The sequence below is a fragment of the Haliotis asinina genome, chromosome 4, assembly GCF_037392515.1.
Source record: "Haliotis asinina isolate JCU_RB_2024 chromosome 4, JCU_Hal_asi_v2, whole genome shotgun sequence".
In the NCBI taxonomy this organism is placed as follows: domain Eukaryota; kingdom Metazoa; phylum Mollusca; class Gastropoda; order Lepetellida; family Haliotidae; genus Haliotis; species Haliotis asinina.
This window is the reverse complement of record NC_090283.1, coordinates 31,736,496-31,808,584: the sequence shown is the minus strand read 5'-3', so window position 1 is coordinate 31,808,584 and position 72,089 is coordinate 31,736,496.

Below are 72,089 nucleotides of genomic sequence, written 5' to 3'. Positions count from 1 at the left end.
GCCTTCAGTTTTGACATTTCGGGGGTGACGTGAAGTGTACAGCAAATAGTAGTGTGTGTCTGTGGGTTTGCAATAGAGCGAGAACTCCAGGGTTGGGAGTTTGTTTTTGTTTGAAACCCAGGTGTCTAGAAATGCTACCTTCTGTCTGGAGAATTCCTCAGTAAACTTGATAGTAGGGTGTGCGGAATTGAGATAATCGAGGAATTTCTCGAGTCTGTCTGTGCCGAGCGCCCAGATTAGGAAGGTATCGTCAATGAATCTGATGTATAGATCTGGCTTGTCTGGGTAGTTGGCTAGGAGGGATTCTTCATTTCTCGAGTCTGTCTGTGCCGAGCGCCCAGATTAAGAAGGTATCGTCAATGAATCTAATGTATAGATCTGACTTGACTGGGTAGTTGGCTAGGAGGGATTCTTCCAGTTCGCCCATAAAGATATTTGCGTATGATGGAGCTAGTTAAGTCCCCATACCGGTGCCGCCTACTTGTAGGTAGTGGGTGCCGTTAAACACAAAATAGTTCTTGATTAGGACTAATCTAAGAAGGTTGAGGAGACTGGTGGGTTGTATGAGCCATGTGGGTTTGTGTCTCCCGATAGCTTTTGCAACTGCTCTCATACCTTCCCCGTTGGGGATATTTGTGTAGAGCGAGGTGACATCCATTGTGACTAATAGGGTGTCATTGTTATGGATAGTGTAAGACTCCAGCCTTTGGATAAAGTGACTTGTATCTCTGATGTAGGTAGGGTAGTGGGGGACGAACAGTTTGATGTGTTCTTCAAGCTGCTTATTTTTTCTGTGGCTGTATTGTCACGATGGGGTGTCCAGGTAGTTTGCCTGGTGTGAGCAAAATACACATTTGTGTATTTTAGGGAGTAAATGAAATCTACTGGCAGAGTAGTCTTTGGGTAGGAGTCTTGTGAGGCACTTTTGACTAATTTCTTCCTTGAAGATTTTAGTGAGTTCTTTCAACACCTCGTTACAAAAGGACAGTGTGGGGTCTACTTGTAATTTTGTCTGATAGATGTCTGAGTGCTTCTGTAATGTAGTCATTAGTATTCTGAATGACTACAGTGGAACCTTTATCAGCTGTTTTGATAACTATGTCATTATTCTTTTTGAGCTGATCTAATGCAAGTAATTCACGTTTGGTGACATTACAGCGATAAAATGTGGTGGTTTCCAATTTTAGGAAGTCACTGGTGACTGCTTTGAAGGATGATTCAAGGCTATGGTCATTGCTATAGGAGGGGTTCCAAGTGCTTTTTTGACCGAATTTGATGTCAGGCTGTGATCTCTCATTGGCCGGGATATCATGAAAATAATGGGTAATTTTCATGCGTCGAAAGAGTGATTTCAAGTCAGTGAACGACTGCATTTTGTCATACCTAGCTGGTGTGGGGCTGAAGGTTACCCCCTTATTGAGAATACTAATTTGTGCGTCACTTACCTGGTAATCAAATAGATTAACCACGAAATTCTGATAATTTTCCGAATTTTTATTGACATTATTATTTTGGTTAATGCGAGAAATGTCTAAGGCCAGATCCGAAGAATTATTGAGATCCATATTCCTCTGTAGGACGGTGAGGGCTTGACGGACATCAGTGCTAGCATCACAGCCCCCCTCACCTACACCTATGCATGCTTTTTGTAAGAGGCAACTAAGGGGATCAGGTGGGGAGACTCTCTGACTTCATTGGTTCCCAACTGCACAGATCGATGCTCATGCCGTTGATCCCTGGATTGTCTGGTCCATACTGGATTATTTACAGACCACTGCCATGTAACAGGAATATTGCTGAGTGCAGCATAAAGTTAAACTCTCACTCACTGAGCGTGCGGAAAGTTCTGGAAAGTGTGCTTGAAGTGACTGAGATAACTTTTGGTTTATGCAGTATCACAAATGTGTCTTATTTTGAATTCATATTTCACAGTAAAATAGGACATTTCTATTGCCAAATGCAGTAGTTTGTGTCAACGATACTGTATTCCCCATGTAGCAGAGGGTATGCCCTACAATTATGCGTGGTGGCAAGTTCAGTTCCTCATTATCAAGAAAAAAGCAGCAATCCACCAACTTATGTGGGAATCTGAAATTCGGCTTGAAAAAACATGACAATTTATCTGTGATAATGCACATAATAGCTTGAGTGTATAGAATTATATGATAGAAAAGTATTCCAATGAATGATGTAAACCTTTGTTGACAAAGCAATACCTTATTAAACTCCTTGGGAAAAAAATGGATGGTAGTCACCGAGTGGCCGCCATGTGAAATTTGACAAATCCAGTAAATTGGTAACCAACTCCAAACTGCCGGAGCTCAATGAACAGTATGATATTGGTGGCATAAAACTGTACTCACCCACTGCTGCTCTAGGTAAATGACCTAGTGATTAAACTATGCAGTGTACAGGGTGCATGAAACTGTGCCAATTGTTTTATCAAACATATAGCAACTGTATGTGGTGAACCCTCTGATCATATGTAGATTTTGTCAACAGGTTGTCTTCAGGGTAGTTTGTGGAGTTTCTGTATATGGTCAAGTGGTGAACCACAACCTTTGGTACTTTTTGATTCTATGTCCTGAGAGTGGACAGATGAAGGGTGGTCCAGACTCGATTATTTACAGACTGTCGCCTTATAGCTGGAATATAGCTGAATGTGGCAGAAAACTAAACTCACTACTCACTCACTCAGATAAACTGTGCAGAGGCCAGATACATGTTGGCTAGGGTCAATTTTGATTACAGGGTGTTCTTCAGGGTAGATCTGGTAGCTTTTGTTTAAAGATATTCCATGGAAATGGTCAAGTAGTCAAACTGTATGGAGGCCAGATACATGTTAGCTTGGGTAGGTTTTGATCACAGGGTGTTCTTCAGGGTAGATCTGGTAGCTTTTGTTTAAAGATATTTCATGGTATTGGTCAAGAAGTCAGACAAACTGTATATTGAAACAAATGTCAGACATACTGTCAATTTAAGACAAAGGTGCATGTTGAAAGATATTTATCTCTAGACATTCCATGGCATTACAAACATGTTTATGCCAGTTCAGATGTAATAATTTCAAACTTGCAATCGAACCAGGAAGGCATAATAATACACCCTATTTTAGTAGACTTTCATATTCTCATGATAAAGGCATGTCATTAGTTGAAGATGAATACCACTTACTGATGATCTGTCAGTGCTATAAAGCTGCAAGAAATGAATGTTTATGCTATATTTATAGGAGTAACACCTGTAGGAAACTTTGTCAAGTAAGTATGAAAACGTTTTGATAAGTATTGCTAAGTTTTCGAAAAAGGTGCGTAAAATTAGAAATGAGTAACTTCCAGTTATTATTCTGTAACTTAGATCCAAATGATATTTGTCAGACACTTATAGTGTGTCTTTGTACTGTACAAATTGTCTGACTTTGAACTTATATTACCACCAGACTCTGTGCTCCAGGTTGGATAGATGTCTTGTCACCAGCATGAAACAAAATATTTATTGGTGTTCTATTCTATAATGGTGGCCATGACCCTGTATACTGAACAAAGTCTATCTGTCTGTCTGTCAAACTGTATAGAGGCCAGATAAATCCTCACTTGGTTAGATATAGATTACTGGGTGTCTTCAGGGTAGATCTGGTAGTTTTGAGTTGAAAGGTATTTCATGGAAATGGTCAAATGGTCAGACAAACTGTGTATAGAGGCCAGGAACATGCCAGCATGCCCAGTCCTCCAGCCTATTTTCATCTGAAATCATGTTCACTTGTTGCAGATGAGAGAGACCAGATGCATCCTTATCAGAATAGACTTAGATGACATTGTGTGTAATGTATGATGTTTGTTTGAAGCCTGAAAATGTTCATGTGGTTAAATAGTCTTTGTCGAGGTGGTAGATGTTTGGGTTAAAGGTACACAGACTGCAGGGTTGTAAAGATGGTTTGTTTAGCTTCTGTTGTAAGGTTGTCCCTGCAAATAGCCTGGACATCAAGTACACAGGGTAATGACAAATACATGCTAGCATTGGTGCGCTGTCATTACAGGTTCGAATGTGTGGTTCTTCTCAGTCTAAATAAACTTAATCTTCGTGTTATTCTTTTTCACTCCTATACTGAGTCCAACAAACCCTTGTAGGAACTCGCGTCAGGTAATCTTTGAGATCATGCAATCAGAACACAGCTTATCAAATCGCGAAAGTTGACTTTCGTTTGTTGAGAGGTCAGTGACTGAACCCTAAACCCTAAACAGTAGCAGTTGTCTGATTGGTTAAATCCGGTATGATATATCGCAGTTGATTGGATGGTCATAGGTCACTGAAAGGTTACCTGACATGACCATCTAGAGTTTGTTTGACTCAGTATAGAAGTGTAAAGAATAATTCTGAGACTAAATTTACTTAGACTGGGTTCCTCTGGCTTATGGTTTAACATTGTAAAAAGTATTCTCTAAAAATGGTTCAAGTATACTTACAGTGTCACAGTACATACAGCATTGGTAGAATTTACCAAGCTCGCAGTTAATGCTATAGAAATGGCCCAGTAGTCAAGTAGACTATTTAATGTCCAGATACACGTTGACATGGGTAAATTTTGCCAAGCTTCCAGTCAAAGAGGTATAAAAGGTCAAGAAGTCCAACTGACTAGATACAGGCAAGCATGGGTACAGTTTACAAAGCATCCAGTTAATGCTGTTGAAATGGTCAAGTGGTCAAATAGACAACAGTGACCAGATACATGCTGGCATTGGTAGACTTTACATGGTATCCCATTAATGCTGTAGGCAGGTCATGTGGTAAAACAGACTATCAGGTGTCGAGATACTTGCTAGCATGGAGGGATTTTATGGAGTTTCCAGTTAATGCTGCGGAAAGAGTGAGTGGGTGAAGTTTTACGCTGCACTCAACAATCCAAATATATGGCGGCGGTCTGTAAATAGTCATGTCTGGTCCAGACAATCCAGTCATCAACAGTATGTCCATTGATCTGCACAATTGAGAACTGGTGATATATGTCAGCCAAATCGGTGGGCCTGATCACCTGATCCTGTTAGTTGCCTCTTTTTACTCCCCTGACATGTAATGTGAGGGGATACTGTGGACGCCTTGTCTGTCCATCCGTTTGTCCGTAATCATTTTGTTTCCGGAGCATGACTCAGAAACTGTTCAATATTTTTAGACCAAACTGAATAGATATAATGATCTGAACCTATGGTTGTACCTTTTGCTATTTACAGATTTTTGGCATTTTGTTTTTTGTTTTTTCCATGGAACGTTTTGGTGTTAGTCTAATGGTGGGGTGGGCTTCGTTTCCAGAGCAGAACTTTCAATATTTTTGTGCAAAACTTAGTAGATATATCAATCAGAACCTGAAGTGGTGCCTTTTGGTATATACAGGTTTTTGTAATTTATTATTTTCTCGGTTTCCATGGAAATGTTTTGGACCAAGTCTGAAAAGTGAGAGGTGTGTTTCATTTGTGGAGCAGAACTCTTCTTAATATCTGTTACTAAAACTTTCTAGATATGTGTGGCAGACCCCAAAGTGGTGCCTTTTGGTTTTTGATGTTTTTGTGATGTATTATGTTCTTGGTTTCCATGGAAACGTTTCGGACTTAGTCTCAATGGAGGGATGGGCTTCGTTCCCAGAGCACAAGTCGAAAACCATTTGATATCTTTCAACAGATCTTGGCAGATATATGAGACAGATCTTGAAATTGTGACTTTGCTGGTTACAGATATATGGTATTTATAATTTTCATGAATTCCATGGAAACAATTCAAACAGTCTAAAAAAACAATGAGTAACTCTCAGATTATTTGTCCTTTCAAACATGTGGGGGCTGGGGGGGATATGTCATCTTCTGATGACTCTTGTTCATGATTTCCAAAAGTTTCAAAATTAGCAACCTGTGAAGGTCCTGGGGTAGAATAGGCCTTCAGCAAACCAATGCTTGCTATAAAAGTCAACTGTGCTTGTCGCAAGAGGCTTGCTGACCTGGTTGACATGTCATTGGTTCCCAACTGCGCAGATCGATGCTGATGTTTTTAATCACTGGATTGTCTGGTCCAGACTTGATTATCTACAGACCGCCGCCATACAGCTGGAATATTTCTGAGTGCGGCGTAAAGCTGAACTCACTCACTCAAAATTAGCGTAAAAAACATAAAGTAACTGTTAGATGCTTTGTCCTGTCAAATTATGGGGGCTGGTTGGATCTCTCATCTTTTGATGACTCTTGTTTATAGTTTTCAGTTAATGAGGTACAAATTGTCAAGTGGTCAAACAGACTGTACAGTACTGGAATGGGTAGATTTTGTATACACTTTCCAGTTCATGCTGTAGAAAGGTCAAGTGATCAAACAGACTGTAGTGTCCACATACAGGCAAGCATGGGTAGATTTTACATAGTGTCCAATTGATGCTGTAGGAATGGTCAAGTGGTCAAACAGACTGTACAGCATCCAGATACAGGCCAGCATGGATAGATTTTACATTGTGTCCAATTGATGCTGTAGGAATGGTCAAGTGGTCAAACAGACTGTACAGCATCCAGATACAGGCCAGCATGGATAGATTTTACATTGTGTCCAGTTAATGCTGTAGGAATGGTCAAGTGGTCAAGCAGACTACTGTGTCTAGATACGTGCTGATGTGGGTAGATTTTGCATAATTTCAAGTTAAGGTTATAGAAATGGTCAAATGGTCAAATCGGCTGTATAGTGTCCAGATACATGACATCATGTGCAGATTTTGCAGAAGTTCCAGTTAATGCTGTAGAAATGATCAAGTCTTCAAATAAACAAGAATTTCCAAATTCATGCTAGCATGGGTACATTTTGTATATTCCCTAGTTTATGCTGCAGAAATGGTCAAGTAGTGAAACAGACTGTACAGTGTGCAGATACAAGCTAGGATTTGTAGATTTTGCGTAGTGTCGAGTTCATGCTGTAGGAATGGTCAAGTGTTGAAGCAGAATGTACAGTGTCCAGATACAGGGTAGGATGGGTAGATTTTGTGTAACTTCCAGTCAATGCTGTAGAAATGTGTAGGTGTGAAACGACTGTACTGTAGGAATGTGTCATGGTGAAACAGACTGTACAGTGTCGACATACCTGCAAGGATAGGTAGATTTTGCATTACGTCCAGTTAATGCTTTAGAAATGGTCAAGTCGTCAAAGAGACTGTACTGTGTCCAGATACAGGCTAGCATGTGTAGATCTTACATAGTGTCCAGTTAATGCTTTAGGAATGGTCAAGTGGTCAAGCATACTGTACAGTGTCCAGATACAGGCTAACATGGATAGACTTCTAGTGTCTAGAAATGGTCAAGTGGTAAGAAAGAGTGTACAGTGTTGAGATCCATACTGGTATGGGTAGATTTCACATAACGTCCAGCTAATGCTGTAGAAATGGTCAAGGGGAAAAATAGACTGTACTGTGTCCAGATATATGCTAGGAGGGGTAGATTTTGTGTAGCTTCCAGTTGGTACTGTAGAAATGATCAAATGGTGAAAGAGATACATGAGAGCTGGGAGAGATTTTGTGTAGCTTCCAGTTACTGTTGTAGAATTGGCCCAGTGGTCAAGTAGACTGTACTCTGTCCAGATACATGCTAGCCATGGGAGATTTTATATAGCTTCAGGTTGGTACTCTAGAAATGGTCAAGTGGTGAAATTGACTGTACAGTGTCCAGACACATGAGCGTTAGGGGAGATTTTGTGTAGCTTCCAGTTATTGCTGTAGAATTGGGCAAGTGGTCAAATAGACTGTACAGTGTCCAGACACAAGCTAAGAGGGGTAGATTTTGTGTAGCTTCCCTAGACAGAGGAAATGAGTCTAGCTTTAAGCTGCACTCAGGAATATTCCAGCTGGTGGCAGTCTGTAAATAATCAAATCTGGACCAGAAAATCCAATGATCCACAGCATGAGGATTGATCTGCGCAACTGGGAACCAATGAGGTGTCAACCAAGTCTGAGCGTCTGACTATGTGATCCTGTTAATCACCTCTTATGACAAGCATATTCGCTTTTTATTCCCCCGGCATGTAATGCGGGGGATATAGTCGATGCCTCGTCTGTCCGTCTGTCCGCCCGTCCATAATCATTTTGTTTCTGGAGCATAACTCAGAAACCGTTCAATATTTTTAGACCAAACGTGATAGATATAATCTCAACCTATAGTTGTGCCTTTTGCTATTTACAGTGTTTTGGCATTTTTATTTTTTTTTTGTTTTTGTTTTTCCATGGAACATTTTGGTGTTAGTCTAACGGAGGGGTGGGTTTCGCTTCCAAAGCAGGAATGCAAAACCATTCAATATTTTTCTGCAAAACTTGTTAGATATGTGTGGCAGATCCCAAAGTGGTGCCTTTTGATATGGAAATTTTTCAGACTTAGTCTCGAAATTGAGAGGGGTGTTTCGTTTGTGGAGCAGAACTCAAAAAACGTTCAATATTTTTCTGCAAAACTTTTTATATACATCAGTCAGAACCTAAAGTGCACTATTGCCACTTACAGGTTTTTGTGATATATTTTTTTGTCAGTTTCAAGGGAAACATTTCAGACTTAGTCTGAATCCATTCTTTATTTTTCTGCAAAACTTGGTAGATATACCAACCAGAAATTAAATTGGTGCCTTTTGCTAGTTACAGGTTTTCGAAATTTCTTAGGTTCTCGGTTTCCATAGAAACGATTCAGACTTTTTTTGCAAAAGTGAGAGGTGTGTTTCGTTTCTGGCACACATCTCCAAAAGTTACTAATATCTGTTAGCAAAACTTGGCAGATATGTAGGGGAGACCCTAAGGTGGTGCCTTTTGCTATTTACAGATTTTTGTGATTTATTATTTTCCCAGTTTCCATGAAATGATTCTGACTTAGTCTCAAAATGGAGGGATAGGCTTCGCTTCTAGAGCACAACTCGAAAACCATTCATATCTTTTAACAGATCTTGGCAGATATATGAGACAGATCTTGAAATGGTGCTTTTTCCAGATATATGGCATTTATGTTTTTCAAGACTTCCATGGAAACGATTCAAACTTAACCTATTAAAACATCATGTAACTGTCACATGATTTGTCCTTTCAAATATGTAGGGGCCAGGGGGATATGTCATCTTCTGCCGACTCTTGTTGTAGCAAGCATTGGGTACTTGAAGGCCTATTCTACTTCGGACATTCAGGGATCAAAATCATCAAGTAGACTGTGTATGGAGGCCAAATACATGCTTCCTTGGGTAGATTTAGATTACAGGGTGCGTTCAGGGCGGTTTGTGTAGCTTCAGGTCAAAAGGTATTCTCTGGAAGTCACACAGTAGAGTGTGTAAAGAGGCAAGATACATGCTAGTAAAGGGTAGATGCACATTACGGGGTGTATTCAGGGTGGTTTGTGTAGCTTCAGGTTAAAGGTATTCTCTTGAAATTATGTAGGAGACTGTGTACAAATGCCAGATAAATGCTGTCTTGTCTAGATTTAGGTTACAGGGTGTCTTGAGTATGTTGTGTGTAGCTCCAGGTGAAAGATATTCTTTGTAAGTCAAAAGTAGACTGTGTGAAGATTCCAGATGCATGCTAGGTGGGGCAGATTTAGATGTCAGGCTTTTTTGAGGGAGGTTTGTCTAGCTTGAGGTTAAATGTACTCTCTGGAAGTGTTCAGGGTGTGTTCAAGGTGATTTGTGTAGCTCCAGGTTAAAGGTATGTTTTGGAAGTAATGACACAGACTGTGTGTAAAGGCAAGATACATGCTAGCTGGGATAGATTTAGATCACAGGGTGTGTCCAGGGTGGTTTGTGTAGCAGTTTAAACTTATCTGGAAGTCATGATGTGGACTGTGAATAGAGGCCACATGCATGGTAGCTTGGGTAGATTCAGGTTACAGGGTGTCTTCAGGGTGGTTTGTGTAGCTCCAGTTCAAAGGTATTCTCTTGAAATTGTTAAGGTGACTGTATAGAGGCCAGATACATGGTAGCTTGGGTAGATTCAGATTACAGGGTGTCTTCAGGGTGGTTTGTGTAGCTCCAGTTTAAAGGTATTGGTTTGAAATCGCTAAGGTGACTGTGTATAGAGGCCAGATACATGCTAGCTTGGGTAGATTCAGGGTGGTTTGTCTAGCTCAGGTTAAAGGTGTTCTCTGGAGGTCACAAAGTAGAGTATGTGTAGAGGCCAGATACAGGCTAGTGTGTTTAAATTTATATTATATCTTCTGTTCAGGTTGGTTTGTGTAGCTCCAGGTTAATTTTAATTTGTGGAAGTCCTGAAGTAGGCTGTGCATAGAAGCCAGATAAATGCTACCTTGGGTAGATTCGGGTGGCACCATGTGTTCCGGGTGGTGTTTGTAACTTCAGGTTAAAGGTATTCTTTGGAAGTCACGAAGTTGAATGTGTATATCGGCCAGGTACATGCTAGATTTGGTAGATTTAGATTACAGGGTGTCTTCAGTGTGGTTTGAGTAGCTCAAGGTTAAAGGTGTTCCCTGGAGATCATGACGTAGACTACATATAAAGGCAGGCGATATGTTAGGGTGTTAATTTTAAATGGCTGGGTGTGTTTAGGGTAGTTTGTGTACCTCAGGTTAGAGGTATTTTCTGATGTCATAAAGAAAACTCTCTATAGAGGCCAGATAGCGCTAGCTTGAGTAGATTCAGAAAACACTTGTGTCTTCAGAGTGGTTTGTGTAGCTCAGTTTAAACTTTTTATCTGAAAGTCATGAACGAGAGAATGGATAGAGGCCCGATACATGCTAACTTGGGTAGATTAAGATTTTCAGGGTGGGGTGTATAGCTTCAGGTTAAAGGTATTTTCTAGACGTCATCATGTAGATTGTGTGTAGAGGCCAAATGGATGCTGGCTTGGATAGAGTTAGATTACAGGGTGTCCTCAGGGTGGTTTGTGTTCCTTCAGTTTAAAGGTATGTTAGCGTGACTGTGTATAGATGCCATATACATGGTAACTTGGGTAGGTTCAGATTACAGGATGTGTTCAGTGTGGTTTGTGTAGGTCAGTTTAAATAATTTATCTGGAAGTCATGAATTAGAGTATATATAGAGGCCAGATGCCTGCTACCTGGGGTAGATTCAGATTTTCAGGGTGTCTTCAGGTTGGGGTGTATAGCTTCAGGTTAAAGATATTTTCTAGAAGTCACCAAGTAGATTGTGTATAGAGGCCAAATGGATGCTGGCTCGGATAGAGTTAGATTACAGGGTGTCCTCAGGGTGGTTTGTGTACCTTCAGTTTAAAGGTATTCTCTGGAAATCGTTAGCGTGACTGTGTATAGATGCCATGTACATGCTACCTTGGGTAGGTTCAAATTACAGGATGTGTTCAGTGTGGTTTGTGTAGGTCAGTTTAAACAATTTATCTGGAAGTCATGAATTAGAGTATATATAGAGGCCAAATGCCTGCTAACTGGGGTAGATTCAGATTTTCAGGGTGTCTTCCGGGTGGGATGTATAGCTTCAGGTTAAATGTGCTTTTTTTCTGAAAGTCATCAAGCAGATCGTGTATGGAGGCCAGATGCATGCTGGCTGTGATTAGATTACAGGGTGTCTTCAGAGTAAATGGTGTAGCTTCAGGTTAATTTTATTCTCTGGAAGTCATCAAGTAGAATGTATGGAAGGCAGATACATCCTAGGTGGGGTAGATTCAGATGAGAGCATGTGTAGCTCCAGGTTAATTTTATTCTCTGGAAGTCATGAAGTAAACGATGTATAGAGGCCAGATACATGCTACCTGGAGTAGATTCAGGTGGCACCAAGTCTTCAGGGTGGTTTGTGTAGCTTCAGGTTAAAGGTATTCTCTGGAAGTCATCAAGTAGACCATGTATAGATTCCAGATACAGGTTAGCGTGTTTAAATTTAGATGACATCTTTTCAGGGTGGTTGGTGTAGCTCCAGGTTAATTTTATTCTCTGGTAGTCATGAAGTAGACTGTGGATAGGGGGCAGATACATGCTACCTTTGTAGATTCAGATTACAGGGTGTCTTCAGGTTGGTTTGTGTACCTCCAGGTGAAAGGCATTCTCTGTGTATCATCAAGTAGAGTGTTTATAGGGTCCAGATACATGCTAGGTGGGGTAGATTCAGATTAGAGGGCATCTTCAGGATGGCGTGTGTAGCTCCAGGTTAAAAGGGTATTCTTTGGAAGTCACCAAATAGATACGCTAAGGTTTTTACATGCAAGGGGATATAGTCAACTCCTCATCCGTCTGTCCGTCAGATGAATGGCATATCCGTCGTTTATATGAATATTGATGGATATATTCCTCGAAGAAGGTGGCAGTGTGGTCTGTTTTGAGTTTAATATTTGCATTTAGTTTTTGTTCCCCGGGCATGTTTTAATATCTGTCAGTGTTATTTGGTAGATATGTGTGGCAGACCCCAAAGTGGTGCCTTTTGCTATTTACATGTTTTTCTAATTTATTGTTTTCTCCGTTTCTATGGAAACGTTTCGGACACAGTCTCAAAATGGAGGGATGGGCTTCATTTCCGGAGCAGAACTCAAAAAACGTTGAATATTTTTCTGCAAAACTTGGTAGATATATCAATCGGAACCTAAAGTGGCGCCTTTTGCTACTTACAGGTTTTGGTGATGTATTATTTTATCGGTTTCCATGGAAACGTTTCGGAAAGTGACAGGTGTGTTCCATTTCCAGAGCAGAACTCAAAAACTTCTTAATATCTGTCAGTAAAACTTAGTAGATATGTGTAGCAGACCCCAAAGTGGTGCCTTTTGCTATTTACAGGTTTTTATGATGTATTATTTTCTCTTTTCCAATAACACGTTGCTGACTTTGTTTCCGGAGCTAAACTCGAAAACCATTTCATGTCTTTCAAAAGATCTAGGCAGATACATGAGACAGGTCTTGAAATGGTGACTTTTTCTGATTACAGATATAAGGCATTTATATTTTTCATGAATTCCATGGAAACAATTCAGACTTGATCTAAATATACAATAAGTAACTGTCAGATGATTTGTCGACATCCTTTCAGATATGGGGGTGGGTGGGGGAGGGGGAGGGATGTCATGTTCTGATGACTCTTGTTAGTTTTAGATTATTGCGAGTGTACAAGGTGATTGTGTGGTGAGGGTAAAAGTAGATTACAGTGTTTGTTCAGGGTCGTCTTTGTGGCTCAGTTGAAGCATATTTTCTGAAAAGTATGTATAGAGGCCAGATCCATCCTGGCTGGGGTAGATTGAAATTACAGGGTGTCTTCAGGATGGTTTGTGTAGCTTCAGGTTAAAAGTACTCTCTGGAAGTCATGATGTAGACTGGACTAGCTCAGGTATTCTCTGGACGTAGAGTGTGCACAGAAACCAGTAACATAATAGCTGGGGTAGATTCATATTTGCAGGGTGTCTTCATGGTGGTTTGTGAAGCTCCTAGCTAAAGGTATTCTCTGGACGTCATGACACAGACTGTATAAAGGCAAGATGCATGCAAGATGGGGTAGATTCAAATTACAGTGTGTCTTCAGGGTAGTTTGTCTAGCTCAGGTTAAAGGTATTCTCTGGTCTTCAGGGTGGTTTGTATAGGTTAAGGTTAAAAGTGTTCCCTGGAGATCATTACGTAAATTAATATTGTATAGAGGCAGGAGATATGTTAGGGTGTTTAGTTTTAGATTGCTGGCTGTATTTAGTTTGGTTTGTGAAGATCAGGGTAAAGGTATTCTCTGGAAGTCATAAAGTAAACTATGTATAGAGGCCAGATACATGTCAGTTTGAGTAGATTCAGATAACAGGGTGTCTTCAGAGTGGTTTGGGTAGCTCAAGTTAGAGGTATTCTCTGGATGTTATGATGTAGGTTGTGTATAGAGGCCAGATACATGCTAACAGAGGTAGATTTAGATTACAGGGTGTAATAGATTAGTGTTGAGGATGGTTTGACTAGCTCCGTTTTTAACTTACTCTTTGGAAGTCATGAAGGAAATTATGTATAGAACCCAGATACATGCCAGCTGGGGTAGGTTCATATTACACTTTGTGTTCAGGGTGGATATGTAGCTTCATGTTAAGGGTGCTCTCTGGAACTCATGAAGTGAACTGTGTATACACACCTTGGTTCGATATGTTCCCATTCACTTTGTATTGACTCATCCTCATATCAACCTCTTATGATGTCATTAGAGGTTGTTTTCAGATATCCTCTTTGGGTATTATCTTGTCTTCCAAGGGACTTACAATTAGAGTTGTGACGATACGCCCATGCCACGATACGATACGTATCACGATACTGGTAGTCCGATACATACGATACAATACATATCATGATATTTTGTCCTCGTATGCAGAAAAATGAAAGTACTGGAAATAATGTGCTGTTATGTTATCATTTCAGGGAAGGTATTCTTCTACCAAAAAAATAAAACATGTCATCGTGAAAGATATTTTATTAAAAATGTTTGGCATGTTTCAGTAAAGTTGTGTTTTCCCAAACAATGGAACAGCAGGGATCAACATTGGCACAACTGTCTTTTTTGCACAGATAACAAAAAAATTTGTGAAAATTATCTTAGTCAGGGCATGTCCATGACAATATTTACCACGAAAATAGAAGCATGATAAAACTGCTAAACTCACAACATTTTCAAAGAATTCGAAAGATGTGGCAGTTGCTCATTATTCAAGATTCAACATTAATGATAACTTAACCACATTAAAAATAATGAACAACCACTTGTCAAGATAAGTCAAGTCTGAAATTATTGCACTTGCATTTCACAAACATTTGTGGAATATATCAGAACAGCTGTTCCCTTTATATAATGCAAGGTAGGGGTCCAAAGAATTAGAAGATATATTTTCTATTTGGAATAAAATCATGATACTCTTGTAGGAAATCTCTAAAACCATAATATCTTTCAATTTGAAGGTGGCTGTTCATTCATCATGTCCACCCCATCCTCCATTTTTTACTTGTAAATACTGCAAAAAGTTGGCTTTGCATAGTGACCTGAAACATGACCATCCCTCGCTGTCGACTTGTTTATTGTAACGATTTTATTGACTAATTTTTATCAGGTATGGTATAGGGTTATTTTTAGGTATATAAGTATCGTGTTGAATCGATACATGACAATCGTATCGATGTATCGTATCGTATAGCTCTTGAATCGCGATATCTTGCATATCGATTAATCGTCACAACTCTACTTACAATACCAGTGTTTACTCTCGGTTATCCATATTCTCCCTCGTGAAAAACAACCTTGGCAATTCTTGAATATTTCTCTCGACTTCCGTCTGCAGAAATATTCAAGAATTACCTCTGTCAAAATGACAAAATAAATGAGCAAGTGTACTTTTTATCACTTTTTCACCACAACATGAATGACAAAGTTTGTAGCGATAATTGCAGTTACCGTTGTTGTTATGTACATGTTATAACCACCTTCATGTCTATAATTTTCAGATTTCTGGTTCAATTTTAGAAGTTAGACTCAATTCGTAAGACTTGCCGTCAACACTGCTGTGTCCCCTTCGCTCCAGTTGTTCAGGTATTCCTTTCTCATACAGCTTCAATGCTGTAGTGACCCTTAGAGAGTGATCTGCCATGTGTCCGGTTGTACCTGCTTTACGACAAAGTTTGGGAACCACTTTCTGCAATGTGTTGTGGCCAGTTGGTTGACGGCTGTGCCAGCATGTATCTGTAGGGTGTTGTAGTGGCATCAGGTAGAACATCTCATTCCTTCCATCTGTTGGACATAGACTCATGTACTTCTTGTACAGCATTACGTGACAACGTTCTTTACATTCACTTGCATGGTGTGTTCCCTCTTTAGGAGTTATCTTGCAATGCTTAAGTCCACCTTGACAGGTCTTAGAGATATCTTCTTTGTACTTAAGATATGCTCGCTTTCCGGTAGGTTCACACAAGGTAATCTGAGATGGCTTTTAAAGAAGACTTCTGTGTTCGGATCCAATTCTCAGGGAGAAATGTTTACCATTTAAATACACCATAGTACAAGAACTCTGGCGTTGTGACCACCAAGAAGTTTTAGTTTCCACAGTTGGTGCTCTTCATCGTCCCTAATACGCTTGGCTTGTTTCTTCTTTTGTCCCAATCCAGTATTAGTAATTCTCTTAAGTTCACCATCAAACACTCGAATTCTGGAAAGTTGAGAATGTCCAGATCTTGCTTAGAGGTAAGCTGAATGTGAGAATGAAGTAACATAACAAGAAACACAAGTGAAGAGGGTGGGTATATCTCTCCATTCTACTTTCTTACTTCCAATACAAATCTACTCAACCAGAATTTTAGTTCTTCCGTATCCATATTATCCAGAATTTTCATAATTTTCTCCTCGTTGAGTCTGTTGTTATTTCGCCGGATTGCCCATTTGTTTCTACGACGGGTGTTCATGGGTACAGCAGTGCAGGCTGTTAGTGTGTTTAGTTGTAAATTACATGCTGTGTTTAGGGTGGTTTGTGTATCTCCAGAGGCCAGATTCATGCTGGCTGGGGAGGATTTAGATTACAGGGTGTCTTCAGGATGGTTGGTTTATGCTAGCATGGGTAGATTTAGATTACAGGGTGTCTTCAGGATGGTTTGTCCAGCTCAGGTTGAAGGTATTCTCAGGAAGTCATGAAGTAGACTGTAGGCCAGATACATGCTAGCTGGGGTAGATTGAGATTACAGGGTGTGTGCATTATGTGTGCAAGGTGTCTAGCTCAGGTTAAAGGTAATTTGTGGAAGTCATAAAGTAGACTATGTATAGAATCCAGATACATACTAGGTGGGGTAGATTCAGATTACAGGATGTCTTTAGGGTGGTTTGTGTAGCTTCATTTTAAAGGTATTCTCTGGAAATCATGACATAGAGTTTGGATAGAGGCCAGATACATGCTAGCTGGGGTAGATACAGAGTACAGGGTGTCTTCAGGGTGGTTTTTGTAGCTTCATTTTAAAGGTATTCTCTGGAAGTTATCAAGTTGTGTGTGGATATAGGCTAGATACATGCTAGGTGGGGTAGATTAAGATTACAGGGTGTCTTGAGGGTGGTTTGTGTAGCTTCATTTTAAGGTATTCTCTGGAAGTCATCAAGTAGTGTGTCACAGGATAGAGGCCAGATACATGCTAGCTGGGGTAGGTTCAGATTACAGACAGTGTTCAGGGTGGTTTGTGTAGCTTCATTTTAAAGGTATTCCCTGGAAGTCATGACACAGAGTGTGTATAGAGGCTAGATACATGCTAGGTGGGGTAGATTAAGATTACAGGGTGTCTTGAGGGTGGTTTGTGTAGCTTCATTTTAAAGGTATTCTCTGGAAGTCTTGAAGTAGTGTGTGGATAGAGCCCAAATACATGCTAGCTGGGATAGATTCAGATTACAGGGTGTCTTCAGAGAGGTTTGTATAGCGCATTATTTGAAAGGTGTTTTCTAGAAGTCATCCAGTATTCTCTGGAAGTCATGAAGTAGACTGTTGTATAGAGGCCAGATACATGCTAGCTTTGGTAGATTTAGATTACAGTTTGTATTCAGAGTGGTTTGTGTAGCTCAGATTGAAGGTATTCTCTGTAAGTCATGACGGAGAGTGTGGATAGAGGCCAGATACATTCTAGCTGGGGTAGATCCAGATAAGAGGGTGTCTTCAGGGTGGTTTGTCTAGCTCAGGTTAATGATATTGTCTAGAAGTCATGAGGTAGACTGAGTATAGAGGTCAGATGCATGCTAGCAGGGGTAGATTGTGATTACAGGGTGTGTTCATTGTGGTTTGTGTAATATGGTTTCTCTTGATCGGGTTAAAGGTACACTATTGCCCTACAGTTCATTCCCCTTATACATGTGTTCAATGTGTGACACAACCCATGCCAATCACGCTGGTCAACATGTGCAACCTGGTGTGCAACCAGTGACACGCAGTTCGGAGGGGTTAAACTTTTGACCAAAGGAGGACCCATCAAAGATATATGCAATCTTTTTTCGAATTCTTGTGACATGGAGTTCTGGTTGTTGAAAGGTTTGTGTAATTTCACATTAACATTGTGGGTTTGTATATGAGTAGATGTGTTGTTTTTAATGGCTTGTAATTATTTATGATGGCTTTGATGATCTTGTGTGAATACTGTGGTCTTAATGCTGGGAAGAGCAGCATGGGTTTTAGTAATTTCCTATTACAGGTAGAGACGCATACACATCCCCGCACAGTCATGTGAAAGGGACATAATGGCTGATGGGAGAGGGAAAAACTTATTATTGACTGCGGAAGTTAAAACGTGGCAGTAGTGATGTTTCCACTCGTCAGTTGAATATAATGCAAATGCTACTGTCAACATAATGTCTAATCAGTCAATGCGACATTATTTGGACATTTACAATTAGCACATATGTAAACCCAAGTACGAAATTCTGCACTTTTGATTTGCTATTACACGCTTATGATTTTGTTTGTTTGTGTACTTTTTCATAATCAGCACATTGTATGTCATGAATATTAAAGTGGTAATTGTGTCTTAATCATGCTTGTGTTTGTGGTTGCATGTGACCTTTAGAAAATGCTCAGCTTGAAAACTGAAATGTTTTAACTCTTGTCTATGGAAACAAGAAAAACATGTTGATTATGATGAAGCAGCCTCTTTCACAGACAAAAGTTTGTTTTATTGACACATAAGTGGCTGTGTGCCAAAGACAATATGCAATACATAACTTCAATCATTGACCACCTGAAATTTGAACTTAACACCTATCATGCAATACACCATAAACAAAACACATTGCTGTCTGTCTCTGTCACATTATGTAATTACACAGACAAACAGATGTGATACTTTACTTGTACACATGAGACATATTATGAACAGAGATTTATTTATTCAAGTCTTGACCAATACAACACATAGCTAAAATACATAAAATAAGATTTTCGTTGTATTAGCCACCCACATGGACTATGGGCACTTTTTGCCTGAGTTTATACTTATCAGTTTTATCAAAGAAACCAAAACAGACAACACATTCCTCTTACATACATGACATATAAACACTTCCTACAGTCAGTATAACTCCTTCCCAACACTCACACACACATGCACACACATACACACACATATACACACTTCCTACAATCAGTATAACTCCTTCCCAACACTCACACACACATGCACACACATACACACAGAAAGTCATGTTGTGATGTCTGTTGCTTGCAAACAAACTCCATCCATTCAACCATGACGGACATAGGGACTGGACTAATGTCCATCCTGTCAGAATTTCTCCAACCTAAACAGTGGGACATAGGGAATGGTAGATGCCTATCACATGCCGCTTTTTGAAAATACCCTGGTAGTTCTTGTCTGATTGCAATAAAGTATCTCAGCAATGTAGGTGATTCGGATTTTCTAATGTCACCATGGTATAGTGAATGATCCACTTTGATCCTATATCTGTGTTTTGTACCTTGATCTTTAATCATGTAAAAAAAGGCTAAATAATGAAAGTCTGACATACTTGCAAAACTTCATCCGATTGGAATCACAGAAAGGCAACTGCAGGAAAGAAATTTGTGACAAATTCACAATATCTATTGTAGGCTATACATCATACATTACGAAAGAAAGTCTAAACCATTAAGAGAAAGAAGCCGCGACATTAAATTACGCTGATATCATCACTTGCTTCATAACGTAGTTAGTACCTACAATCCAAATGTTGCACTCATTGCATTAAATAAGTTGACTATCCATAGAACTTGGTTTTCCTTCACCAATACAACTTCTAAAATGACTCAAACAATACATCTTCAAATCTAAACAATTTGATAAATTATTCTAGACAATGATGTGCAATCAATCAATGAAATGTAGCTGCAAGCTCAAGGGTTATAAGCATCTACAACGCACATATATAACTGTATCCAGTTCTTGTGTCTTTGTCCCAGTGGTATATGTACTGGGGAAGTATTGACATGAGCAAAGGTCTTCTTGTTTACCAAACCAGGTTCTCAAGGAATAAAAATATGTTTAAGCCATACCTCACTCTCTCTGCTAGATCCTTTATACCTGATGTAATCAAACAATGGAACTGCAAGGTCTCTTAACAATCACTCTGATGCAACATGTCATATTTGGGATGTCACTTTCTAAGTAAAGTACAAATTCTAGTACTTTGCGTTGAGTCCCATCCAGGATTCGAACCCGCACCCTCAGAGTCAGGCATCTAATCACTGGCACACAAAGTCTAGCCTGCTCAGCCACCGTGACTTCCACAAAAATGAAAGTTAGGCAACTGGTAGTCTAGACTGCGTACTTTGTGTACCCCTCTGTACAAGTGTAAATTGGCACGGCTCCCATGGCTGAAAGCTATGATTACACAATGACATTTAGAAAGTGGTCAAATGCAACATATGTCATATTTCGGATTTCACTTTCTTGGCAAAGTACAAATTCTAGTACTTTTGGTTGAGTCCCAACCCGGATTCTAACCCTCACCCTCAGATTACATTCATTCATACATTCAAATGTATGGCTGAGTGGGCTAGACGTCCGACTTTGTGTGCTTGCGATTAGGTGCCTGACTCTGAAGGTGCAGTGCTGGGGAAAAATGAGTGAATCACTTGAACTCCAATTTTGCAGGGTTTTTTTCATCACGTTTTTTTTTCAACTGTATAGGTTGATTTGGCATTTTTGGTGATTTGTTTTGGTAAGTGCATATCGAAACATATCAGAATCTGCAAAGTTGTTTTTTACTTTAATCATCCGGGTACTCATAGGACAAAAAGAATAACAAAAGCAACAACCAGTCTATTGAAGTTTCTCTGGATCAGAACCCCTTCCAGTTACGAGTCCACATCGCTTGACTATATAACTGAAATGCAAAATGAATTAAGATTCATCAACATGTTACTTTTCTTGTGGTTTGCATGTGTCTAAATGCAAAATTTCCATGTATTTTTTATTCATGCTATGCAGTCTGCGTTATTATTTTCCTTATATGTCGGTAAAACATTCAGACATTTCTTCAAGATCAATTTCACGACGCCTTACACCTACAACACCCAAACAATAACATCTTACCGCAGGAATTCACTAAACAATAAAAATGAATAAACAACAAAACAAGCAAACAACAAAACAAATACAGAACAAACGAGAAAACAAAACATGTTTCAAATTTCGTGGGACGATGATGCACTCAGCCTTCCTTGCCATTGATCATATTTACACTAACAATTTATTATGTCAATAACTTTTTGTGGTTTTCCAACAGCACCTGTGGTTGTCCCTCATTCCTTACACTCCTTTGTCAGTGCAATTAGTGGTACCATGCTAATTAGCTAATGCGGATGAGAATGCTCTGACAATAGCGTCTCTTGTATATTGCAGTCAACAATCATTGTAAGCTGTCCCTTCTCTGGAGCAATTATTCAATCAACGACAGGTTTTTAAGTGTAGACTGGATCACCAATGTGTTGAATGCCTTAGTGAAGAGAATCAATATGGAACAGGTGCAGAGAAACATATAATTGATACACTTTTTAAGCAAACAGATTCCGATAATAATATTCAGGTAAATCATATTACTAGTACATGTACAACTGCATGCAATGCACATACTGGTGTATCATTCATTCATAACAATATCAAATTAACAAGTTTCTTTTGAAATACAATGACAGAGGTTTAATATTTTTTTTGTCAGTGGATGCTAATAATTGATGCATTTTGGTGGAAGTGGACGGATAATGATATTAAGGTAAAAGCAGTTCTCTGCTTGTCTTGTAATAAGGACAAATGAATAGAAAGCGATATTCCTCTTCAGTGCAACCAAGGAGACATTTTGTACATAACAGTGCACTGGGGCTATCATAGCATTGGAATCTGTCTAACTGAACTTTCAATTTATGAGATGCACAGCGAAACTTACAATATACCCTCAACAGGACTTTTTCGGGAAACAATTCCAGAAAATACTTTTCAACATTTCAAAACAGATTTAAAACCACTGTAATGTGTACGCTACCAACATCACAGAATGGTGTTCCTGGACACAAACTCAAACCTATCCTAATGCTAGCCCACTGAATAAGATATATATCTTATAAAACTTGGCCTCCTAGTTAGCATAAAATTTCACATAACCAAATAGTGCAAACTTAAGAAAGCTACATCATGGGGAAGTAACAAAACAAAATCTAAAACTTATGAAATGCATGAAGAAAAAACCGAACTACTAATTTATGAAATACCAAACCAAAACATAGAAATACACAAAACAAGTACCAACACGTAGTTCCTAACTGATCACTTCTGGTAAATTTCTGAATTCAAATTCAAAACCTATAAAAATTTTCCGTCATGCAACTATGAGCTTTTTATCAGTGATTTTCATCAAATTCAACTGAAACTTGGTCCCGTGTTATTCTCTAGAAGTCATGAAGTAGACTGTATGGAGGCCAGATACATGCTAGCTGGGGTAGATTCAGATTACAGACTGTGTTCAGGGTGGTTTGTCCAGCTCAGGTTAAAGGTATTCTGTAGAAGTCGTGAAGTAGATTGTATGGAGGTCAAATACATGCTAGCTGGGGTAGATTCAGATTACAGACTGTGTCCAGGGTGGTTTGTCCAGCTCAGTTTAAAGGTATTCTGTAGAAGTCATGAAGTAGATTGTATGGAGGTCATTTACATGCTAGCTAGATTCAGATTACAGGGTGTTTTCAGGGTGGTTTCTCTAGCTCATTTCAAATTATGCTCTGAAGTCACACGAAGTCCACGAAGTGGACTATGCATAGAAGCTAAATACATGCTAGGTGGGGTAGATTCAGATTTCAGGGTTGTTCAGGGTGTATTCAGGGTTGTTCCTCTAGCTTTAGGTTACAGGTATTCTCTGGAGATCATCAAGTAGAGTGTGTAAGAGGCTAGCTCCAGGTTACTGTTATTCTCTGAAAGTCACCAAGCGGAGTGTGTATGCTAGCTGGGGTAGATATAGATTACTGCCAAGTGTGTTCAGAATGGTTAAATGTGTAGCTCAGATTAAAAGTACTGTGGAAGTTATGAAGTAGAGAAGGTATAAAGGGCACAGATATGGTCGCATGTTTTGTTTTATATTACAGGTTGTGTTCAGGGGGCTTTGTGTAGCTCCTGGCTAAAGGTGTTCTCTGGACGTCATGGCACAGACTGTGTATAAAGGGCAGATACATGCTAGCTGGGGTAGATTCAGATTACAGGTTGTGTTCAGAGTGGTTTGTGTAGCTCAGGTTAAAGGTTTTCTCTGGAAGTCTTGAAGTAGAGTGTGTATAGAGACCAGATACATGCTAATTGGGGTAGATTTAGACTACAAGGTGTCTTCAGGATGGTTTGTGCGTAAGCTTCAGGTTAATGGTATTCTCTGGAAGTCATGAAATAGACCATGTATGGAGGCCCGATACAGGTTAATTTTAATCTCTGGAAGTCATGAAGTAGAGTGTGCATAGAGGCAGATACATACTACCTTGGGTAGATTCAAATTACAGGGTGTGTTTAAGGCATTTTGTGTAGCTCCAGGTTAAAGGTATTCTCTGGAAATTGTTAAGGTGACTGTGTATAGCGACCAGATGCATGCTAGCTATGGTAGATTTAGAGTACAAGGTGTCTTAGGTGTCTGTGTGTAGCTTAAGGTTAAAGGTGTTCCCTGGGCATCATGAAGTAGACTATGTACGAAGGCAAGAGATATGCTAGGGTGTTTAGTTTTAGATTGTTGGGTGTGTTTGTGTACCTCAGGTTAAAGGTATTCTCTGGAAGTCATAAAGTAGACTATGTATAGAGGCCAGATAAGTGCCAGCTTGAGTGGATTCAGGTAACAGGGTGTCTTCAGTGTGGTTTGTGTAGCTCAGGTGAAAGGTATTCTTTGGAAGTCACCATGTAGACTATGTATAGAGGTCAGATGCGTGCTAGCATATTTACTTTCACTTCACAGGGTGTCTTCAGGGAGGTTTGTGCAACTGATTTAAAATGTATTCTCTGAAAGTTCTGAAGTAAACAATGTATAAAGGCCAGATGCATGCAAACTTTGGTAGATTTAGATTACATGGTGTCTTCAGGGTGGTTTGTGAGTGAGTGAGTGAGTTTTAGTTTAACGCCGCACTCAGCAATATTCCAGCTATATGGCGGCGGTCTGTAAATAATCGAGTCTGGACCAGACAATCCAGTGATCAACAACATGAGCATCGATCTGCGTAATTGGGAACCGATGACATGTATCAACCAAGTCAGCGAGTCTGACCACCCGATCCCGTTAGTCGCCTATTACGACAAGCTGAGTCGCAGGGTGGTTTGTGTAACTTGAGGTTAAAGGTACTCTTTGGAAGTCATGAAGTGGACTGTGTATAGATGTCAGATGGATGCTAGCTTTGGTAGATTTAGATTACAGGGTGTCTTCAGGATATCTATATCTTCTGTATAGAGGTTTGTCTAGAAATGGTCAAGTGGTGGTCAAATAGACTCTGTACAGTCACCAGATGGATACTAACATGGGTAAATTACAGGGTGTCTTCAGGGTATCTCCATCTTCTGTATAGAGATTTGTCTAGAAATGGTCAAGTGGTGGTCAAGTAGACTGTGCACAGACACCAGATGGATACTAACATGGGTAGACTACAGGGTGTCTTCAGGGTATCTCTATCTTCTGTATAGAGGTTTGTCTAGAAATGGTCAAGTGGTGGTCAAGTAGACTGTACAGACACCAGATGAATACTAACATGGGCAGAATACAGGGTATCTTTAGGGTGGTTAATGTACTTTGAGTAGAAAGACGTGTCTGGAAATGGTCAAGTGGTGGTCAGATAGACTGTGTACGGTCAGCAGATGGATACTAACATGGGTAGATTACAGGGTGTGTTCAGGGTGCTTTGTGTATCAGGTTAAAGGTATTCTCTAGAAGTCAATATGTATTGTAACATAGACTGTCTACAGAGGCCAGATGCATGACACTTGGGTAGATTTAGATTACTGGTTCTTTTGGTTGGATTGTGTATCTTCAGGTGAAAGGTATTCTCTGGAAGTCAATATGTATTGGAACATCGTCTTGAGAGGCCAGATACATGTATACTTTAGTAGATTTAGATTCCAGGATGTGTACAGGGTGCTTTGTGTATCTGAAGGTTGAAGATATTCTCTGGAAGTCATCAAGTAGTCACATAAACTGTGTATAGAGGCCAGATACATGCAAGCTTGGGTAGTTTTAGATTCTTCTTACATGCGAGTGAAGTGAGCAAAGGTAGGCAACATGCTTTCCTTTCTTCTGTTCGAAAATAGACATAGGATATTTATATAGTGCACATATCCACGCACTAGTGCATGCTCAATGCGCTAGTATTTTTCCTCGATCACAGGATGTCAATCTCAACAGCACATTGTATTTCAATCTCAACTCCCTGGGGAGTATACAATGCTTGCTGCCACTAGGCGCACTAAGTTTTATTGTGGCTCTCTCATCCTAACGAGGTACCCAATTGACAGCTGGGTGGACTGGTAGACACATTATCACAGCACTTTGTCCAAGTTTACTGCATGTTGCTGTACCCGCAACTAGGTGTATGCTCGTGTTCATGTGGCCACCATCTGGTCATATACCAATGGATTCGTGGGTTCTTTCAAGTGCACAGGGTTGTGTTCTGTACACCAGGTATTGTGACAACACTGAAAGAGTCTGCACACAAAGTTGATTCCAAGGTTTTTACACCCAGCCACAGGTGGGCTCGATCCCAAAACCTCAACCTCGCTGGATCACTAGCCTGGCGCTTTAGCCAGCTCGCCCACCGTGCCCCCTAAATATTTTTTATGTCAAAATAAAACATTGCTCCCATCATCTCCAACCCCATGTTGACCATTGCTCATGTGAAATATATTTTATTCAAGATTTTAAGCGCAACTCGTATGTCAGACCGTTCGTCACCTCCATTCCCCTATCAGTTTCTGGTTCAACAGAGTCACGGAACAAGAGGGTATTATTCCATATGGAATACTTACAGTTATCTCCCCTGCTTGATTCGCCCATTATGCCAGAAGTGTTCTTATGTAAAATAAATATTATGAAAATTCTAACAATAAAGACGACAGATAAGACACATAACCTCTAAGAGGTTCATGACAAAATTAGGCAATATGGCATTTCTTTTTAATTTCTGCTTATTCTTGTTCTGTCACTCCGTTCAACTGGAAGCTGGCTCGGGTATTGGAGGTGGAGAACTATCTGACTACATTGAGTGGTTCTTAAAATTTTGAATAAAACATATCTCATGTGAGTAGTGATTAAACATGGGGTAGGAAATCAGAGAGTAGATGCAAGTGAGGAAATGTGAGTGTACCTTTGATGGTGGCGATGTTTTATTTTGACATGAAAACTATTTGTTGATCCGAAGCGAGGGAAGGGTGTTGCCAACCTTTGCTCGCTTATAAGAAGACTTGCCATATTCTCTGTGCTGCACTGCCCCATTCGCGCTATAGCTTGTCCTTGCAAGTCACTTAAACTTGTACAGAGTCGAAAAACATCCTAGCTTGGGTTGATTTAGATCCCAGGGTGTTTTTAGGGTGAGCAGTATGTGTTCAGGTTAAAGATATTCTCTTGAAGTCATTATGTTTAGTCATATAGACTGTGTATAGGCCAGATACATGCATGCTTGGGTAGATTTAGATTACAGGATGTGTTCAGGGCCGTTTGTGTATCTTCAAGTTATTGTTTGGAACTCATCAAGTAGTCACATAGACTGTGTACAGAATCGAAATACATGCACGCTTAGGTAGATTTAGATCACATGGTGTGTTGAGGGCGTTTTTTGTGTCTTCAAGCTAGAGATATTCTCTGGAAGTCATCAAGTAGTCACATAAACTTCGTATTGAAGCCAGATATATGTTAGCCTGGGTAGATTTAGATTCCAAGGTGTGTTCAGGTATGCTTTATCTATCTTCAGGTTAAAGGTATTCACTGAAAGGCACCAAGTAGACCACGGATGGCGGCAAGATACTGCAAAATGTGGTAGATATAGATTTTAGGGTGTCTTCATCATGTTTTGTGTATCTTTAGGTATTCTCTGGAAGGCATCAAGTAGTCACATAGACTGTGTACAAAGTCAAAATACAGGCACTCTTGAGTAGATTTAGATCCCAGGTTGTCATTTGGGTGGTTTGTGCATCTTCAGGTTAACGATATTCTCTGGCAGTCATTATGTATAGTCTCATAGACTTTGTATAGAGGCCAAATACATGCTAGCTTGGGTAGATTTAGGTTATAGAGGGTGGTCAGAGTGGTTTGTTTATCTTCAGGTTACAGGATTTATAAAAAAGTTAAACACTAGCCATTCTTATTGCATGATGTCATTCAGATATTTTAATAGATGCCACATCTGCACCATCCAGTTATGAAAATAGTTCTAAAATGATAAATATGCAAGAAAACCACTTTAGCCCCATCCATTTATATGCATATTTCTTTGGTTAGCGGTCTACCATCAGTGAGTGTGACATCCCAACCGAGAGTCTGCTTTGTGTGTTTACATTTCGCTATTTGATGTGAAAGTGACACGAAACGCAGTGTTTTGAATGAAGTGTTGTTGTGGTTATTTATTGGAAACTGACAACTGCACATCCAGTTTTGATGATTATTCTGTTGTGTAGACAACACAGATGTGCATTTCCTGAGAAATTCTATTTGACAAGAAGGGCATAGATTGTTTGGTGTCATCGTGCAGATTTCGAACCCCTCCGCACACACGCAGTCATCTGTGTTCGTAACATTTTTTTTTAAGACATGTAAGGAAAGACCACAGTGTTGGCCAAATATGTATACAGATAGGCAAAACTTTATAAGGATTCTTGTGTTGGGTATTCCTTTTGACATTCTAAACAAACACAATGGCCGAAATGTCAGCTTGAGAGCGAGAGAGTTGTATTCTGGATGTGGTGTTGGTTGCAGTCACGCAGGTGAGTTTTAGATCTAGCTGTTTTGGAGCAACACAAAGACTAAAGTAGTTATCTATATAAAGAAACAGTTGATGTAAAAGTACATCATCATTTGTGCTCACATTCTCTTTTCGATCAGAGATATATTTTCACAGTCACAGTAACTGTTCCTCGGTAGAGCCAAGTCATCTATTTCCCTAGACAGGTGTGTTGTGTTTGTGAGTGTTTGTCATGGATAGTTTGGGAGGGGTTTGGGCATGGACAAATGGGAACTTAGAACATATGGAGGTGGTGGTAAGAGACAGTACATAAGTACTGAAAAGTAAGTAAAAGTGAGTCAAATCAGTTCCTTTAGGGACTGGCCCTCAACCATGTGAAAATGGTTGAATTGTGGGGTGGGGGGTGTTAGGGCTTGATCAAACCTTGACTTTCTCTCACTCTTTCTCTCCTAAAGGCAATGTACAATAAATAAAACACAAACGGCTGCTCTGCACTGGCCTAAAACTTAGGTTTTCATGAACCCCATGTAAAAACATCACAGCAGCTGTTTATGTTGGTTTCTTTTGACCCACTTTCATTAATGGGAATCCGGAAAATATGCTCATTCAGATAATGTACACTTTTGGTGGGTTTCTTGGCAAATGTAAAAATGTTGATTAAATTTTATTCTTAAGTTGTTCATGGCAGTATTTCACATCTATGGAAACAGCCTAGATGCCCTGGAAAACCCAAGAGGACAATCAGCTACCTCTACGACCAAACCAAGAGGCCAAGCCAGTGAACAAGAGACCAACTCGTGGTAAATATTATTCTGATAATCAATAATTTTTGCCTCTCTCTTCCCTTTTGTTGAACTGGAACATTGCAGTTTGAAAAAAAAAACCTGTTCCTCTTACTGCATGTTTTTCTCCAACTTATGAGTCAACACTAAGCAAAAACGCTTGTTTTTAATCTTCATATTCTTCTTTCCTCTTAGCGTTTGTTAAGAGAAAAGTACAGTGGAACCCTGTTTATCCGGACATTTGGTTTCACTCGAAAATCGTCCGGATAGCGAGACGTCCAGCTAACTGGATCATACAAGCAAAAATTGAATTTTTTTTCATGTATGTATATCAATAAATCAACAGTCAATAGTAAAGACAGTGAATCATCACAACATATAAGTGTACCTAAAATACATGGAAGGCGGAACGCAGGTTACAAGTTGTCAGGTTATCACAGACGTAATCATGTAGCATGTGTGAAGCTCAGGTGGTATCTTACTTAAACAAAAAATGTACATTGATCACAGAAAGTCTCTATTGTGCCAACTGCATATGCCACAGTTCAGTTTGTGTGGATTTAGCATAGGCTTCTAACACTTAGCCAATGTCGCCGACGGGGTAGGTGGGGGTAGTTTGAATGATGAATAGTGGTAATAAATTTAAACCACCTACCCAAAAAAATGATAAATGAAGGGAATAAACCTAAGAAATTTGGATAGACCGTGATGGTTGGTTGCCGAAAAGAAAAAGGGGTGGGGTGGGGAGGGTATTTGGATAGTTGATATAGATTTTACAAAGTAGGAAAAGTAGATACTTGGGTGTAAAAATTGGGGTGGGGGGGGAGCAATATGAGGGTAGGTTGGGGGGGTGGATATTGGGGGTGGGGGTGGTATAGCAAAGGGTTGAAGTGGTATAATACAGTTAAGCTGTATGTAGTATAGATAAGGGGAAGAAACAAAAATAAAGTAAGGTAAGGGGGGTGGGGGGTAGGGGGTGGGGTAGAAGGGCCTAGGCCTGTGGGTTTTTTTTAAAGGTCACATGCAACCAAAAAATCAAACATAATTAAAACACATTTATCACTTATTCATGACATATAATATACATTGCTGCTTTTAAAAAAACAAATAAACAAAATTATAAGCGTACAATCGCGATTCGAAAGTGCAATATTTTGTACTTGGGCTTACTTCCCCCGAAACGAAGCCCTCGTGAGACCGAACCCAGTCATAGCGGGTGGATATGCACTCAAGTGTAACGACGGCTTCCGATTGGCTGTTTCATTTGCTGATATGCTGAGGGTTCATTGTGTGTACAGAAAGATGATATGTTTGATGGGTATGTTAGAAGTATAGTCAGTCACAAGAAAGTAAGATTTTTTATGGATAACAACTTCTTTTTGTGTAGTTGATGCGTCGTTTCAGTATGGATTCATATACTGTTGTCAAACAGAATCATATACACTAAAAGAAGTCATTATCCATGAAGAATGTATATAGAGATGTTGGGTTTGGAAAATACATGTTCTCTGAATTTTCGTTCGATCCAATCAAAAATTATCTCAGCAGAGTTGGTGAACTGGAAACTGTCATTCGTCCAAGTACAAAGCAGGACTTGAAGCTGACAAGAGTTTGCACCAGTTTCCGTCAGATCCAGTCATCCGAAAAAAATGAATGTAGTTTGTTTGCAACCCACCGACATAAAAACATGTCATGTGTATCACACGTGCCTAGTTACATAATGTGGCAGACACGGGACTCGGGTGCACGAGTCATAAATATCTTATTTTCTTTATGTCGTATAGTCTGATAGGTGTTAAGTTCAAATTGCACGTGGTCAATGATTGAAGTTGTGTATTGCATGTTGTCTTTAGCAGACAGACAGGCAGACATATAGGTGTGAATAAACCAGACACTGAGCTTTCTCTGTGACAGAGACTGCTTACCACAATCAACAAGGTTTTTTACGTAACGAGTAGATTATGTACTTGTTTGTGTACACAACCAAGATTAGACTACTGCTCACGACCTCAGACGCTGGGCATGCATACTGTTTCAATCTCCGCGAACCTATTCACTGCGCATGCGTTATGGACGCAGCGCAGCAGAGCTATTGAAACCAGTTTTCCCCCCAGCGCTGGGGGGAATTTAGTGAAACGTTTGAACTCCGATTTCGCGGGCATTTTTTCATCGCGTTTTTTTCAACTTTATAGGTTGAATTGGCATTTTTTATGATTTGTTTCAGTAAGTGCATACTGAAAGGTATCAGAGTCTGCAAAGTTGTGTTTTACGTTGCATGTGACCTTTAAATTTTGGCGATAAGAATTGGTGGCCTGGCTAAAATGTTGGGGTGTAAGGTTTAAAATGTTTTGGGTATAATTGGAGATGTATATGATAAAATGAAATTAGAATATGGGTGGTTGAGGGGGGTGACGAATTTACAGTGATATATGTACAATGGTTGGGGGGAGTGGTGATAAGGTTGTGTTTTTAACACATAATGGTGTGTGATAAAATGTGTTTTTAGTATGAACTTATTGTTTGTGTATGGTAAAATATATTGTGAAAAGGATTTGAATGGATTAAAAGGTTAAAAATGAGCTGGAGATTTGGGAGGCTGCGGGAGGGGATGAATGCGTTGCCAGTAGGGGAGATCGGGTAAGTCAGAGAGCGTGTGGCCGGGCACGGACGTCGGAGAAGATGACCGCGCACCGGCTTGTGGGACCGTTAGGTGGCTTACGCTACAGGCGAGAGGTAAGATGGCGGACGTGATTGCGGGATGTTGTGACGGAGAATTGTTGGTTTTAAATTTTATGGGCTATGGAAGAGTTTAGAATGTAGGTTGCTAGAGCGTTAAAGATAAGTTTTGGTTAGCCGGGTTGAGTAATGGGTGTGTGTTATGGTGGTATTTTGGAGGAATTGTGCTGTGTAGTTGGATGATGTTCGTGTGTTGTCGTTTACATTGGGTGAATATGTGTGTTATTGTTTCTTGTGTTTTGCAGTGTGGGCAGAGTCCATCTGGGTGTCTGTTTTGTCTGTATAAGTTGTAATTTAGGTTGGTGTTGCGTGTGATGAGTCGTGTGATGAGGGTGTCTAGATATGGGGTGTCTTGCTTGCAGATGGACTTGCTTGAGTTGATGTTTTGTGTAAAGTTGAGTGTAGATGTGTATGATTTGATGAGTTGTTTGGTTTCTGTTTTGGAAGTGTGGAATGGTATGTGTGGTGATGGATGGGTGGTTACTAGTTTAGCTGTTAAATCTGCTGTATTGTTGCCTGTGTTATGTGTATGTGCTGGAATCCAGAGTAGAGTTATATTTTTTTTGTGTTTGTGGAGAGAGCTGATTTGTTGGGTGATTTGATGGATAAGGTTAGGGCGGGATTTAGAGAATTTGTTTTGTAGTTGTTTTAGGGCTGGGAGGGAGTTGGTTATAAGAAGGAGGTGGGAGGCTGGGAGGGTGGGGATAGTATGGAGGGCTGTAAGAATAGCTAGTAGTTCTGCAGTTGTGTTGTTTAAATGGTTTGTGAGGTGGAAATTTGTGGTGATAGGTGGGGTTGTTTGTACATGTATGCCTAATCCTGTTATTTTGTTTGTAGAGATAGATGCGTCTGTATATATGTGTGCATGGTTAGAGTAATGGGTGTCCAAGTGAGTTTGGATAATGCTTGTTTTGGTGTGGGTGTCAGGTTTAGGGGTAGTGTTTAGTATGTGGGCTTGTAGTGAAGTATCTGTTTTGGGTGGTGGTAGGTGGTGAATGTAGCTTGCTATGGGAGGTGAGTGTTGTATTGTATTGAGTTGATGTGCATGCAGCAGACTGGATAGGTGTCAGTAAAATGGTGCAATATTTTTATTATTTTTGAATTTTTTTAGGGTGGATTTTTTTATGTTGGTGTATTTTGTTTTTATGGTGTTGTAAATTGGGTTTTGTTGGGGCCCCAGCCCAGTAATTGAGTGCGGTTTGATTTATTTGTGTACTGATTGAAGGGATGCCTGTGAGTAGGAGGAGTGTGGATAGGGGGGTGCCAGTCCTGACCCCTAGGGCTAGTTTTAGGGCCTTATATTGTATGGAGGTTAGTTTTTGGAGGTTGGTGGGGCAGAGGGAGTGCAGGACCGGGGCGGAGTAGTCCATTTTCGACTGTATGAGACAATGGTAGATGTTTATAAGTGTTTGTTTGTCGGCTCCCCATGTAGTGCCATGGATACATTTCATTAAATTTAGATCTTTTTGACAGATGTTGACCAAATTATTGATATGGGGAGTCCATGTTAGGTGTTGGTCAAACGTTACTCCTAAGAATTTTGCTTCTTTTTCGAAAGTGATTTTTGATTGTTTCGGTGCAGTTTGGGTGTATAATTTTGCATATGCTGTTTTTTGAAAAGAATGCCCACGTTTTTTTTGACATTATTATGGAACCCCCAATTATGGGCCCAATTTTGAAGGTGGTTTAGCATTCGTTGTGCTTTAGAGGTTGCTTGCATAATTGAGGTGGAGGAAATCCAAAAAGAAATATCGTCTGCAAATTTAGCTGTGTTTATTTCGGGCCATTTTTCGGGGAAGATATAATTAATCATAAAGTTAAAGAGGGTTGGTGATAGGATGCTGCCCTGGGGGTGCCATTTTCTAGGGGATATGGGTCCGAAAGAGTGTTGTGGATTTTGACTATTATTTGTCTATCTTTAAGGAAATGGTGAATGAAATTTAGAATGTTTCCGTGTATGGCATTTTGTTGAAGTTTTTTGATGAGGCCGTTGTGCCAAAGCATGTCGAATGCTTTACTAAAATCTATAAAAATGGCCAATGTGTATTGTTTCTGTGCTTCTGCGATTCTAACATCATGCTCCAAATGCAAAATGTGGTCTAAAGTTTGTCGATTTGGAGTGAAACTGCTCTGGTCCTGTTTTATGAGATCATGGGATTGTATATGATGTTTTAGCCTACTGTTTACTATGGTTTCCAGAGTTTTACAAAGATGTGACGTTAGTGATATTGGCCGAAATGAGTCTGGGGAGTTGGCGGGTTTCCCTGGTTTCAGGATTGGCACCACCTTTGCAGTTTTCCAGGAGTGGGGTAGGGTTCCTAGGGTCCAGATTTTGTTGAATAGTGTTAGGGTGAGAGAGAGCATGTGGGGGGGAGGGGGGGGGAGTTTGTTGATGATTGTGTTGGTGATATGATCTGAACCCGGGCCTGAGGTTGTTTTCTTGTGTTTGATTGATGCTTTTAGTTCATGTATGTTTATAGGTTTGTTGAGGGGTAAATGTGAGTGAGGTGGTTCGGGGGTGAAAGTGTTGTGGTTTGCGATGTGTTGTTGGAAGGTGGGTGGGTAGTTGGTGGAGCTGCGTGTGTCCGAAAAGTGGGCTACCATTGCATTAGCTTTGTCTTTATTTGTGGGGTGTTCCGAATGGTGGGGTTGAATAAGTTTTTTGGAATTTCCCTGTATGGCTTTAAATTTGTTCCACAGTTTTCCTGAATTTGATGGGTCGAGCCTGAGGGATGAACAAAAGTTTCTCCAATGCTTTATTTTGGCAGCCCTGATAACATTTTTGGTATTTTTTCTGAGTTTTTGAGCCAAATATATTTTTGAACGGTCCCTCTTAGCTTGGTTGAGGGCCTTTTTTCTTGCCTTCCTGGCATTAATGATTTCTGTGCTCCACCAGGGGACTGTTTATAGTGCAGGGGTGGGCCGAAAGGTGGGAATGCGTTTATTTGTGATGTCAATTATGGTGTTAGTGTAGTTGGAGCTGAAGGTGTTTAGATCGTGGTTGTAAATGTCTTGTGTGTTAATCTGTGTTCCAGTCTGCCTTTTTAAGGTTGTATTTTATTTCTGTGGGTGGGGGTGTGGTGGTGTTAGGTTGGTGTTGTGTTTGTAGCTGATTTATTGTTATTTTGATGGGGCAGTGGTCACTGCCCCAGGTGTCTCGGTGTGCCTCCCATAGGCAAGCTTTTGCTAGTGCTGGTGTGGTTATTGTTATGTCAATGGCGGAAGGGAGCTGGTAGGGGGACAGTGGGATTCTAGTTGGCTGGTTTTCGTTTAAAGTGATAAGGTTGTTGTTGTCTAACCAGTCTGATAGGAGAAGTCCGTTTCTGCAGGTGTAGGGTTTGGTGCCCCATGATGGGTGATGTACATTGAAGTCTCCGAGGGTAAAGGTGTTTGGGGTGATGAATTTGGAGATGCTATCTAAGTCTTTTATGTTTAATTTAACTGAAGGACATCTGTATACGTTTATGAAGGTAAGCTCTTTATCTTTAATGGTAGTTTTTATAGCCAGGACTTCAAGGTCTAAAGTTGGTATGTCTATTTCCGAATATGTTAACTGATCAGATATAAAGATGCCCAGCCCTCAGGGCTGCAGGGGGCCGAGGGTGTCTTTCCGAATATAAAAAAAGCCTGGTATTTGAAGGCGTTTCTGGGGGATAATTTCGTTTCCTGGAGAAAAATTAACTGGGGGGCAATTTTGTTTTGGGCAATGAGTGCCTTAAAGTGCCGTTTGCGCGGAGACTGTTACAGTTCCACTGCATCAGAGCCATGATCACAGTAATTTGGAATAGGACTTTATAAAAGATCATGAGTGGGGCACATAATTTTGACAGATGGGGTAAGTAAGCTAGAGCAGCTTAGTGGGGGTGAGTTTATGAGAGAGTTTTAACAGCTATGAGTAGACTGGCTAGAGGTTTATGATATAGGTTAAGTTTGCGGGCTAGAGTATGTATTTTTTGGCAGTGGGGTTGGTAGGAGGGCTATGGTGGTGATGAATTCTATGAGTATGTTTAAGTTTGGAGTGTGCGGTGTTTGATGTTTGCTATGTATGTGGGTTTTGTAGAGGTTGCGCAAGGGTTGGTTTTGAGGTTGGGTTTTTGGGGAGGGGGGGCAGTTTTGGAGAGGGGTTTGTTGGGGGGGTGTTGGGGAAGTGGTGGTAGAGGTGGGAAGAAGAGGGCGTTTGGTTGTTTTGGGTTGGGTGGGTGGTTGGGGCTTTGGATTGGGTTGGGATTGGGTGGGTTTAGTGGGTTTGGGTTGTTGGGGGGGGGAGCTTGGATGGGCGGGAGGGAACTTGGTATGGGGAGAGGGAGGAGGTGGAAGATGTGGATGTGTTTGAGGGGGTTTGTGATGAGAGTGAGAGTAGAGAGTAGTGTGTAATGTGGCGTGGGGCTGGTTTGGGCAGATCAGTGTGTCTGAGGTGCTTGTTGAGTTTGAGTATCTGTGTCTGTTTTATGGGGCATGTGTTTTGATTTGCTGTATGTCCTTGTGTTTTACAATGTATGCAGTATGTTGTGTATGTGCATTCTGTTATGTTGTGAGTGTCTGATCCGCATTTTGGACAAAGGGGAATGTTTTTGCATGTGTCTGTGGTGTGATTGTATTGGTGACACTGTGTTTGCATTGTTGGGGTTTTTTTATTACTGGGTGTACTTTGTATCTGACTGCTCCGAATGTAATGTATTCGGATAGGGTGGTGGTTTGAAAAGTTAGGAATGTGAATTGGGTGTTTGGATTTGTGGATGAGGGCTGCTTTGTGTTGACGGATTTGTAGTGGAGTATTTGGGGTTGTGAAGTAATGGTGTTGGCGATGTTGATGTAGTCTTGTATGTCTGTGTGGGTGTCCCGGCTATCTAGATGTATGACTCCCTGTACCTGGGTAAGCCACCTAGGGTGTTCCCATTGGATTGTTTTCCCGTCTATGAGGGTGGTTTTAAGGGCGTTCTGGAGGGAGGAAGAATCTGGGAAAGTGATTTTGAATCCCCTCCCGCAGAAGTTGACATATTTGTAGGTGATGTTTGATTTCTTTAGGCAGATGGCGAATTTATTGGCGGAGTAGGTTTGGTTTAGAGGTGTGTTGGTATTTGTGGAAAAGGCCAAGAGGATTAACTTGTTGGGTGGTGGTTTGGGAGGGGTGTCTTTAGTGCATGTTTTTTTATTGTTTTGCTGATTTTCCAAAGGGGAGGTTTGTGGGCGTTTTTTGTTTTGTTGTTGATTGTTACTGGGGTTGGAGTTGGGTGGGGGCAAGTTGAGATCTTGAATGGGTTGGTTGGGGACAATTTCCTCGAGCTCTAGGGCGAAATCTATGGGTATGGGGTTAACATTTGGTAATGGCGATGTAAGTTTGGGGAATTCTTTGGTGGGGGTGGAGAAAAGTGAGGATGCTAGTAGTGGTGAGCTCATGATGGGGCATGGGGAGGGGGGTAGAGGGTAGGGGGGTAGAGGGGGGAGGGGATTGGGTGATGAATGAAGCAAGAACAATGAGACAATATATAGGTAAAAACATATGAGGTTAACAGATGAAGGGATTTTTTTATGAGAATTTACAATTTAGGTGATGATAGGGTATATGATAAGAACTATGTACAATTGGTTATAACGATGGTTGATTGATAAAAGGGACTTGCCCCGTGGGGAGGAGACCCCAGGCTAACGGTGGCCTCTGCTGCGCTGGTCGGCGACTGTGTACGATAGTCTTTGATCGAGGAGGAGATGGATATAGTCAAGATGGCGACGCCTTGGCTGGGGTGAGGGTTGAGGGCTTGGGCTTAGCTCCGCATAGATCAACTTCCAATGTTGGAAAATGAATGAATCAATGCATTGCCACAGATAGTAGGAGTTGATTTATAAGTGTGATGAACAGTACAATTACAATGTAGTTAAGCGTAATCCTACTTAGCATGTGTTTTCGTTACTGATGACATGTTCTCACACCAGCCAAATCCTAATGAACAACCAGAGTGACACGTGCGCCTAGTGTTTTGATGGTTAATTAATCAATTCACATCAAATGCCTTCTGATAGATTAAGTATAAAATCACATATTCGTGCGGTAAGCGGTATTGATGTTACACATACACTTGCACATGTGCACAGATATTTCCATCCGGCCAACTGGATGATTTTTCTATGGAAATCTATGGGAATGGTTTGAAAATTCACTGCAGGGTCCGGTTAAGCGAGTACAATTACTGAACATAAGTTTCGTTTCACATAAAAATCGAAGGCGGGGTTTCTGGATATGGGGGTCTGAGTAAATGGGGTTTGACTGTACATGCCGGCTTTCACTTCCATGATATTGGTGTACATACTGTATTCATTATTTTGTCATAAACAGTTTGTATGCAAATAAATTCTTTGATTTTATCATCGTATGTTGGTGTCTTGATTTGTTTGCTAGTCTTTCTTTGCTACTGATCACACTTGACACATTTCTACTACAACACAATGAAGAAATTTCTTTTCAAGAAGCTGACAGTTGAAGAGAGCGATACAGTACAGATTTATCTGAATTTATTGCATCTATTATTCTTTATCATATCTGTTATCAGCTGTTAAGAAGGTTACAGGCCTGTATCATTTTAGATTTTGTGTATGTTTTGCAGATTTTGCAAATTTTGCAGATTACACATGCAGGGAAATTGAAGATGTAATAAAACTGATGTTTGATGCACCGATATAGAGTCTTTACTGATATACTCCAAAAACATACACTACTGAATTTAGGGTACTTCAGTTCATTACAGTAGTGGGATTGAACTTGTCCACTTCCATAATGGTAAAGATATCACCATAAACCTTTACAGATAAATTTAATGGGAAGACACATTTTATGGAATAAAGTTACTTAAAAACCTTAATAAAATAATGAACCCTAAACATGTAACTATTTCAGTGTTTACATTCCCGATGTTTACCGTAAGGCAGGCTCAATACATTGATCGAACATTGAGATTATCTTGTTTGCAAATTTTACAATGACTGCTGAAAAATAAATTCTGTATCTGATCAGATTTCAATGAACATATTATAGGCAACTGGCTTGCATATAGGTCTGCAGTAGTCTATTCAAAACGTAGTCAGGATTGGGATCGTCCCACGGCTGTATGTTGTCAACTGGTGGAATCATAGTCAGTATTCATGTCAGTCTTGCTGCTAGAAATACTTCAAAATTTAAATGGTTGTATGTATGTGATGTTATCTGTGTCTAGTATGTCATCCAAATCCAGGTTGGACTTCCTGGTCTGATTTATTTGTTAAACTAGAAGCAGACCTCAGTAAGAGAACAGGTTCTGTAGCTCTATTTTTCGTGTCTTGATGTAGTGACTCTCGGGTATGATGTCAAGCAACCACACGACCACCTACCTCATTTTCTTCCAAAATGGCAAAATGCTTTATAGATTCACATTAGAAGCTGTAGAATGAAATATTACGGTTTAAAACTTTATTTTGTGTATATTATATGTATCTTGGTGTTAATTAAGATCGAATGTCAACAATGTTTAAAGAGCTTTTTGAGAATCCTTTAAAGATATTCTCTGGAAGTCATTATGTATAGTCACACTGACTGCGTATAGAAGCCAGATACATGCTTCCTTGAATATTTCTAGATTACAGGGTGTGTTTGTGTCACTTCAGGTGAAAGGTATTCTCTGGAAGTCATTATGTAGAGTCACATAGACTGTACATAGAAGCCAGATACATGCTTGCTTAGATAGATTTAGATGATAGGGTGAACATGTGTACATTGTTGTTTGTATACCTTCTGGTTGAATGTATTCTCTTGAAGTCATCAAGTAGACTTTGTGTGGAGGCCAGATACATGCTTACCTGGGTATATTCAAGGACAAGGTGTCTTCTAGTGCTTTGAGTAGCCTCAAGCGATTGGTATTCTCTTGAAGTCATGAAGTAGTGATGTTTTACCTTGTACAGAGGCTAGATACATGCTAACTAGGGTAGATTTAGATTACAGGGTGTGTTCAGGGTGGTTTGTGTATCTTCAAGTTAAGGGTATTGTCTTTGTCAGTAAGGAGAATGAGTATAGAGGATAGATACATGCAAGCTTGGGTAGATTCAGATAACTGAGTGTCTTAAATGTTGTTTGTGTAGCTCCAGGTTAAGGGTATTCTCTGGAAGTCATCTAGCAGACTTTGTATGGAAGCCAGATACATGAGCTCTTGAGGAGAATGTGTATAGAGAATAGGTACATGCAAGCCTGGGCAGATTTAGATTCCAAGGTGTGTTCAGAGTGCTTTGTGTATCTTCAGGTTAAAGGTATTCTCTGGAAGTCATTACGTATTGTCACATAGACTTTGTGTGTGTGGAGGCCAGATGCATGCACGCTTGAGTAGATTTTGATTCCAGGGTGTGTTCTGGGTGGTTTTTGTACCTTCAGATTAAAGATATTCTCAAGCCGTCATCAAGTAGTCACATAGACTGTGTACAGAGTCGAAATATGTGTTGGCTTGGGTCGATTTAGATTACTGGGTGTCACTTCAGGTGAAAGATATTTTCTGAAAGGCATGAAGTAGACTGTGGATGGAGGCAAGATACATGCAAGCTAGGGCAGATTTAGGTTACAGGGTGTTCAGGGTGCTTTGTGTATCTTCATCTAAAAGGTATTCTCTGGAAGTTATTAGGTATTGCCACATAGACTGTGTACAGAGGGCAGATAAATGCACAATTGGATAGATTTAGATTAGAGGGTGTGTTCTGGGTGGTTAGTGTACCTTCAGCTGAAAGATATTGTCTGAAAGTCATCAAGTAGTCACATAGGCTGTGTACAGAATTGAAATACATGTTAGGTTGGGTAGATTTAGATTCCAGGGTGTCTGTAGTGTGGTTTGTGTATCTCCAGGTTAAGGGTATTTTCAGGTAGTCATTGCATATAGTCACATAGACTGTGCATGGAGACCAGATGCATGCACTATTGGATAGATTTAGATTAGAGGGTGTCTTCAGGGTGGTTTGTGTATCTTCAAGTTAAAGATATTCTCTGGAAGTCATCAAGAGGTCACATAGGCTATGTATACAGAATCGAAATACATGTTAGGTTGGGCAGATTCAGATTCCAAGGTGGCTTCAGGGTGGTTTGTGTATCTCCAAGTTAAAGGCAGTTTATGAAAGGCATGAAGTAGACCATGGATAGACACATGAAAGCTAGGGTAGATTTAGGGTACAGGGTGTGTTCAGGGTGCTTTATCTGTCTTCTCTGGAAATCAGTATGTATTGTCACATGGACTGTGTACAGAGACCAGATTCATGTTAGGTTGGATAGATTTAGACTCCAGATACAATTACACTTGGGTAGGTTTAGATAACTGGGTGTATTTGATGTGGTTTGTGTAGCTTCAGGTTAAGGGTAGTTTCTGGAGGTCATTACATATAGTCACATAGACTCTGTACAGAGGCCAAATACATCTGAGCTTGGGTAGATTTAGATTACAGAGTGTGTTCTGGGTGGATTTGTAGCCTCAGGCTAAAGGTATTCTCTGGAAGTCATCAAGTAGTCACACAGACTGTGTTCAAAATACATGATAGCTTGGATAGATTTGAATCCCAGGGTGGCTGTACGGTGGTTTGTGTATCACCATGTTATTCCAGGTATTCTCTGGAAGTTATTATGTATTGTCATATAGACTGTGAATGGATACATGTTAGTTTTTGTAGATTTAGGTGACAGGGTGTGTTCCAGGTGGTTTGTGTATTTTCAGGATAAATATATTCTCTGGAAGTCATTATGTATTGTCATGTAGATTGTGTATAGAGGCCAAATAAATGGACGCTCAGGGAGATCTAGATTAGAGGGTATCTTCATTGTTGGTTGTGTAGCATCAGCTTAAAGATATTATCTGGAAGTCATCAGGATTCGAAATACATGTTACGTTGGGAAGATTTAGATTCCAGGGTGACTTCAGGGTGGTTTGTATATCTTCAAATTAAAAGTATTCTCTTTGTCAGTAAGGACTATGTGTATTGAAATTATACATGCAAGCTTGTGTAGATTTAGATTACATGGTGATTAAGTGACCGGACAAGTGGGACAACCCCGTTCGAAAGTGGTTTGTGTATCTTGAGGTTAAACGTATATTCTTTGGAAGTTATTACATATAGTCACATAGACTGTATAGAGACCAGATACAGCATGCTTGGGTAGATTTAGATCCCAGAGTGTGTACAGGGTGGTTTGTGTATCTTCAAGTTAAAGGTATTGTCTGGAAGCCATTATATACATACATATAGACTGTTTACCAGATCAGATACATGCACTTTTTTTGTAGATTCAGATTCTAGGGTGTGTTCAGGTGAAAGGTAGATGGGTTCAATTTCTTCTCCAAAAGCTACTTGCCACACGGTAAGCAGGTTTCGTACAATGTAGGTAATGCCTTTAATTTGGGCACTTAGCCTTGAAAATCCTGGGGAAATTATATTTGCCTTAAGTCTAGAAAAGCCTAGAAAAAGACTTTTAAGCCTTGAATTTCAAGTTAACCTCTTGAACACCGTAGGCCAGAAAACCTGCTTAGGCACCACCAGGATGCCACACTCAACAATATTCCAGCTATATGGCGGTGGTCTGTAAATAATTGAGTATGGACCAGACAATCCAGTGATCAAAAACAGGAGCATCCATCTGGGCAATTGGGAACCGATGACATGTGTCAACCAAGTCTGCGAGTCTGACCACTCGATCCCGTTAGTGGCCTCTTACGACAAGCATAATCGCCTTTTGTGGCAAGCATGGGTTGCTGAAGGCCTATTCTACCCCGGGACCTTCATGGGTCTTTTTTCTAAAGGCAGTTGTTGCTGAAGATGTTCACAGAGCTGTCAGTGTGGCACAAATAAACCCCAGGTTCCCTGTACATGCAACTTTAGGTTCATGTTTAATTTGGATGGTCAAGAAATATTCTAGTGGTGAAAACGTAGTGATCACTTATTACAGGGTGCGTTATGTGTGGTTTGTTTTGCTTCAGACTAACTGTAATTCACCCTGAAATGTTAAGTCTTCAAAATAGTAGCTGAGATAGATTTTGTTTACAGGGTGTCTTTTGGGTAGATTGCATAGCACCTATATAAAGTTTATCTCTGGACATGGTCAAGTGTGTCAGATAGATTGTATGTTGAGGCCAGGTACATGCTAGCATGGGTCTACAGGGTGTCTTACAGGGTCTTGTTGGTAACACTGACTTCAGAAACTGGCAAAGGCAAACAAACTGTGTAGTGTGGCTTCGTGTATTAATTTGAATTTGACTTTGAGCGAGTGGTGTGTTGAACTTCAGGTTGAAAAAAGGTCAAGTAGTTGAAGCAAATCCTTGTTGTTGCTTAAGTCCTGGGTTTGATTTCTCACAAAGGTGCTCTATAATGTAACTTGCAAAACAGCAGGTAAAAGCTTTCCTCCTGAAATGGTTTACATGGTCAAATTCACCAGATCAGACACATCATGACTTGGGCAGAGTTTTGTATTACAGGATGTGTTTGATATTGTTAATCAGAACTCCAGATAATTTTTCAAGCAGTTCAAGAGTAGTTGCACTTTTTGAGGAGTAACTATCATTTTGTATACTCCTACTAGTTTAAAGAATTGAGTATTTTTACACAGAATGTGCTTTTGTTATCGGTTAATTAGTATGTTTAAGTATATCAATATAAATGGTTCTCAATAGGACCAACTTTCTAGTAATTCTTATATTGCCAAATAGTTGACAGCTATTTTCAAACACTCAACATTGAAGTCACAGTATATGTATATATAGGCATTGCTTAACATTTGCTGACACTGTTGTAGAGTTCGGGTGCCTGGATGAATAATCATGCACCACTCAATTAAGTTAACTGAGTAAAATACGAGAGGTATTATAGACCCATTGGGTACTAAGTGAATCTTGTGTGGTTTGGGTACTCCCAGATTTTGACTTATGAACTAGTCATACACTTACTAAAGTGACTAGGTAGGAGACAGCATGGATATATTTGCAATACACAGTATTGTAATGGTGGTCTGTGAGACTATGTAGAGAGGATGGGTTGATCTTCTCCTCCCTCCCCCCCAAAGCATGTAATGTGGGGGGATATAGTTGATGCCTCATCTGTCCGCCCGTCCATCCGTCCGTAAACATTTTGTTTCCAGAGCATAACTCAGAAACCGTTCAATATTTGGCATTTGGCATTTTTATTTTTTTTGCTTTTCTATGGAACATTTTGGTGTTAGTGATGGGGCAGGCTTCATTTCCGGAGCAGAACTCAAAAGACGTTCAATATTTTTCTGCAAAACTTGGTAGATATATGTGGCAGACCCCAACGTGGTGCCTTTTGTTATTTACAGGTTTTTGTGATTTATTATTTTCTTGGTTTCCATGGAAACATTTCGGACTTATTCTCAAAATGAAGGGATGTGCTTCGTTTCTTGAGCAGAACTTAAAAACTATTCAATATTTTTCTGCAGAACTTGGTAGATATATCAGTCGGAACCTAACGTGGTGCCTTTTGCTACTTACAGGCTTTTGTGAATTCTTAGTTTCTCAGTTTCCATAGAAGCATTTTGTACATAGTCTCAAAAGTGAGAAGTGTGTTTCATTTCTGGAGCAGAACTCAAAGACTTCTTAAGATCTGTCAGTGTTACTTGGTAGATATATGTGGCAGACCCCAAAGTGGTGCCTTTTGCTACTTACATGTTTTTCTGATTTATTATTTTCTCCGTTTTTATGGAAATGTTCGAACATAGTCTCAAAAGGGAGGGACATGCTTCGTTTCCGGAGCAAAACTCAAAAACCGCTCAATATTTTTCTGCAAAACTTGGTATATATATCAATCGGAACTTAGAGTGGTGCCTTTTGCTACTTACAATTTTTTGTTATTTATTATTTTCTCAGTTCCCTTGGAAATGTTTTTGACTTACTCTGAAAAGTGAGAGGTGTGTTTCGTTTCCGGAGCAGAACTCAAAAACTTCTTCACATCTGTCAGTGTTACTTGGCAGATATGTGTGGCAGACCCCAAAGTGGTGCCTTTTGCTATTTCCTATTTTTTATGTATTATTTTCACGGTACCATAAACATGTTGCTGACTTCGTTTCCGGAGCACAGCTTGAAAACCATTTCATATCTTTCAAAAGATCTTGGCAGATATACGAGACCTATATTGAAATGGTGACTTTTTCTGATCACAGATATATGGAATTTATATTTTTCATGAATTCCATGGAAACTATTCAGACTTGGTCTAAAAACACAATAAGTAACTGTCGGATGATTTGTCCTTTCAAATATGTGGGGGCCAGGGGGATATGTCATCTTCTGATGACTCTTGTTTATTTATTTATTTAGATTAGATTTGTTTGTGAACTTGATACCATGTCAACTCCCAATCAGCTGTCACCATTTGGAGAAAATGGTTCAGATACTTTTTTTCCAGAAGTACTTAGATTGATTGAACAGACTTGAATTGTGCTTGAATTATTGGCCATCTTTACTCTGTAACAATGATATTGCCGATGCTCCAAAATAACATTGTTTCATCAAAACCTTGTGTCCAAGAGGATGCATATGTTACATAAATATGTCCTGCCAGAATTTATTGTGTCAGAAACGTGGGACTCAGGGTTAGATTCATCCCTGCATGTAGATACCTCCACGTGACACCCCTTCTCCCAGATGACAGACCCCACAGGTTAACACCATTCCCCCAGATGACAGACCCCAGAGACAAATACTGTCCCCACCCCCTAGTGTAAAAACCACAACCCCTAGATGACAGGCCCCCATAAGTGGACCTATGTAAGCACCCTAGATGGCAGACCCCAGAGGTGTCACGCCCTCCCAAGATGACAGACCCCACAGGTAAACATCCTCCCCCAGATGTCACACTCTCCCTTAGATGACAGAGCCCCCAGATAGACTTCACTTGGTAAACTCCGACCCCTCCTGCCCCTGAGATGACCCCATGAGGTGACCCATGTAGATATAACCAGGTGACACACCTTTCACCAGATGGAAGAATGGTAGATGCCTCCAAAATGAAAACAACAGATGCACTTCTGGAAATGGTCAAGTGGTGATCAAATAGACTGTACAGTTACTAGATGGATACAAACGGGTAGATTACAGGGTGTCCTGAGGGTTGTTTGTGTATCTTCAGTATAGAGGCTGTTCTGGAAATGCTCAAGTGGTGGTCAAATAGACTGTACAGTAACCAGATGGATACAAACATGGGTAGTTTACAGGATGTCTTCAAGGTGGTTTGTGTATCTTCTGTATAGAGGCTGTTCTGGAAATGCTCAAGTGGTGGTCAAATAGACTGTACAGTAACCAGATGGATACAAACATGGGTAGTTTACAGGATGTCTTCAAGGTGGTTTGTGTATCTTCTGTATAGAGGCTGTTCTGGAAATGCTCAAGTGGTGGTCAAATAGACTGTACAGTAACCAGATGGATACAAACATGGGTAGTTTACAGGATGTCTTCAAGGTGGTTTGTGTATCTTCTGTATAGAGGCTGTTCTGGAAATGCTCAAGTGGTGGTCAAATAGACTGTGTACAGACACCACATGGACACTGAGATGGGTAGATTACAGGGTATCTTCAAGGTTGTTTGTGTATCTTCCATAGAGGCTTGTCTGGAAATCGTCAAGTGGTGGTCAAATTGTCTGTGTACAGTCAACTAATATGGGTAGAGTACAGGATGTCTTCAGGGTCGTTTGTGTATCTTCAGTAGAAAGGCTTGATTGGAAATGGTGTAGTGGTGGTCAAATAGACTGTGTACGATCACCAGATGGATACTAACATGGGTAGTTTACAGGGTTTCTTCAGGGCGGTGTATGTATCTTCTGTAGAAAAACTTGTCTGGAAATGGTCAAGTGGTGGTCAAGTACATTGTGTACAGACACCGGAGGGATACTAATATGGGTAGATGACAGGGTGTCTCCAGGATGGTTTGTGTATCTTCAGTATAGATGCTCGTCTGGAAATGGTGTAGTGGTGGTCAAATAGACTGTGTATGATCACTAGATGGATACTAACATGGGTACTTTACAGGGTTTCTTCAGGGCGGTGTATGTATCTTCTGTAGAAAGGCTTGATTGGAAATGGTGTAGTGGTGGTCAAATAGACTGTGTACGATCACTAGATGGATACTAACATGGGTAGTTTACAGGGTTTCTTCAGGGCGGTGTATGTATCTTCTGTAGAAAAGCTTGTCTGGAAATGGTCAAGTGGTGGTCAAGTACATTGTGTACAGACACCAGAGGGATACTAATATGGGTAGATTACAGGGTGTCTCCAGGATGGTTTGTGTATCTTCAGTATAGATGCTCGTCTGGAAATGGTTACTGGTGGTCAAATAGACTGTGTACGATCACTAGATGGATACTAACATGGGTAGTTTACAGGGTGTGTTAAGGGTGGTGTATGTATCTTCTGTAGAAGAAGGCATGTCTGGAAATGGTCAAGTGGTGGTCAGATAGACTATGTACAGACACCAGATGGATACAAAGATGGGTAGATTACAGGGTGTGTTCAGGATGGTTTGTGTATCTTCAGTATAGAGGCTTGTCTGGAAATGGTGTAGTGGTGATCAAATAGACTGTACAGTCACCAGATGGATACAAACATGGGTAGATTACAGGGTGTCCTGGGGGTTGTTTGTGTATCTTCAGTATAGGGGCTTGTCTGGAAATGGTCAAGTGATGGTGAAATAGACTGTGTACAGCCACCAGGTGGATGCTAGCATGGGTAGAGTACAGGGTGTCTTCAGGGTGGTTTGTGCATCTTCAGTATATATGCTGTTCTGGAAATGGTGTAGTGGTTTTCAAATAGACTGTGTACAGCCACCAGATCTATACTAGCATGGGTAGATTACAGGGTGTGTTCAGGGTGGTTTGTTTGTCAGGTTGTAGGTATTCTCAGAAAGTGATTAAGTAGACTGTGTATAGAGGCCAGATACATGTTAGCTTGGTTTGGTTTAGATTAGAGGGTGTTGGTTTGGTTTGTGTAGGTTCAGGTTAAAGGTATTCCCTGGAAATCATTAAGTATGGTCACCATTGTTGTTACTGCTGCTAGAATGTCGGCATGAGACACGGAGTTTGCTGACGTTAGTTTACAGACATTGGAATTGCGAGAGTTCAAAGTGTCATTGGCACCTGTCCCACCACTTTTTTGAGTAACCTTTTTTTTCAGAGTGAGGATTGACATTCATCAATACATGTTACTATCATACCTTGGTTAGACATATTAGCTGCATTTTTTTTGCATCACGATATGGTTGAGATATTGCCAATGTGTTGTTAAATACTAACTCACTCACTCACACATTGTTAAGATGTGACATTTTCAGTGTAGTCATTGGCTTCAAGTCTCTCTCACATTTTCTACCAGTGTCATGAATGTAGTTAATTATTTATATTTTGAGACAAAATGTAAAATTTCAGCAATCTATTGATAAAAGTCACCTTTTAGTGTGAATAATTGTGACGAATGTCTTGAATTATCTTTGATTTATTGTGATTCTTGATGGAAGGCCCTGGAGATGGTCGCACGCACATTTTCACTTGTCAGTGGCTGGCAAATTTTTTTGCAAGCTAATAGATATATATGTAATTACAGGGTGTGTTGAGGGTGGTTTGTGTAGCTTCAGCTTAAAGGTAGTCTCTGGAAGTCACATGTAGTCACTTAGACTGTGTACAGAGGCAACATGCATGCTATTTTAGGTAGAATATTATTACAGAGTGCCTTCAGGGTGGTTTGTGTAGCTTGAGTAGTCACATACACTATGTTTTGGGGTCAGGTACATACAAGCTGTGGTAGATTTAGATTACAGGATGTCTTCAGGCTAAAGGTATTCTTTGGCATTCGTCAAATAGGCTGTACAGAGGCCAGATACTTGCAAGCTTGGATAGATTTCGACTCCAGGGTGCAAGCAGGATGTCATGAAGTAGTCACGTAGAGCGTGTATAGATACAGGCCAGATACATGTAAGCTTGGGTAGATTTAGGTAATAGACCAGATGAGATTCAAAACAGGTGGTGTAAGATTACAAGGTTGATTGTGGAATATCTACGAATGCACAATCTAGAAATGGTCAAGTGGTCAGAATAAGTGTGCATAGTGGTCAGATATATACAAGTGGGGTTATATATTGAATACATTGTGTCTTGTGGATGGTTCTTGTAACTTCATGTTACAGATATATCTCTGGAAACATTCACTGGGTCAAGGGTAGTTTGTGGTTGAAGAAGAGCAAATCCCCATTTGCTCAATTAGCATGGTGTTTTGCATGTTCATTGCATAGTTTGAGTCTCTCAAATGGTTAAACCAGATATACATTACATGGGTATTGTACAAAGATTTTGGATGTTTTCAGTTTTGATTGAGGTTATCCCCTGACCTCATGACCATACCCCCCAACATGACAAGGTCCACCTAGATGGCCAGATACACTCTGATATCAACCACATTACCATATCCACCCTTATCACAATAAACCCGTGAAGGTCCCGGGGTAGAATAGGCCTTCAGCAACCCATGCCTGCCATAAAAGGTGACTATGCTTGTCGTAAGAGGCGACTAACGGGATCGGGTGGTCAGACTAGCTGACTTGGTTGGCACATGTCATTGGTTCCCCATTGCGCAGATCGATGCTCATGTTGTTGATCACTGGATTGTCTGGTCCAGATTCGATTATTTACAGACCGTCGCCATATAGCTGGAATATTGCTAAGTGCGACGTAAAACTAAACTCACTCACTCACTTATCACAATATCCACCCTTATGACCAGATCCACCCTTATGACCAGATTTACTTCCATGACCAGATCCACTATCATGACTACATCCACCCACATGACCAGATAAACTCAGATTACTAGATCCACCCTCTTGGTCACAATAAATTATCAACCCACATGGTGTTATCCACCCCTTGAACAGATCCACCCTCATGACGAGATCCACTGTCAGGTCCAGATCCATCCTTATGGTCACATCAGCCCTCATGAACAGATCTACTCTCAGGTCCAGATCCTCTCATACTCTTACATCCAGCTCCACCTCATGACCAGATCCACCCTTATGACCAGATCCACCCCCATGACCATATTCACTACCTGACCAGATCCATCCACATGGTTATATTCGCCCTAATGGTCGCATCTACCCTCATGACCAGATCCACCCTCATGGTCACATCTACCCTCATGACCGGATCCACCCTTATGGTAATATCCATCCTCATGGTCACATCTACCCTCATGATCAGATCCACCCTCATGGTCACATCTACCCTCATGACCAGATCAACCCTCATGGTCACATCTACCCTCATGATCAGATCCACCCTCATGGTCACATCTAACCTCATGACCAGATCAACCCTCATGGTAATATCCATCCTCGTGGTCACATCTACCCTCATGATCAGATCCACCCTCATGGTCACATCTACCCTCATGATCAGACATACTTGGGTGACCAGACTAATTTCTGCAGTTCTTGGTAAGAACTGACCCCAGTTAGCTGTACTTAGTTGTACCAGATAGTCAGGTTTTCTAACCATTAGATGGCCAAGATCATTGCTCTTGACATCACTTACTGGATTAACTTCGGAATTCCAACAAAATATAATCAATTCAGGAAATCATCATTTCATTACAGTTTGCCCATGTTTACGAATCACATGATGTAAGGTCAAGGTTAAATTTAGGCATACAATGTTGGGTTATTTTTTTTTAATTATGAGAGATTATATTTGTGGAAGTTGTAAAGTTATTTGATATACTGTCAGAGTATTTCATCTTGTATGAGTGATAACATATTTTCTGGATGATGTTTGACTTGTCCAAGACTCCGGCAGCTATTCAAGGTTCATTCCAACAGAATATTAGAAGACCAAAATGGTTTCAGGGTTCTGATTTCAATGAATAATGTTTTGTATTAAGAAATAAAGCTTTTCAATGTGTGGATGTTTGTTACTGTTATCAGATTGTCATCATGATCTAGGTGGCTGAGGATTTCCTGACTGGAATGCTGTCTTCATCAGTGAGGATTGTGTTCCAATGCTTTAAGGATTCACGTAGAATCAAGGGCTGTGGAGTAGCCTAGTGGTTATAGGTTTTGCTTGTTGCACCAGAGATATGTATACAATTTCTGGTATCCCCTGCCCTGATATTGCTGTGATGTTGCTAGAAGCAGCATAAAACTGAACTCACTCACTCGTGTAAAATTATAGGTATGTTTCCATGCTTTCATCAGTATTTGATTTGATCCTGACTTCCATCATATAGTGAAAACTTAACATTCAGGAGGAATGCAGCTTGAAGACAGCAGTGAATAAATAATGGAATTTGGACCACACTATGCAGTGATTGACATCTACATGTTTGGGTTCAAAGATGTCCATGGATAAAGTGAGCAAGAATGACCACATGATTCAAGTAGTAGTTTTTTTTCTAATGGCAGTTGTCGCTGAAAATGTTTACAGATGTACTTGTAGCACACGGCCCAGGTTCCAGCAGATGCAACCTTAGGTTCAGGATTAATGTGAATGGTCTAGAAATATTCTAGTGGTCAAAAAGTTCTATATCTATAGTGATCTGTTATTACAATGTGTGTCATGTATGGTTTGTTTTGCTTCAGGTTAAATGTAATTTACTATCAAAAGTGTAGTGAGGCTTCGCATATTTGAATTTGACTTTGGGTGAATGGTGTGTAGAACTTCAGATTAAAATTATCCAAGTAGGTTAACCCTTTCCTTGTTGTTGTTTAAGTCCTACGTGGCTTGGGTAGAGTTTTGTATTACAGGATGTGTTCAATCTTGTTACCTAGTCAAATGGAATTTCTAAAGTGACCACATTGATGACGGTATAAATATATTTAGATTATAGGTTATGGGTGGATTTGGTTTGTAGGTAGATACGTTTTGTACCTGCAGCATGCTGTTTTCTGTGGAAAATGTCAGTGTTGGTTAAGCAAACAATAGAGAGACCAGATCCATGCTTGCTAGGGTAGATTTTGATTACAGGGTGTCTTCAGGGTCGAATGGTCAAAATATGCTGTGAATGGTGACTATGTCTGCCTTGAACATGTTCTAGTGGTGAGTATAGTTAACATAGTGGTGAAATTATACTGAATATAGTGACCATGCACATATTATCAAGAGTGTGTTTAGATTCTAGGGTGTCCACAGTTTCGGCATGTGTAGCTCTAGAACTCAAAACCCCCAGTTGTCTATATGGAGAGTGACCCAGCTGACACACCCTCCCCAGATGTCTGACACTCCTCACCCCCAGTTGTCTATGTGGAGAGTGACCCAGCTGACACACCCTTCCCAAGATGTCTGACACTTCTCACCCCCAGTTGTCTGTATGGAGAGTGACCCAGCTGACACACCCTCCCCTAGATGTCGGACACTCCTCACCCCCAGTTGTTTATGTGGAGAGTGACCCAGCTGACACACCCTTCCCAAGATGTCTGACACTCCTCACCCCCAGTTGTCTATGTGGAGAGTGACCCAGCTGACACACCCTCCCCTAGATGTCTGACACTCCTCACCCCCAGTTGTTTATATGGAGAGTGACCCAGCTGACACACCCTCCCCTAGATGTCGGACACTCCTCACCCCCAGTTGTCTATATGGAGAGTGACCCAGCTGACACACCCTCCCCTAGATGTCGGACACTCCTCACCCCCAGTTGTTTATATGGAGATTGACTCTGATGACACACCGTCCCTCATATGTCCATATGGAGATTGACAGAGATGACACACCGTCCCCCAGATGTCCATATGGAGATTGACCCAGGTGACACTCTGTTCCCCAGTTATCCATATGGCCGAGATGTGACACCCTCCACCAGTTGACCATGGAGACTGACCCAGGTGACCCACCCTTTCCCAGATGACAGCCTTCCTTCACTCCCTATTGTATGTATGCTGAATAACACAGGTGGCACACCCTTCCCCAGATGACAGACCCTAGATGACAGAATAATGAAGCTTCTCCTAGGTAGTACATCCTTCTCACATTGTTACCTGAAAGGGCAGACAGCCCCGAATCCCCCACTGCCCTTTCAGGTAACATTGTAGATTCTCCTAGGTAGTACATCCATCTTACATTCAAATATTTGGCAATTTTGCATCAAGTTAATTGCGGAAATTTCTAAAGTCCCCTGACCCTGAGACTGTCAGTGAATTGAGCAAGTCTGACCATGGCACAAATCCACTTCACTCTAGTCTGTATGGTAATGTGTCCCATGGGCAATTCTAGATTAACTTCCTACAGTTGAGTCGCAGCAGTTGACTAGTAGGGATTATTGTTTTTCTTTCGTGTAGTTCTGGCCATGGCACAGATCAGCTTCACTGGTGTCGCTGTGATAATGTGTGTGTCCCAGGGGTGATTCTAGATTAACTTCCCATAGCCCACAGTTCCATGTATCACAGCAGTTGATCAGAAGGAATGATTGGTTTTCTTTCGTGTAGTTCGGCTGTGGCACAGATTTGCTTCACTGTTACCTCTAAGGCAGTGTATCCATGGGCGAAGATGTTGATGCCAGTTTCCATCCTTGATTTTTCATATCGTTTCCTGTTTCAAACCGATTCAGAAGTACACATGATAATTCTTTAGAATTCAGGCATATAAAAAACATTATTTAGTTGAAAATTGGTTGTCTTTGTAATTTGTTAGACCCCCCAAAATTTGATGTCAACTCTTAAAACAAATTTGGAAAATCAACCAGACCCACAAATATATATGTCCTGGGGAACTGTGATTATAGTTTGTGTTATGTTGTCAGGTATTTCTTGCTCATTTGGGAATGTCATGGTAGACATGTCAGATACTGCTCTCTCTATCACTCATAATTTATATCAATCAGTGGATTGTCGGGTCCTTCTTGATTAATTCCAGGCTGATAGAAACAATGAACTAAAACCAATTTGAGAAGTCGTTATTTCATTACAGTTTATAGTCCTTAAAGACAACGTATGACATCTTTGATAGGCATTCGAGAATTAATTGTACAGACAACTCATCGTCTTCTCATTCACTGTGACAACAATTCACATATATATTCCTCCACAAATTCTTTACTCTGTACCATTTGCTACCATTAGTACCTATGTGGAAACGTCGCACTCACTGAATACAAGAAGTTGTATATCCATAAATCATAGTCCTCATTCTTCATATTGCAGTCAGTGGATCAGAAACTGTTCAATCCAGAGAAAAAGATTCTTGTTCACTTTCATAGATAAAAGTTTTTGCCATAAACTGTGAGGTTGAATTGCATGAAAAGCAGATGAAAAATTGATAAAAAGTAGTCTATCATAAGATTTTGGAATTTCTAAATGTTTGTAAATACTGTTTAAAATAACAACTTTGGCATTTCGACATCCCGCTGTGCTCTGAATGCAGATTGAAGAGGGCCAAGAAGGTATCCAACATTACACATCAGAATATCTAGTACGATCCTTTCGAAGCACTTCATAGCTACAGACGTTAAGGCGACCGGTCTAAAGTCATTCCACACAGAAGAGTTCGTTTTCTTTGGTACAGGGATTATTGTAGACGTTTTCCATTTTTCTGGTATGATGTTGGTCACAACACTGTTTAAGAATGATTCCATCCAGTCCGTCCGGTCCTGATGCTTTCCTGATGTTTAGCTTTATAAACTGGTTTCTGACCAAATCAGGTGTAATGATGACGGCATCTTTTGTGTCTGGTATGATGCAGTCTGTGACTGTGTTGTGCTGCTCAGTGAAGTCGAAGGTGTCAAATCTGGAGTAGAACTGGTTCAGCTTAATTCTCAGCGTACTTCCAGTCATGTGCTAATGTTGATGTGTGAGGGTTTATTCTGTTGGCCGATCAGATAAAGCACATGGGTCTGACGTATTGTCAAAAAATACATACCAGTCTGTACATAGACTGTGTACAGAGTCGAAACATTTTGTGTATCTTCGAGTTAAAGGTATTGCCTTGCGCCTAAGCAGAACATGTGTAGAGTATAGATACATGGAAGGTTGGGTAGATTTAAATTACTGGTGTCTACAGTGAGGTTTGTGTAGCTCCAGGTTAAAGTTATACTTTGTATGTCATTACATGTAGTCACATAGACTTTGTAGGGAGGCCAGATACATGTAGGCTTGGGTAGATTTAGATTACAGGGTGATTTAGGGGGGTGGTTTGTGTATCTTCAGGTTCAGTGTATTCTATTGAAGTCATTATGTCTTGTCACATCTTCTGTGTATAGAAGCCAGATGCAAGTTAGCTTGTGTACATTTAGATTACAGTGTGTCTTCAGGGTAGTTTATGTATCTTCAGGTTAAATGTGTTCTCTGGAAGTCATTCCGTATAGTCACATAGACTATGTGTAGAGGCCAGATACATGCATTCTTGGGTAGATTTAGATTCCAGGTTGTCTACAGGACAGTTTGTGTATCTTCAAGGTTAGAGGTATTGTCTTCGTGCGTAAGCAGAATATGTATAGAGTATAGATACATGGAAGGTTTGGTAGATTTAAATGACTGGTGTCTTCAGTGTGGTTTCTCTATCAGGTATTCTCTGGAAGTCATTATGTAGTGTCACATAGACTGTACAGAGACCAGATACATGAACGCTTGGGTAGATTTACATTCCAGGGTGTCTTCAGGGTGATCTGTGTATCTTCAAGTTATAGGTATTCTCTTTGTGAGAGAATGTGTATCGAAGACAGATACATGCAGTGGTGGGTAGATTTAGATTAGTGGTGTCTTTAGTGAGGTTTGTGTAGCTCCAGGTTAAGGTTATACTCTGAATGTCATTACATATAGTCACATAGACTTTGTAGGGAGGCCAGATACACGTAGACTTGGGTACATTTAGATTCTAGGGTGTCGTCAGGGGGTTTTGTTGCTTCAGGTGAAGGGTATACTCTAAGAGGCATGAAGAAGTCCATGGATGGAGACAAGATACATGCAACCTAACTTAGATTAGATTACAGGGTGTGTTCAGGGTGGTTGTGTAGTATCAGGTTAAAGATATTCTCAAGTAGTCACACAGACTGTGTATATAATAGGCAGAAAAAATAAAGGAACCCCTTTATTTTGTGAAACATGTTAGGTTTAATCAGCACAGCTGTACAGTTTGTATGTCAGATAGTTAGTAGTGAGTGTGTCCACCATAAGAAACAATACAGGCAGGAAACTTTGCATATTGGACACCAACCATCGGATTGTCGCCCTTGGAATCAACCGCCACTCTTGTTGCAGTGCTCTACCTGGGGCATCACGAATGGCAGGTGTAGAGTCCCTGAGACGCCCTAACACATTCCATAAATGTTCGTTTGGGAACAGATCTGGGGATTTAGCTAGCCAGGGTAATGTTGTAACACCTTGTTGCTGCAAGAAGTTCACTGCAACACGAGCTCTGTGAGGGCATGCATTATCTCTCCTGAAACAAGTTTCGACTTGCCCTGTGAGCCATGGGAGCAATGTGTGGTTGTAAGATCTCGTCCACATACCACTGGCCTGTAAAATTACCCGGGACAATAACCAGATCATCTGTGGTTCGCTGTCATGGTTACACCTTAATTTCAGACCTCTGCTTTGGAGCCTGTTTGTTAGAGAAGAATTTGAAATGCGTATCCCTGAAGCTCTGCAGAATTCCCTCTTCAAATCTGGGGCAATGGCAAACTGTTTCCTTAAAGCTATGGTTCTCAGGAAGGTGTCTTGTCTGGGGGTGGTTTTAGGACGTCTTCCTCTACCAGTCCTCATTTTAATGTCCCCTGTCTGACAATAAAGGTTGACGAGTTGTGAAATAATGTTTTTGGACTTTCTGAAGAACCGAGCAACAGCACTCTGTGATTGTCCACCCTCTAGCATTCCAGTGGCCTGCCATTTTGTTCCTTCATCAGGTACTGACAAGGTGGCATTTTCACAAGTGATAAAGGTTCACGTTTACCTACTGTCAGTTCTATGGCCTACAATGCCTGTGTGGTTCATGATGCATGTGTATCAAGTACAGGGAGCAGGTTGCTACTTGTAGTGTCAGTCTGAAGTGGATTCAAACCTGAGTTCGAATGTAATCAGCACACAACTTTTCTGTATCAATCCTTCTACTGTAAGTTGACATCAGGAGTTCCCTTATTTCTTGTGCCTTATATATAGAGGTCAGATACAGGTTATCTTGGGTAGATATAGAATACAAGATGTCTTCAGTATGTTTTGTGTATCTTCATGTTATCTTTTGAAATCATCAAGTAGTCAAATAGACTATGTACAGAGTTGAAATGCATGTAAGCTTTGGTAGCTTTAGATTCCAGGAGGTATTGAGGGTGGTTTATGTATCTTCAGGTTAAATATATTATCTGGAATTCTTCAAGTAGTCACATAGAGTGTGTAGAGAGTTGAAACACAGGCTGGCTTGGAGAGATTCAGATACCAGAATGTGTTCAGGTTAAAAATATTCTCATTATGTATTGTCACAAGTCATTATGTATTGTTACATAAACTGTGTAGAGAGGCCCGATGCATGAACGGTTGGGTAGATTTAGATTCCAGGGTGTGTTCAGGGTGCTTTGTATATTTTCAGGTTAAAGGTATTCTCTGAAAGGCATCAAGCAGATCATGGATGGAGACAAGATACATGCAACGTTTTAATACTGACTGTCCGGTTGCAAAACAGACCATCTTGGATGGTCAAGTTTACAATGCTGGCGTAGAGTCAATGTGCTGATAAAATAGATTAATTTCTTTGATTCTTTGTAATAATTAGCCCTAGTTACTAGTGGCACAAGATAGTCAGGTTTCCTTTTTAAATGATAGTCAAGATCATTATTCTTGGTGTCATTTACTGGATTAACTTGGAAATTCCAACGAAACAGAATCAATTTAGGAAATCATGATTTTATTACAACTTACAGTCACCATGTTTGCGAATCACATGATTTAAGGACAAGGTTAAATTTAGGGATACAATGTCAGAGGATTTCACTGTCTGAATATTTCATCTTGTATGAGTGATAATATATTTTCTGGATGAGTTTTGACAGGTCCAAGATTCTGGCAGCTATTCGAGTTTCATTCCAACAGAAAATAGCAAGGCCAAAATGGTTCCAGGGCTCTGTTTTGAATGAATAGTGGTAATAAAGCTTTTCAGTGTGTGGATGTTTGTGACTGTTGTCAGATTGTCATCATGATCAAGGTGGCTGACGTTTTTCTTACTGGAATGCTGTCTTTGTTGAGCAAAGCAGTCAGTGAGGATTGTGTTCCAATGCTTTTGGGGTTCATGTAGATGTTGGGGAAGGGTGGAGAGGTAGCCTACTTGTCAAAGCGTTTGCTCATTACACATAAGACCCGGGTTCATGTCCTCACATGGGTACAATTTCTGGTATCCCTTGCCCTGATATTGCTGGAATATTGCTGAAAGCAATGCAAAAGTGGACACACTCACTCATGTAATATTTTGGGTTTATTTCATGCTTTCATCAGAATTTGGTTTGGTCTTGACTTCCATCACATAGTAAAAACTTAACAATCAGCAGGAATCCAGCTTTAAGACAGCAGTGAATAAATAATGGAATTCAGACCACACTATGCAGTGATTGACATCTATATGTTTGGGTTCAAAGATGTCCATGGATAAAGTGAGTAAAAATGACCACATGATCCAAGCAGTTTAGTTTTCTTTCTAAAGACAGTTGTCGCTGAATATGTTCACAGATGTAGTTGCAGCACATATGAGCCCAGGTTCCCAGCAGATGCAACCTTAAGTTCAGGGTTTAATTTGGATGGTCTAGAAATATTCTAGTGGTCAAAAAGTAGTGATCTGTTATTACAGGGTGTGGTGTGTATGGTTTGTTTTGCTTCAGGTTAAATGTAAATTCACTATAAAATGTTGAGTGATAAAAATAGTAGCTCAGAGAGATTGGGTTTACAGGGTGTCTTTTGGGCAGTTTGCATAGAGCCTGTGCAAAGTAACACTCATTCCAAAATTGTGAAGTCAAACAGACTGTGTAGTGTGGCTTCGTGTATTTGAATTTGACTTTGAGCGAATGGTGTGTAGACCTTCAGATTAAGAAAAGGTCAAGTAGTCAAAGTGTTTCCTTGTTGTAGCCTAAATCCAGGGTTTGATTTCCCACAAAGGTGCTCTAGAATGTCGTAACTGCAAAACTTGAAGTAAAAACTTTCAAATACACCAGATCAGCTGCATCACGGCTTGGGTAGAGTTTTGTATTACTGGATGTGTTTGATATTGGTAACTATTCAAATAAACTTTCTAAAGTGACTAGGTAGGAGACAGCATGGATATATTTGCAATACACGATATTGTAATGGTGGTCAAGCAAACTATGTAGAGAGGCTGGGTACATGCTGGCGTGTGTAGATTCGGTCTACAGTGTTTGTTATGAATGTTTGTGTGGCTTCAGTATAAAGGTTTTCTGTGGAAAATATCGGTGGTGGTCCAGGAGACTATGTAGAGAGACCAGATACATGCTAGCATGGGTATCAGTGTTAGACTCCCACATAGGGCACGATGTGTAAAGGCCATTTCTGGTGTCACCTGCTCTTAATTGCTGGAATATATCTGAAAAGGGTGTCAAACTATGCTCACTTGCTTGTTTGCTCGCTCGCTCACTCACTCACTTACTCAAATAGAATGTATACATTTCAGATTGTTGCTTGGGTGGATTTGGATAACTGAATGTTGTGAGGGTGGGTTTCACAGCTTCAGGTTAAAGGTATTGTCTGGAAATGTTGGTCAGATAGACAGTGTACAGGCCAGATAGATTGTAGTCTGGGTAGATTTGAATAACTGGTTGTTATGAGTGTAGGTTGCACAGCTTCAGGTTAAGGGTATTCTCTTGAAGTGTTTGTCATGAGTGTACAGGCCAGATAGATTGTAGTCTAGGTAGATTTGAATAACTGGGTGTTGTGAGGGTGGGTTGCACAACTTCAGGTTAAAGGTATTGTCTGGAAGTGTTGGTCAGATAGACAGTGTACAGGCCAGTTAGATTGTAGTCTGGATAAATTTGAATAGCTGGGTGTTGTGAGGGTGGGTTGCACAACTTCAGGTTAAAGGTATTCTCTTGAAGTGTTTGACATCAGACAGAAAGTATACAGGCCAGTTACATTGTAGTCTGGATAAATTTGAATAGCTGGGTGTTATGAGTGTAGGTTGCACAGCTTCAGGTTAAGGGTATTCTCTTGAAGTGCTTGTCATCAGTGTACAGGCCAGATAGATTGTAGTCTAGGTAGATTTGAATAACTGGGTGTTGTGAGGGTGGGTTGCATGACTTCAGGTTAAAGGTATTCTCTGGAAGTGTTGGTCAGTTAGACAGTATACATGCCAGATAGATTTGAATAACTGGGTGTTGTGAGGATGGGTTACACAACTTCAGGATAATGGTAAATTAAGATTACAGGAATCTTTAGAGGTCATGAAGTAGAATGTGTCTTGAGGCCAGATGCATGCTAGCTTGGATAGATTTACATTGCAGGGTGTGTTCAGGGTGGTTTGTGTCTTAAGGTTCAAGGTATTCTCTGGAAGTCATCAAGTACTCACACTGGTTTTGTACAGGGTTGAAAAACATGCAAACTTGAGTAGATTTAGATTACAGGGAGTGTTCAGGGTGGTTTGTGTGTCTTCAGTTTAAAGGTATTCTCTGGAAGTTATCCAGTACTCACACTGACTTTATACGGAGTTGAAAAACATGCAAACTTGGATAGGTTTAGATTACAGGGAGTCTTCAGGGGGTTTGTGCTTTTTCAAGTTCAAGGTATTCTCTGGAAGTCATAAAGTAATGACACAGACTGTGTATAGAGGTCAGATATATGCTAGCTTGGGTAGATTTAAATTCTAGCATGTCTTTTCTGTGGTTTTCAGGCTAAAGATATTCTCTGGTAGTCAAGTAGACACATGCTTAGTACAGAGGCCAGATACATGCTGCCTCGTGTGGATTTAGATTCTGGGGTGTCTTTAGGGTGGTTTGTGTATTTTTAGGTTAAAGATACTCTCAGGAAGTCATCAAGTAGTCACATACTCAGTGTGGAGGCCACATACATGCTGGCGTGGGTAGATTAAGATGCTAAGGTGTCTTCAGGGTGGTTTGTGTATCTTCAGGTTAAAGGTATTTTTTGGAAGTCATCAAGTAGTCACATACCCTGTTTGTAGAGGCCAGATACTTGCTGGCTTAGGTAGATTTAGACTGCTGACTATCCATCTCAACTTGGGTTGGTGGCCGTCTGTTGGCATGGTCAAGTCGTTAGGTAGACTGGAACAGTTCATTAACTGGATTTTTGCTTGTATGAGTTAGATGACAGATTTTCATATCTTTTAGCTTCATGTTAAATTTTAGAAATGATCATCAGTAATCCATGGTTCACGGGATTGGATGGTCAGGCTCTCTGACTTGGTTGACACATGTCATCGGATCCTTGTTGCAGATTGCCCATGCAGTTGATCACTGTATTATCTGATCCAGAGTCAGTTATTTACAGACCACCACCATATAGCTGGAATATTGTTGAGTGTGGCATAAAACTCACCTCACTCTGTCACTCATGCTTTCAGTATCAGGCTGCACTCTACCTTTACACACTGATTCGCCACCTACTTTGTTCCATGTTAGGTGTACAAGTATTGCTGAGGAACATGTGGGTTGAAGTGAAATCTGTAGCATTGAGAAAGACCTCCTTGAGCCCATTAGATGGCATCAGCATGCCCTTGCACCTTCCTCATAGTGTTCAAGTCTTTCAGAGCTTTGTCTGTTCCTCCTTGTAGAGTTCCCAGCCTGTAGTAATATACTTGATAAGCACACCCTGTACTGTGAGCTGATTTCCAATATTGTCCCCCATTTTGAACTCAAGAGAATGGCAAAAAGGTCCACCTGTTCGCTGTATAGTCTGCTTGCCCCCTGGACTTTTCCCATCTACACCTTTATATTTTAACCAGAGGGGCAGTAGGGTAACCGTGTTGTTTAAGTGTTTGCTTGTCATGCCGAAGACCTGGGTTCGATTCCCTACACGGGGGCAATGTGTGAAGCCCATTTTTGGTGTCTCCCACGATGATATTGCTGAACTAGTGCTAAAAGCGGCATAAATCTAAACTGACTGACTGACTCGCTCACTTTCAGCCAGGCATTGTTGTGGAATTCCACTGTGGTGATGAACATGTTGTCAGGTACCGTTTTGCAGGTGATGCATGCTATTGCTTGTGACACATTCTCCGTACTGGTTGGATTCATATTGTCTCGGCTGTCAGTATTCATCTCGCATTGCTTGATACCCGTTTCTATTAACAAGTTCAGTATTTCCTGTGTGTGAGTGGAATGGCAGTGTTATGCCATCTGTAACCTCTCTCTTGTATTCTCATAGGTGTGCCTTGTAGACAGGTCTGTGCCAGTCTGCATTGTTTCACATTTCAGCTACCTTTTCATTGTGGACTAGTCGTATGACCTTCAAGTTGTCTTGTTTCAGGTTGTGTTTCTTGAAGTAGAGATGCTGTCACAGCCAGGAGTTCACAGTCCTCAGCACTAGACCTAGACAGTCTGTGGTATCTGGGGTGGAACAAATGAGAAGTCTTCAGCACTTGTCCTGTCAGTCCAGGATGTCTGGAGTTTCACTTTTGATTCTTCAGATTCAGAGCGAGTGGCCTTGGTGCAGTGTAACTTTATTCACTTGTGACCTCCTGTTATTGTGATTTTATCTCAGAGAACCAGTCAGGTCTGATTGAAAATGTCTCTTCTCTTCTCTTCACTTCTTTCTCTCTTTTTCCAACCTTCCATCTCTTTCTCTCTCACTGACTCACTGACTCGCTCACTCGTTTGGCTGAATACAGCTATCTGAACAACCCATCAGTTAGTGGTTACGCAGTCACACACCGGTGTCCTTGTATATTGGCCAGGGTGACACACCCTCCCCAGAGGACTGACACCCCTCACCCCGAGGTGTCTGTGTAGATAAACCCAGGTGTGACACACCCTCCATAGATGACGGACACCCAGGTGTCCATGAAGTTTGACCCAGGTGTGACACTCTGGGAAGATAACAGACACCCCTCACCCCAGGTGTCCATGTAGAGAGACCAGATACATGCTAGCATGGGTATCAGTGTTAGACTCCCAAATAGGGCACGATGTGTAAAGGCCATTTCTGGTGTCACCTTCTCTTAATTGCTGGGATATATCTGAAAAGGGTGTCAAACTATGCTCACTTGCTTGTTTGCTCGCTCGCTCGCTCACTCACTCACTCAAATAGAATGTATACGTTTCAGATAGATTGTTGCTCGGGTGGATTTGAATAACTGAGTGTTGTGAGGATGGGTTCTCAGCTTCAGGTTGACATTTCAGATAGATTGTTGCTTGGGTGGATTTGGATAACTGGGTGTTGTGAGGGTGGGTTTCACAGCTTCAGGTTAAAGGTATTGTCTGGAAGTGTTGGTCAGATAGAAGTGTACAGGCCAGATAGATTGTGGTCTGGGTAGATTTGAATAACTGGTTGTTATGAGTGTAGGTTGCACAACTTCAGGTTAAAGGTATCCTCTGGAAGTGTTGGTCAGATAGACAGTGTACAGGCCAGATACATTTTAGGCTGGTTAGATTTGAATAACTGGGTGTTGTGAGGGTGGGTTGCACAGCTTCCGGTTAAAGGGTGACACACCCTACCCCAGATGGCTGACAACACCCCTGATGTCCATATAGATTAAACTAGGTGACACATCCTACTACAGATGACTGACATCCCAGGTTTCTATGTAGATTGACATGGTTACACACCCTCCCAGAGAGTAGACAACCCTCACACCTAAGTGTCCATGTAGATTGATATGGTGACACACCCTCCCCAGTTGACTGACACCCCTCGTCCCCAGCTGTTCATGTAGTTTGACTCAGGTGTGACACCCTGCCCGGATGACAGACACCCTCACCCCCAGCTGTCCATATAGATTGACCCATGGTGTGACACTTAACCCAGATGACAGATAACCCTCACTCCCACGTGTTCATTTATATTGACCCAGGGTCACACCCTTCCCAGATGTTCATGTAGATTGACCCAGGTAATACACCCTATCCCAGATGAAAGACACCCCTCAGCCCCAGGTGTTAATGTGTAAGAGAAAACATGCCTCCGAGGTTTTGGTAGACAATGTTAAACCATCGGGGTCAGGAAATCCCGAGGGGCTCTGTTCCTATGAAGATAAAGAAAAGAAAAGAAAAGAAAAGATAAAACTTGAGAAGCGCTCTTACTAACAAAAAGTTAAACCTGGGAACAGGTCTTACCAATGAAAGGTAAAACCTGGGAGGAGGCCTTTCTAGTGAAAAGTAAAGCCTGTCCCTCCAAAACATAACCCTCAAATGCGATTATTCTGGGAAAACAAGAGATGAACTAACATATAGTGAGAAGCACACTTTAGGTTTATATGTGGACTGACCCATGTGACACACCCTCTCTGAATGGTTGACACCCCAGGGGCCCACCTAGATTGGCCCAGGTGATACACCCTATCCCAGATGACTGACACCCCTCACTCCCAAGTGTTCATACAGACTGACCCAGGTGACACACCCTACCCCAGATGTCAGACACCCCTCACCCACAGGTCTTCATATGGCTTGGCCAAGGCGACACACCCTACCCCAGATGACTGACACCCTCACCCCCATTTGTCTATGTAGCTTGACTCAGGCGACACACCCTACCCCAGATGTCAAACACCTCTCTCCCCAACTGTTCATGTAGCTTGACCCAGGTGATACACCCTACGCCAGATGACTGACAGCCCTCACTCCCAGGTGTTGATGTAGCTTGACCCAGGTGACACACCCTACCCCAGATGACTGACACCCCTCACCCCAGGTGCTCATGTAGCTTGACCCAGGTGATACACCCTACCCCAGATGACTGACACCCCTCACCCCCAGGTGCTCATGTAGCTTGACCCAGGTGACACACCCTACCCCAGATGACTGACACCCCTCACCCCCAACTGTTCATGTAGCTTGACCCAGGTAACACACTCTACCCCAGATGACTGACACCCCTCACCCCCAGGTGCTCATGTAGCTTGACCCAGGTGATACACCCTACCCCACATGACTGACACCCCTCACCCCCAGGTGCTCATGTAGCTTGACCCAGGTAACACACCCTACCCCAGATGACTGACACCCTTCACCCCCATTTGTCCATGTAACTTGACCCAAGCGACACACCCTGCCCCAGATGTTAGACACCCCTCACCCCCAGGTGCTCATGTAGCTTGACCCAGGTGACACACCCTACCCCAGATGACTGACACCCCTCACCCCCTACTGTTCATGTAGCTTGACCCAGGTAACACACTCTACCCCAGATGACTGACACCCCTCACCCCCAGGTGCTCATGTAGCTTGACCCAGGTGATACACCCTACCCCACATGACTGACACCCCTCACCCCCAGGTGCTCATGTAGCTTGACCCAGGTAACACACCCTACCCCAGATGACTGACACCCTTCACCCCCATTTGTCCATGTAACTTGACCCAAGCGACACACCCTGCCCCAGATGTTAGACACCTCACTCCCCCAGGTGCTCATGTAGCTTGACCCAGGTGATACACCCTACCCTAGATGACTGACACCTCTCACCCCCAGGTGTTCATGAAGCCTGACCCAGGTGATACACCCTACCTTAGATGAGTGACACCTCTCACCCCTATTTGTCCATGTAGCTTAACCCTACCTGAGATGACTGCAAGGTCTTCCGTGGAATTTTCAAGTGATCAAGGAGACTGAGTGTACAGTTGGTAGCAAAGGTAGATTGAGATTACAGGATGCCATGTGGGTGGCATGTTTACCTTGAGGTTGAAGTGGTCAGATTACAAAAGACTTCACAACCACCAGATTCCTTTAGGTTTAGATGGAAGGGTGTGTTGAAGGAGGTTTGGACTGGTAAATGTTTCACATCCTCTAGGCAACATGCTATAAAGTGTTTCCATTATAGTAATGATAATGATAATAATGTGCACTGAACACAAGCTGCCCGTGAGGTGCTAGAACAGTCATGGCCATCTCACCCCACAGGATATCCCTGTCACTTGCATTATCCCCCTTATGGGTGCCTCCATTGACATTTTATAACCATGCCTTTTCCTTGTAGTCAGATCGCAGTACTGCAGAGCTTATTCTGGGATGCCTCCATTGACATTTTATAACCATGCCTTTTCCTTTTAGTCAGGCCTCAGTACTGCAGAGCTTATTCTGGGATGATGCACTGATGATGCACTGATGATGAATCTCTTGTCAGTAATGGTTTCTCAGGAGATGCATTATGCTTGTGACACATTCTGCCCAGGCTTCCTCAAGTTGTCAAATAGACTTACAGTGTCCAGATACCTGCTAGCAGGGATAGATTTTGTATAGGTTCCAGTTACTGCTGTAGAAATGGCCCTGTGGTCAAGCAGACTCACAGTCCACTGTCCAGATACCAGTTAGCAGGGTTAGATTTTGTTTAGCTTCCAGTTAATGCTGTAGAAATGGTCAAGTGGTCAAACAGACCTTACAGTGTCCAGATACCTGCTAGCAGGGATAGAATTTGTATAGGTTCCAGTTACTGCTGTAGAAATGGCCCTGTGGTCAAGCAGACTGTCCACTGTCCAGATACATACTAACAGGGTAAATTTTGTGTAGCTTCCTGTTAATGCTGTGGAAATAGTAAAGTGGTCAAATAGACTATACAGTCTCCAGATACATGCTAGCCATGGGAGATTTTGTGCAGCTTCCTGTTAATGCTGTAGAAAAATGGTCAAGTAGTCAGAGGTGTACAGTGTCGATACATATACTAGCAGGGATAGATTTGGTATACAGGTTCCAGTTGATGCTGTAGAAATGGTCAAGTGGTCAAATAGACCATACCGTGTCCAGATACATGCTAACAGGGATATATTTTGTATAGGTTCCAGGTTATGCTGTAGAAATGGTCAAGTGGTCAGAGATGTACAGTGTCGAGATATATACTAGCAGGGATAGATTTGGTATACAGGTTCCAGTTGATGCTGTAGAAATGGTCAAGTGGTCAAAAAGACTGTAGTGTCCCGATACAAGTCAGCAGGGGTATAGTTTGTGAAACTTCCAGTTAATGCTGTAGAAAGTAGATTTTACAGTGTCCAGTTACATGCTAGTAGGGATAGATTTTGCCAAGCTTCCAGTTACTGCCGTAAAAATGGCCCAGTGGTCAAGTAGACTGTATAGTGTCCAGATACATGCTAGCAAGGGGAGTTTTTGTGCGGCTTCCAGTTCATGCTGTAGAAATGGTCAAGTGGTCAAATAGACTGTACAGTGTCCAGATACATGCTAGCAGGGATATATTTTGTATAGATTCCAGGTTATGCTGTAGATATGGCCCAGTGGTCAAGCAGACTGTCCACTGTCCAGATACAAGTTAGCAGGGTTAGATTTTGTGTAGCTTCCAGTAAGTGCTGTAGAAATGGTCAAGTGGTCAAACAGACTGTACAGTGTCCAGATACATGCTAGCCATGTTAGATTTTGTGCGGCTTCCAGTTAATGCTGTACAAATGGTCAAGTGGTCAAATGTTAGACTTTACAGTGTCCAGATATATGCTTGCAGGGGGGGATTTTGTGTAGCTTACAGTTAATGCTGTAGAAATGGCCCAGTGGACAAACAGACTGTACAGTGTCCAGATACATGCTAGCATGGGGTAGATGTTGTGTAAGTTCCTGTCAGTGCTGTAGAAATTGTCAAGTGGTAAAAATAGCTTGTACAGTGTCCATATACATGCTGGCGGGGATAGATTTTGCCAAGCTTCCAGTTAATGCTGTAGAAATGGTCAAGTGGTCAAATAGACTGTACACTGTCCAGATACATGCTAGCAGGGGTAAATTTTGTGTAGCTTCATGTTAATGCTGTAGAAATGGTCAAGTGGTCAGAGATGTACAGTGTCGAGATATTTACTAGCAGGGATAGATTTGGTATACAGGTTCCAGTTGATGCTGTAGAAATGGTCAAGTGGTCAAAAAGACTGTAGTGTCCCGATACAAGTCAACAGGGGTATAGTTTGTGAAACTTCCAGTTAATGCTGTAGAAAGTAGATTTTACAGTGTCCAGTTACATGCTAGTAGGGATAGATTTTGCCAAGCTTCCAGTTACTGCCGTAAAAATGGCCCAGTGGTCAAGTAGACTGTACATTGTCCAGATACATGCTAGCAGGGATAAGTTTTGCGTAGGTTCCAGTTACTGCTGTCGAATGGTCAAGTGATCAAAAAGGACTTAGATACATGCTAGCAGGGATAGATTTTGCCAAGCTTACAGTTAATACTGTAGAAATGGTCACGCAGTCAAGTGGGGTATACAGTGTCCAGATACAAGCTAGCAGGGGTGGATTTGGGGAAGCTTCCAGTTAATGCTGTAGATATGGTCAAGCGGTGAAATAAACTGTACAGTATCTAGATACAAGTTAGTAGGGATGGAATTTTGTATAGCTTCCTGTTAATGCTGTACAAATGGTCAAGTGGTCAAGTAGATTTTACAGTGTCCATGCAGATACATGCTTGCAGAGGGAGATTTTGTACAGCATCCAGTTAATGCTGTAGGAATGGTCAAGTGGTCAAGTAGACACTACAGTGTCCATATACATGCTAGTAGGGATAGATTTTGCCAAGCTTCCAGTTACTGCTGTAGAAATGGCCCAGTGGTAAAGTAGACTGTTCAGTGCCCAGATACATGCCAGCAGGGGTAGATTGTATACAGATTCCAGTTAATGCTATAGGAATGGTCAAGTGGACACATTCTGCCCAGGCTTCATCAAATAGACTGTACATTGTCCAGATACCTGCTAGCAAGGGGAGATTTTATATTTGTTCCATTTAATGCTGTGGAAATGGTCAAGTTGTCAAATATTAGACTATACACCAGTGTTGATGATGGTTTTTCAAAGTAAGAGGACATTGGGTCCTCTGAAAGTTTCAGATGTCTGTCTGACCCACCGAAAATTCACAGGACCCACAGAATTAAGTTAAACAAACATTGCAGATTTAACATTTCTTATAACTGGCATTGAAATTATTAACATTATATGATAACAAACATAACATTTATGAACAGCAAACATGTCTCACATGCTACAAGTAACAACTTCACACAAAGATTCGGTGAAATATTCAGTCAGACACTGTGGCTGGTGTGTTGGTGATTTCTATCTGACCACTGGCGAATCTGCCAGATTTGTCAGAGGGTTAGACGCTATTCGTGAACACTGGTACAGTGTCCAGATATATGCTTGCAGGGTTAGATTTTGTGTAGCTTCCAGGTAATGCTGTAGAAATGGCCCAGTGGTCAAGTTGACGGTACACTGTCCAGATACATGCTAGCATGGGAACATTTTGTACACCATCCTGTTGTTGCTGTGGAAATGGGCAAGTGGTCAAATAGACTGGACAGTGTCCATATACATGCTAGAAGGGATAGGTTTTGTATTGGTTCCTGTTAATGCTGTGGAAATGGTCAAGTGGACAAACAGACATAATACACTGTCCAGATACATGGTAGTAGGAGTAGATTTTGCCAAGCTTCCAGTTAATACTGTAGAAATGGTCAAGTGGTTAGAGAGACTGTACAGTGTCCAGACACAGGAGAGCTTGATACAGGCTAGCATATTTAGGTTTAGATTGCAGGGTGTGTTCAGAGTGGTTTGTGTAGCTACAGGCTAAAGGTATTCTCTGGAAGTCATGAAGTAGAGTGAGTATAGAGGCCAGATACATGCTACCTTGGTAGATTCAGATTACAGGGTGTCTTCAAGGTTGTTTTTGTAGCTTCAGGTTAAAGGAATTCTCTGGAAGTCATAAAGAGTGTATACAGATCAGATACAGGCTAGCTGTGGTAGATTTACATTACAGGGTGCCTTCAGGATGGTCTGTGTAGCTCCAGGTTAAAGATATTCATTGAAAGAGAACATGTAGACTGTGTATAGATGCCTGATACATCGTAACATATTTAAAATCAGATTACTGGTCGTATCAGGGTGGTTTGTGTAGCTCCAGGTTAAAGGTACTCTCTGGAAGAGAACATGTAGACTGTGTATAGATGCCAGATGCATGCTAGCTGGGGTAGATTTAGATTACAGGGTATGTTCAAGGTGGTTTGTCGAGCTAAGTTTAAAGTTATTCTCTGGGAGTCATGAAGTAAACAATGTATAGAGGTCAGATATATGCTAGCTTGGGTAGTTTCAGATTATAGGGTGTTTTTAGTTTGGTTTGTGTAGATCCATGTTAAAGGTATTCTCTGGAAGTCATGAAGTGAACAAGTTATATACGTTCTAACTGGTAGGTTCAGATTACAGGGTGTCTTGAGGATGTTGTGTGTAGCTCCAGGTGAAAGGTTTTCTTTGCAAGTCAAGGGTGTCTTCAGGGTGGTTTGTCTAGCTCTGAGGTTAAAGGTACTCTCTGGAAATCGTTAAACAGACTGTGTATAGAGTCAAAAGATATGCGAGGGAGTTTAGTTTTAGATTACAGGGTGTGTTCAAGGTGATTTGTAGCTGCAGGTTAAACTTATTCTCTGGACGCCATGAAGTAAACTGTGCATAGAGGCCATATACAAGGTAGGTGGAGTAGATTTAGATTACAGGGTGTGTTCAGGTTGGTTTGTCCAGCTGAGTTGTATACTTATTCTAACTGGGGTAGATTCAGATTTGCAGGATGTCTTTAGGGAGATTAGTGTAGCTTCAGGTTAATTTTATTTTCTGGAAGTGGAGATCATTAAGTAGAGTCTGGAGATCATTAAAGGGGCACTGATGCGGAGCAATTTCCGTGGACTGGTGTAAACTTTTGTTATCGTTTTTCTCCCGTGAGTACCCGGATGATATCCCAGAATTCGTGACTGGTTTGTGACCTCTGCTGCGCAGTCCGTATGCGCAATTGAGAGTTTAATTATAGACAGATCAACTAAGGTGAAGTCATTTTTACTTCATTACAAATGTATTATGACAACAAATGAAATACTTTGAAAGTTAATCGTCTGCCAGTGGTAGAAATGGCAAAAAACTATTAGGATGGAAAAATAACAAAGCCAATGTACGTCTCTATATTTTGTCTCATAACCCTAATTAGTTTATTGTCATATTTGTATGATTTTGAAAATTAATAAAGAACACATGGTTCTGCTTATACTTATAGTAAATTTCTAACATGACAGCAACATTTATACATTGTATAGATTGCCAATGTGGACCCTATTTCACACACATACGTGATCTAGTGTGTGTTTCCGTGATATAGATTCTGCTACAACAAACACCTTAAAACAAAAGGCAAATAATGAATGTAAAACAGACTAATTTTATAGCAACAATGTCAGGCTACTACCTTGTTCAGGATTGCATCCATCAATATCCACATAAAAGAACGATATTCCAAGCTGGTAAAGAATCCTGCTCTGTGTCGTGTTTCTTACAAGTCTAATTTGCGAAAAAGTAACACATCATTTCACGTCTTTCACATTGGTGAAAACCTGATAACCCTCTCACTGGACACCCAAGATAGCACACCTGGCAACTAATTGTATGATGTCCGCCATTCTAAGTAATTTAGTTAACTAATGATGAATAATCAATCAACGCAAGGGTGGTTAATTCTTTGAAGGGAGGACGTTGTTTCTACACTCGCACCTTACAACAGGGTGTAGTCAGTATAGATTAGCACATCTACACACACTGTCTTTTGACAAATCCGCTAGAAGATAAAAATAATTAATCAATCAGTGTGTTATCGATTAATCCTTTGATTCATGTTTGTTTTTGTAACTCAGCTGATAAATCCTCTTGCATCACTTACATGCACATATTACATAACATACAAGACATTTGCCACTACAGACCTTAATTTATAATGTTGAGTATTTACTCCAGACAGGAGAAATGCCAAATGGGAACCTTTGTTGGGTAACCTAAGTGGTGTTACTTCTAATTATACCTATTATAAATTCATTAACTGACCATCAAGAGAATGATGACAAATAACACGTGTTGGTTTACACCATTAAATGTGAGTTACAGCAAGGTAGATGTAATCTCTGTGTCGCATGCATCCTGAAAACACTTTTGCTCCGAGACTGTTTTGAGGATACCAACGGAACTTCGTTACATAAGGAATACATACAGGCATTTGTTGTGTACTTGAGTAAATAGGTGTAAAAGGTTTGTTTGGGGTTTTTTTACGTAAGAAACTTTTCAGATTTCTCTACCAAAGGCAAAGTCATCGTTTTTAGTTTACGAATTAAAATAAATCAACTGTGTGTTTATTATCATAAATAATAAAGCAGGGTAGCTACCATAGCTACCTAAATTTACGTATGATAGTTGCTATCACAGCTTAACCAACACTCAAAACTATCTAATTATAAACCTTTGCAATCTTTCGGACTGAAACAAATGGCTTGCTACGTGCCTGTAGACATAATATTTTCGTATAACATTATTAAATATAAAGGTTAAAGACGCAGAAATAAGATCTAACTGGATCAGTGCTGGGATATTTGGTTACGATCAGACAAGGAATACCATGGATATACATTTGTATTTCAATAATGGCATATGATGGGCATCCGGCCTCCTGACTGTTCAGGTGAAGAAATTCTGCTAAGGTGGACAGGAGCCCAGTCCCTTTGTCCGTCACTGTCGAAGGAGTGGGCGTTGACCAATTTGCAGTTTGGTTTCGTAATTAGACCGTTGGCAAGAAACATTATTCACTCCGCATCAGTGCCCCTTTAAGTAGATT